The 72,089-nt window shown below is 33.7% G+C and overlaps 2 protein-coding genes and 1 long non-coding RNA gene across 4 annotated transcripts; 1 reads left to right on the forward strand and 2 right to left on the reverse strand.

Moving 5' to 3' along the window:
* Positions 1-6,597: 6,597 nt before the first annotated feature.
* LOC127731693 (cholinesterase-like) lies at positions 6,598-11,108 on the forward strand. Its single transcript, XM_052240479.1, has 3 exons — positions 6,598-7,903; positions 8,135-8,396; positions 10,913-11,108. The coding sequence occupies exons 1-3, from the start codon at positions 6,679-6,681 to the stop codon at positions 11,061-11,063; spliced, it is 1,638 nt and encodes a 545-aa protein (XP_052096439.1). The 5' UTR covers positions 6,598-6,678; the 3' UTR covers positions 11,064-11,108.
* A 4,285-nt stretch (positions 11,109-15,393) lies between these two features.
* LOC127731800 (F-box only protein 31-like) lies at positions 15,394-53,721 on the reverse strand. Its single transcript, XM_052240641.1, has 9 exons — positions 53,627-53,721; positions 48,122-48,329; positions 46,534-46,590; positions 45,894-45,970; positions 45,036-45,209; positions 29,318-29,412; positions 27,422-27,581; positions 21,290-21,513; positions 15,394-15,568 (listed from the first exon to the last, which is right to left on the reverse strand). The coding sequence occupies exons 2-9, from the start codon at positions 48,273-48,275 to the stop codon at positions 15,409-15,411; spliced, it is 1,101 nt and encodes a 366-aa protein (XP_052096601.1). The 5' UTR covers positions 48,276-48,329; positions 53,627-53,721; the 3' UTR covers positions 15,394-15,408.
* LOC127731694 (uncharacterized) lies at positions 28,579-29,306 on the reverse strand. 2 transcript variants are annotated; one of them, XR_007995690.1, is made up of 3 exons: positions 29,194-29,306; positions 29,066-29,129; positions 28,579-28,676 (listed from the first exon to the last, which is right to left on the reverse strand). It is a non-coding gene; the product is annotated as an uncharacterized LOC127731694 (long non-coding RNA). The 2 variants fall into 2 exon arrangements; XR_007995689.1 differs by lacking the exon at positions 28,579-28,676 and adding an exon at positions 28,903-29,001.
* Positions 53,722-72,089: the final 18,368 nt, after the last annotated feature.

A 72,089-nucleotide genomic window follows, 5' to 3' on the forward strand; every position in this document is an offset into this window, starting at 1 on the left:
ACTTAAAACTTTTACTTAATTCTTCCATGGATACCAAGATTTGGATTGCAAGTTTGGCTGTACCTGTAAAAAACTTATTTCAGACGGAATAGCACATTCTAAATTTTATGGTGATGTTGTGTACCGAGCCCGCAAATTTATATACGATGCGGGCTAAACTTATCAATCCTTTAAATAAACTTATTCTAAAAGGTTGGTTCATGTCTGTCATATTTGTTTTTCGTTTTTTGATTTGTTATAAAATTGGCCGTTAGTTTTCTCAAATGAATTGTTTCATATTTTTTATTTCTGGGCCTTTTATTGCCACTAGTGGTAGGTCAATGATATTTGGTATGCAGTTGTATTAACATTGGCACATCTCATGACCATGGAGATTATTTGGCCCCGCCTCCTCAGTCATGGTCTATTGACTTTGAAACTTTGCTTAGTTTACATGTATCAGTTTGTGATTAGGTCGGTTTATTGGGAATCACTAGTTGTAGGTCAATGATATTTGGTATGCAGTTGTATAAGCATTAGCATATCTCATTTCCATGGATTTTATTTGGCCCCGCCCCCTCAGTCATGGTCTATTGACTTTGAAACGTTTGCTTAGTTTTTATGTATTAGTTTGTGATTAGGTCAGTTTTAAGTTTTAGGGGAACCGTTAGTGGTAGGTCAATGATAATTGATATGCAGTTGTATAAGCATTAGCACATCTCATTCCCATGGAGAATATTAGGTCCTTATCCCACAGTCATGGTCTATATGTACCAAGTTGTACTTTAAATAAAAGTATCTATCTATCTATCTATAGTTATCTGGTTCACAGCTTTGCAGCAAACCGCCCTTTTTATGGCGGTTGACAGAGTCTCTGTTTTCCTCCGTCAATGTGGCAGAATTCGCTGCATAGAATCTTAATGTTAACTATGAAATTTTAGGTTTTTGGATAATACAGACTACACTTGTGTATCCCACGGTGTTTTCTAAATTTAAAGCACCAGTGTATCCCACGGTGCATCTTTACATTTTCATATATATCTATCTATCTATCTGCAAGGTTGCCATATTATCTTCGGGTAACCAACCATATATCTATCTACATATACATATCTATCTATCTATATATATATATATATCATATGAATCTATATTATGAATAAAAGCTGTGGCCAGATATCGCCAAACCATATATGTATTTTGTTTTAATGGCACCATCTGAGATAATAACATTTTACGTTAGCAACGTCATTACCTCCCCTGTAACTGTATCGTACGCCCTTGAACTTGCAGTGAGGTGAACGTTTTTTTGCTCCGTGTTGAAGGCCTAAGTGTGACTTTGAGATTAAGAACAGTAATAAAAGCGCTGTTCCTTTGCTTTTGTGTGTTTTTTGGTGTGCATGTACTGATTTTGTGTCTTGGATGGATACCCCATATCTTTGTTTTTCTATTGTGAAATATCACTCACAGCACCCAATTGCCAAAAAGTCATTAAAAAACTCAAAAAAACGAAGAAAAGACAAACAAGTCCACTAAACATAAATGAAAAAAAAAACCATAGACTGAGCAACATGAACCCCATCCAATACAAGGGGTGATATCAGGTCCTCCAGAATAGAATATAGATCCTGATTCACTGCATCATCTGTCGTGTTGGTCATGGTAAGTACACATTCGATAATTTTCATTCAGTGATGTCATTATCGAAAACCTGTACAAACATGGAATATCGATATATCTGATGTAATTTATTACCATGACGTAGCATATGCCCAGTGTTTTGTGCTCGGTCACATTATACATATTGTATTCCCTTTTACTTTTTGATAAATATTACATGTTGTCATGTGTTTTGTGATAAGAATGTCCGAAAATAGTATGCTTAGTACTTATACTGTTTGCATTCAGCTGGTCAATACATCGTCATTTGAATATTATTTTCTTAACAAAATGCTTAAAAATGTAGCGGACCGATGATTATATTGCAGTATGGCATGGTGTACACCACAAGAGAATAATTTTAAAGGCATTCTATCTTTTCCCTCAGAAAAACGCTTATAAAATCTGAAATATTTCAAAATTCATTGAACAAAAATATTTTACTGTCAATATAAGCCAGAATTGAACAATAACATTGGTGTATTCTGTTTGCCTGAAGTGTTTGTATGCAGTTAGTTTTGGCGTAAAACACTGAACATACAATTTACTAGATTTCGAATTCACAGCAAGAATGAAACCTTGATGATTATGTTTTGTTTTATAGAATAGAAAAACAAAGGATATGGGGTATACATCCGCAACAAAAAAAACCAATACACGCACAGCAAAAAAACACATAAAAAGCAAAGAAACAGCGCTTTTATTGCTGTTCTTCATCTTAAAGTCACAGTGAGTCTTCAACACGGTGCAAAAAAAAAAAAAAACAAACAACAAAAAACAACAAAAGCTCTCACCTCACTGCAAGTTTAGGACGCCCCCTAGCACCGTTTTGACCACTTTAATAATTAAGCATAATTTGAAAAATAATTGAGTTCACTTAAGACCAAATAACAGTTTATATATTTGGTCATCTTTCAAAAGTCCCAGCTTTGATTCGATTAATTTTTTTAAAGATCAGTAACATGTGGGGCTAAGTACCATGAGTTAATCGTTACTATGAACATTAAGAGAAAACATAATAAAAAGGCATCAATAAACAAATATTTATATTAGGGAAATGATGCAAAGACGCTGGATGCTACATAATAATTTGATACTATCATTATACTTATTATTATCATTTAATCTCAAATGTTTGTTTTGTTGTAGAAATCCAAATTTTAGACATGACAGCTGTGATGATTGGGATCAGTACCGTACCAATAACAGGAAGTATCTGGTTATTGACAGTGATTGTCCACAAGATGGTGGAAAACTCCTGGAATCTCAGTGTGCTTTCCTTTAAAATGTACTTAGTTAATATAAAAGATTGACAAATTGTTAAAAATTTATAATTGTATTATTTTACAAACAATTTTTAATGAAAAGTAGAAACTGCACTACCTTTTTTTAACTATGTTAATGGACGCAGTAGATAAAACAAAAAATAAAATTAAAGTGTGTTATGTAAAAATGCTTTTTATTGACAGGTGGAGTATGTGCTGTGTATTTTAAAGGACACCGATTATGCATGTTGCTCTAACATGGTATGTTAAATACACACTGTTTAAAAAATAATAAGACTGATAACTAAGAATACAGATTTACTAATGTCAACAACTTTGGAAATAACCAGCCATTTTTAAAACTTAACTATGCAAAATATGCCTGAATTTACCAGATTATACCCATATCTAAACACCATTATCATATATTTTTAAATTTGGAAAACATGACAAAACAACATAAACGTCTAACGAATACAACTTATCGCTATTTATTCCATTCCGGATAAGTTCTGAAATCTCACTGGTGCCCTGTTTAAGGTGACACGGTAGTATTTCCTGGCCCATAGGGATAATGATAGCCTTTTTTTTTGAATTTTTACCACTTTCTAATACTGCCCAAAATTCTACATACAAAGTACTCTGAAGTACTTTCATAATAATATTCAGAAATGAATTTGAATATGTATCATGACCGTTTACTTTTTTTGCTATCTTTGTAAACCTAAGGTCACTAGTGTTTTTAGGTCTTTTATCATGCATGCAGTGAATACAAAATTTGAAAAAATTCTCAAAAATTCATTTTCACCTGTATGTAAAATTATTTCACATTTTTCTACACCCGATTCATCCCTCAGTTTGAGAAAGTATGTTCAGTAGATACTGTATTGTTTGTCCAATCACACTGTTCAGATACATTGACTTAAGTAGGGTACACAAAAGAGCAACCTAAATTCCAGAATGTAAATACTACCGTGCCACCTTAAACATTGTACTGTGCATAAAACTTTTCAAAGAAGTATGTTTAAACAATCGTAAACACTTCATACGAGGCATTTTTCTTGCTTTAATGTGTGTTTTGATTATTGGATCATAAACAATACAAATATCAAAATTCACTTTCTGCACGTTTTCCTTCCTCAGCTCATTACTGATGACCTTTGTTCTTGTGTCACTTGAACTGAAATTCGTCACCAACTGGAAACATGACGAAATAATACGTCAGATAATCGTTGATTGTATAACGATTAGTTACATAGCACATACGAACTTCGTAAATTGTAAAACGATTAGTTACAGAACAAATACTAATTTCTTTAATTATAACGATAAGTTACAGAACACATATGAACTCCGTTAATTGTATAACGACAAATAACAGAGCACATACGAACTTCTTTTATTGTATAACGATTAATTACAGAACACATACGAACTTCGTTAATTGTATAACGATTAGTTACAGAACACATACGAACTTCGTCGATTGTATAACGATTAGTACAGAACATCGTTAATTGTATAACGATAAGTTACAGAACACATACGAACATCGTTTATTGTATAACGATTAGTGACAGAACACATTCGAACTTCGTTGTGATTGACACAGCTTGTTTAATTTATGAAAGTTTCATTAAGCCAAATCTGGGAGAAAATATAACGTTAATTCTTCATTTAAAAATGAAGAATAAAAAAAGTAATATAAATAGTGTTGATTAATCTATTTTTTTTGAATATGGAAGCTGGGTCAATAATAATTATCTTTACGAATCATTATATTGTCGGAAGGAAGTTGGATATGTTTTTGTAAAGATACATCTTGTAATCTAGTTAGTATACTCTTGTTGTCCAAAAATAAGACACATGTTTGCTGATGTGTATATTGTGGGATTTGGCTTCATCCCAAATTGGTAACGAAGACGACACGAGTATTACATTTACTTATAAATTTCTTTAAGTCTCAATGGTATGCATTTTTACAAAAAAAAATAGTACAGGATTGATAACTGTAAACATAAGGAGATGTGGCTATGATTGCCAAAATGTAAAAATAAGGACTTTTGGTTATGATTGTCTAAGCTTGGTTTACATATGATTTTGGACAAAAAAAATGCAAATTCCATAGACGTGTCCGCCATTGCAAGTTACAATTTAAGTTTAATTGCAAATGAACACTTTTAGAGAAACAAATACCTTATTATTTTGGAAAATATATCAAACTTATAACGAATTTTTAAAAAGCTGATTAAGCCGTGCACAGAGTGGTTCTGTATAAAATGCTACTAAAGTTTAGATGATATTGCATATGTTAGACAATAAATGATGGTATTTTGATAAGCAAATTACTTTGTTATCTACCATGAAAAAGGACAGGCGGTCTTTTTTTTTTATTAAAAATATTTATAGAATAATGTAGCCCAGGTTGAAGACCTACATAACCTACTGCACGACTCGAAGGTACCTAAATACTAATAAAATTACAAAAGGTTCTAAATTTTGGTTAATGCAATTTTTTCAATGTTTCAAAACTGATAAATGTTTTCTGAATATGAATAATTAAATGTCTTTTATAAATACCAAAATTTATTAAGATTAGCTAATTTGTAATGATGTAGCATTATATATGAAATATTTATCAATAAATATGAAATTTGTAGTAAAACACTGAGTGGAGACTACCAGGACTGACAAAAAGTATGACAAGTTGTTAGATAAAATTTAGTCCTAATTGATAGTCATGATAGTTTAAAGGTAAATTAAAAAAGGGGAAGTCCATAAAACTGATAAAATCAAACGTTATCAATCAGCGGAACTAGTGGAAACATCTGTCTAATTTATAAATATGTGAATATATGAATAATTTTGTCAATTTTAAAATACAAATACTAATAAATCCAACCAATTATAGTATTGATACCAATGATTCTTTTAATAACATCTTTAACATGTGTCATCATCAACCTTCTTATGCCACATAAAATTATACTTTAATTGTAGCACTCTTGTTGTAGTACGTGCCAATACTGAGATTTGCTATTTCGCGACATACAATATATATGGAGTTGGTAACCCTATCTCGACAAGAAAACTGAAATAAATTTGGAAATTCATATCAAGAGGGGACGGACAAGGAGGTCCCTGATTCCAACTTCCCTACTCCTAATTCCCACTTCCCTACCCCGTTACTCCCAATTCCCTCTATCTACTCCCACTTCCCCCTTAATTCCTTATCATCAAAACAATATTTCCCAGACTATCCATATTTTTACTCTTGCGCTTCCCCCGGTTCCCGCTCCTCATTCCCATGTTCCCTTACCTCTGTTTAAATATTCACTGTGTTCTGCTTGTGAGGATGATAGTAATTCGCATGAATTATTAATGTCAATGATCATTTATTAGGATATTGAGAAATACACAAAAATCACTTTTAAAGATATTATACAAGTTTTAGTAGCATGTTATGAAATAGTTATTGATATCAATAATTCATTCATAAGCATGTTAGCAATTATTTATTGAAATTTAAAATAGTAATTTGCACTTTACTGACAGATTGCCGTATGAACATTTAAAGCTAATGATAAACAATCAATCTTTTGTTTATACATTCAATACAACGCGATTCTATAATTATTGTAAATTAATCAAATTATGTCAAAATATATGTCAGGAAGGAAATGGTTATATGTATTCAAACATTTTCCGCTTGTTTTGAACCGAGTCAACATAACTGTGACAGTCTCCTTCCAATTGACATCGTTTTCGTCTGAATATGATTCTGAGTATTGAAAGAATGATTAGTGTGTGTCTTGTTCTATCAATGTGTCTAACAACACATTGCATCTCATTCAAAACTAGAATAAGGACTAAAACTGGATATATTCAAGGATTTAATCAAACTGTCCTTGATAGAGAAATTGCAACATATTTAGGAATACCGTACGCTAAACCTCCTGTTGGGTCTCTAAGGTTCAGAGAACCGATACCAGTAAGACGTTGGCAGGGTACAAGAGAAGGCACAAGTTTTGCTAAAGCCTGTTCTCAGCCTGCTATCTATGCTACTGCGGTTCCAGCTGAAGACCAAAGTGAAGATTGCTTGTACCTGAATGCATGGGTTCCGAAGGGAGGTTGTAAACGGAAAGCTGCTATGATATGGATATACGGAGGAGGGTTAATCGCAGGCGATGTTCGGGATTATAATGGGAAGTTTCTCGCTGCACATACGGACACTATTGTTTTTACTATGAACTACAGGACCGGACCATTGGGTTTCTTGTATTTAGATGATAACGAGGCGCCAGGGAATATGGGTCTACTTGACCAATATCTAGCCATAAAGTGGATTTATGACAACATCAAAACGTTTGGAGGAAGTAGACGGAAAATAACTTTATTTGGACAAAGTGCCGGGGCTGCAAGTATAAATTACCATATCCTTTCTAGCTTTTCACGACCTTATTTTCAAAAGGCTATCATGATGAGTGGAGCAGCGAACTCAGATTACGGATACCATTCACCTACAGAAGCACTTACCACGGCCTATGAATTTGCCAATCATCTCGGATGCAAGAAGGACACTGTAGGCAAAACAATTGAATGTTTACGCTTATTACCACCTTCTGAGTTATCAGCATTACAGTTACCATCTAACCCTAAAGCTCCATTGTTTTTCAGGGTACATTTTCCAACCATTGATAAAAATGGATTTATTACGCAGTCACCTAAAGAACTGTCGGATCGTCCATTCTCCCGCCAGATCCCAATTCTTCTAGGTGTCGTTGAGAACGAGGTGTCGTTCTTCTTAACATATTACGTTGGTGTACTGAAAATACCGATAAATATTCTCACTGGAAGAATCAACAGAGAAGAATTTTTTCGGTTACTTCCACTTACCTCAGCATCAAGTAATCAAACATTGAACATAATTGCGAAGCACTACCTAGCACCTTATCTTCCAGGTGAACCGCCCTTGTACATTGATGTAGGGGACGACATAGGTAAAGCAACTATTTATTTGTATCACTTTTAATCTACCGTTTTAGGTTGTAAAATACTGTTTTTCTCGAGAAAAAATAAAAAAGATTATTGTTATTAATTTTTTCATTTAAACTTATATTTTTTCATCTTAATCAACTAGCCTCTTAAAGTACGTGTCTATCGTCGAGCAATGCCTCTTCCTTTTGAAAACATTATGTAATATTTACGGTCATAATTATCTTCACTTGCAGGTTCAGATGTTATCTTTCGGTGTCCTGTTATAAACACTGCGCAGACTTTATCAACTGTAAACCCTAGTAACCCAGTCTATATGTACTCTTTTGAACATAGATCAGCAAAAAGTCCAACGCCATCTTGGTTCGGTGTTATACATGGCTCAGAGACCAGTTATGTATTTGGTTATCCTTTGGTTGACAACGTAAAGTTTACTGAAATAGACAAACGTGTTAGTGAGAGAATGATGAAATACTGGACAACGTTTGCTAAAACGGGGTAAATATGATCCTTAGTATAGTCATGGAGTAAAATATAGAAAATTTACATATTTTATTTTAGGAAAAGCCATGTATGGTTCAAACATTCATACAGTTTTGTATTATTCAAAATTATCAGTCAACATGTGTTCTAGAAGGACCATCAGTCCTTCACCTTTCATTTGATACCTAATAAATTACCAAGATCTATTCGACATACATGTAGTTTGATATTTGCATCTATGCATTGGAACTTTTTTGTTTTATATATATATATGTACTACTTTCCAGTATGTTCTTTTTGACCGTGCCTGATTTGGTGATAGATCTTACAAAGTCTGTCCGAATGATTTTGCAAAGAAGTCCGATCAAACCGGTGCCAAGGGCCGTCTAAAGGGCAAACGATAAACTTTTTATCCCACGGTGAATTCTTGACGACAATTTTCATACCAGCTATTTTTCCCCTAGTCAATTCAAATATGCAACAAAATATATACACCTTTCATGTGCTACTTTTAGAGATAAATGGGGTCGAAATGTTAGACATTAACTCAAAATTTCGATTTCTTGGAAATTTCTATCCTTTAGACAGATATACCTAACTTTTTTTATTTCAAAAGATTAACACAAGCGGATTTTTGTAAAAACATTTGGAGTATCTTCTTTACATAAGTATTCTCTAAATTTGGGTAACAATTCTTTGGAAATGATTAATTTTTATCATAGCTTCATGGTTTTAGAAAAAACGTCATTTCTTGCTGTATTTTTATTTGATTTAAAAAAAAAATCACCGGTGATTTGTTCATACAAATTGATACAAATAATCTTCACACATAATGAAACCAAATGTCATTTAAAAAAAAGAGGGCCAATGTACTCGTTTTCAAGTTAATGATTAAAATCAGTTGAAAAATGCATCTTTTCCCGATATGTCAGTTTGACGTCGCTAACAATAACATTTTACGTTAGCAACGTCATTACCTCCCCTGTAACTGTATCGTACGCCCTTGAACTTGCAGTGAGGTGAACGTATTTTTTTTGCTCCGTGTTGAAGGCCTAAGTGTGACTTTGAGATTACGAACAGTAATAAAAGCGCTGTTCCTTTGCTTTTGTATGTTTTTTGCTGTGCATGTACTGATTTTGTGTCGTGGATGGATACCCCATATCCTTTGTTTTTCTATTGTGAAATATCATTCACAGCACCCAATTGCCAAAAAGTCATTAAAAAACTCAAAAAACGAAGAAAAGACAAACAAGTCCACTAAACATAAATGAAAAAAAAACCATAGACTGAGCAACATGAACCCCCATCCAATACAAGGGGTGATATCAGGTCCTCCAGAATGGAATATAGATCCTGATTCACTGCATCATCTGTCGTGTTGGTCATGGTAAGTACACATTCGTCGATAATTTTCATTCAGTGATGTCATTATCGGAAACCTGTACAAACATGGAATATCGATTATCTGATGTAATTTATTACCATGACGTAGCATATGCCCAGTGTTTTGTGCCCGGTCACATTATACATGTTGTATTCCCTTTTACTTTTTGATAAATATTACATGTTGTCATGTGTTTTGAGATAAGAATGTCCGAAATAGTATGCTTAGTACTTATACTGTTTGCATTCAGCTGGTCAATACATCGTCATTTGAATATTATTTCCTTAACAAAATGCTTAAAAATGTAGCGGACCGATGATTATATTGCAGTATGGCATGGTGTACACCACAAGAGAACAATTTTAAAGGCATTCTATCTTTTCCCTCAGAAAAACGCTTATAAAATCTGAAATATTTCAAAATTCATTGAACAAAAATATTTTACTGTCAATATAAGCCAGAATTGAACAATTGCATTGGTGTGTTCTGTTTGCCTGAAGTGTTTGTATGCAGTTAACTTTGGTGTAAAACACTGAACATACAATTTACTAGATTTCGAATTCACAGCAAGAATGAAACCTTGATGATTATGTTTTGTTTTATAGAATAGAAAAACAAAGGATATGGGGTATACATCCGCAACAAAAAAACCAATACACGCACAGCAAAAAAACACATAAAAAGCAAAGGAACAGCGCTTTTATTGCTGTTCTTCATCTTAAAGTCACAGTGAGTCTTAAATACGGTGCAAAAAAAAAAACCAAACAACAAAAAAACAACAAAAGCTCTCACCTCACTGCAAGTTTAGGACGCCCCCTAGCACCGTTTTGACCACTTTAATAATTAAGCATAATTTGAAAAATAATTGAGTTCACTTAAGACCAAATAACAGTTTATATATTTGGTCATCTTTCAAAAGTCCCAGCTTTGATTCGATTTATTTTTTTAAAGATCAGTAACATGTGGAGCTAAGTACCATGAGCTCATCGTTACTATGAACATTAAGAGAAAACATAATAAAAAGGCATCAATAAACAAATATTTATATTAGGGAAATGATGCAAAGACGCTGGATGTTACATAATAATTTGATACTATCATTATACTTATTATTATCATTTAATCTGAAATGTTTGTTTTGTTGTAGAAATCCAAATTTTAGACATGACAGCTGTGATGATTGGGATCAGTACCGTACCAATAACAGGAAGTATCTGGTTATTGACAGTGATTGTCCACAAGATGGTGGAAAACTCCTGGAATCTCAGTGTGCTTTTTTGAAGAATGTACTTAATTAATCAGAAGATATAAAATAATAAAATAAAAGTTTATTTTGTAACAAATTCTTTTTACTGAAAGGTTGTATACTGATGAGTGTATTTATAAAGACAATGACAACATGTCTAAATTGAAACAACGTTCAAACTTATGATTGCGTTGGATAAAAATCGCAATTTTTATACGTGTGCATGGTAAAACAAATTTCTTGGTAGAGGGGTCTAAATACAGCACAAACAACATTTTTCAAAAGACCAAACAAGTGAAAAAGTATATTTTAACAAAACGCATTTGACTAACAGGTCGAAATACAAATGTTCTTAAACCCTGCTGACAACTATAAAGACAATAACTAACGCTATATAAAAAAAGGAGATGAGGTATGATTGTCAATGCGACTACTATCCACCAAAGTGCATGATAATCTCACCTGGTACGTTTATTACACATCATTTGAAGAAAAAAAAACCAGATATATAAGACGACAGATTTACTAATGTCAACCTTTGGAAATTTCCCTCCATTTCTAAACACCACTAGGCAAAGTATGACTGCATTTACCATATGTATTACTCATCATAGATACCAGGATTGAAATTTTATATTTACGCCAGACGCGCGTTTCGTCTACAAAAACCTCAACGACATTATCATACCGTATTTTGTAAATTTGGCAACGTAAAACGTCTAACGAATTCCAACAAGTAATTAAGTAATTGGTATCAGAAACCAACAGAAAAATTAACAAAATTGTCCAAATATGTTTCTCATTCATCAAATGTTTTATTTATGCAAATGTAGTTGATTAAACATGTTAAAGCTGATTGGCTAAATTGGTTGTGTGACACCCAAAAGAGGGCTGTCGTAAAAAGATGAAAATTACATAGCCTTTGTTTTGACATTCATATTAACTGAAGTTGTCTATACACACAGTTCTTAATGACGTTCACCAAACGCTTTGAGTGCACGCCCGTGGTTAAATATGAATATATTGTATGTCAGCTGATTGTCCACGTCATTATTTGTTTAGGTTGTTCTAATTATACTCTCGCGTCGTGTGCTTTTCATGTATGCGTTAGCAGAGATCAATCGGTGTAAATGATTTCATTGAACGGTGACGGACGTAAGGATATCAGGAATCTACGGACAAATGCACCAATATGAACTGAAATTCGTCACAAAATGGAAACATTAACAAACATTGATAAGAAATTGCAGAAAGCCCATTTTCTAAAATAAAAGTCTGATAATCATTTAAATTTGTTCTAACCTGTCTGTGTATGATATTGAAAATCGTTTAAGTATGCAACTAATCATGTTTTCTTCGTCTTTTACTTCACTATTAGTCTTTATCCTATTTGAAAAGAACAAATGCATGGGGCCATGATCTAATATTGATTTTGCCACGAGTTTGTCATTTATGCCGATGATTTATACTTTGCTATCGCTCGTGGTAAAATACTAAACATCAAGGGCCAACCCGTGGTAAAATATAAATAAATGCAAGCCACCATGAATAAATAAATCATCAATCGATTGAGAAAAAAAAAACAAATCCAGGTTACAAACTAAAACTGAGGGAAACACATCAAATATAAGAGGAGAACTACGACACAACAGAAACACAACATTAAAATGTAACACACACAGAAACGAACTATGATATTGTATAAATATTTTCAATGCGTTCTTGCATCTCCACCTAGAACAGAGAATACGACATCAGTTTTCCTATCGTGAACTTCCCTTTCCTAAGGCGAAAGATACTAAAGGGATATTTAAACTCATAAGTCGAAAAAAAAAGACTACGCCATTGCAAAAAAATGAAAAAACGACGAAAAAATAAACAACAGTACACAAAACATATAAAATTAAGACCGAGCAACATAGACCCCACCAAACACCGGGTTCGAGTCTTTAGTCCTCTCACTCGAACAAAGAGGAGTAAGCAATTTATTTATCAATGATATAAAAATAAAATTTTACAAATATATAAAGGATCAAAATGGGATTTTCTTTGTTTGGATAAAACATTAAAATTGAAGATAACTATGTTACTTTAAACACATTGTACGGTCCAAATAGTGATACCCCTTAATTTTATGACAAGGATGAGTTTGTTTTCCAGGGATTAGAGTGGGGTTCTAAGAAGTTTAAAAAATCAAGGTAACATACAATAATTGATGAAAATGCATGCACTCCAACAGGAGCGACACCGGGTACGTGAACAGAAAAATGCATGTATTAACCGCCATTCCAATACACTGTGAGTAAAATGTTAGAATGAGGAATAGGAAACAAAAGGGATAGAACACAATCGGTAAAATTAAAGTTTAGACGACTATTCTGGCATCTAAACATCAACATCGAACAATGTCGCTAGTGATTTGAGACACAGCCATATCGTATCGGTTAAGCTAGCAAAATAAAAAGAGAAACAATTTCTCAAATATACGAATTAGGTGGCCATTTTCAATTTAGATATGTAAATGGATTAAAATTAACTTGGACATCGTATAGAATTTGTTTGTTTATTGTATAGAAAGCAGGTAACAAAGTGTTATTTACGCAATATCACTAAAGTCACATGAAAACTAATACAAATAGGGAAAATCATGTTAAAATTATCAAAATGCAAGTAATTTTGAATTGATATCAATAAAAAGGGAATAAATTACACAACAGCTTGCCATACGAAACATTTGCAACTATATTACATGTTATACACAATCAATCTTACATTTCTAAATCATTCAAATTATGATACAACGTAAGTCACGTGGTAGTTATAATCTGTATTAAACAATATTCCCATTGATTAAAGTCGTTGACATAACTGTGACAGTGATAGTCACCTTAAATTTGATATCACTTTAAATTGGTCTTGGAATGATTCCGAGTTTTGGAAGAATTATTGCTCTTATTCTGTCATCTTATTTAACAGTACATTGCAACACGTTGGAACTTAAAATAAGTACTATAACTGGATACCTTCAAGGATTTCAGCAGACAATTCTTGAAACAGAAGTTACTGCCTTTTTAGGAATACCATTCGATTAGCCTCAAATGGGACACTAATGTTCCGAGAACAGGTTCCAGTAAGGCAGTGTACCAGAGAAGCCACAAGTTTCTCTAAGGCCTGTTCTTATAATGGGAAGTTTCTTGCTGCATATACAGACACTCTTGTTTTTACTATGAACTACAGGACTGCACCATTGGGTTTCTTGTATTTAAATGATAACGAAGGCGCCAGGGAATATGAGTCTACTTGACCAATCTTGCTATAAAGTGAATTTATGTCATCAACAAATTTGGAGGAAGAAGACGGAAAATTACTTTATTTTGACAAAGTGCTAGCTGGTGCTTCAAGCGTGAATTACCAAATCCGTTCTAGATTTTCACGACCTTTATTTTAAAAAACCAATCATGATTAGTGGAGTAGCGGTTTCGAATGCATACCATTCACCTTAACGGATACATTTTCTGGGTTAATAGAAAACAAAGGATATGATGTATCAATCCATGACACAAAATCAGTACATGCACAGCAAAAACACACAAAAAGCAAAGGATCAGCGCTTTTATTGTTCTTCTTCATCTCAAAGTCATTCATTGACCTGACCTTAATATCATTGGCATGTACTAATATGTAATGTTTGATGCGAAGTTTGTTGGTTTTAACCTATATTAATAAGTTTAATCAAAACATATCAGTTGTTTTCCGGTTATCTTGTAAAACAATGAAACACCCTTTTTAGATCAAAAAACCGTCTCGAGTCAACACTATAGATTGACTACTGGAAATTTTGAAATTTCAGCTTGCATCTATTATAACGATTGCTAAAACTGACATGAATGCAAGAATAAAACGTCGAAGACATTGCAAAAGATCGTTCGCTGCGATCACTTGTCAAACAAATCTTCAAATTGTGACTGGTTAAATTTGGATTTCTGTTATAATTTATGTGAACATTCAAAGACCACGAAGAAAACCTGTTGTCAACACCAAGTTTCTGGTGGGACTAATAAACAATGTTCTCATGTTGTGCTGGTACACCACTGTCCCAGGTTATGGGAGGATTGGACGCCCGCTTACATGTTAAATCCTGCCACAGTCTGTATGTGCCTATTCCAAGTCATTTCTGAACCTTTTATAGCTTACTTTGTGGTATGGTTTTGCTCATAGTTGAAGGCCGTAAGGTGACTTATATTAGTTAACTTCTACATCATTTGGTCTCAGTGGGTAGTGTCTCATTGGCAATCATACCACACTTTCTAATTTTAGTAACAAACAAGGATGTTTTTAGTTTTTACACTAGTAAATAAAGTAACAGTTATTTTTTTTTTATTTTCTTAATGATTTTATTATATTGTTATATCATTTATTCGGAAGAAACCATCCATGTCCCCAAATTTGAACCACATAGCAAAGAAAAAGTCATTTGCCTCAAAAGAAAGAACATGGACTGTAACTAGGTCTGGGTTTCTGTAGCCATCACCTGCAATACGTCCTGTGCCAAAATATCTGTAAATAAACATGGTTTCATTTCTAAAAGAGATAAATAGAATTTTCTGCTACCAACATTTCACAAAGCACAACATATAAAATAGCACAAATTTATTTGATAAAGCAGTGCTTCTTTATACAGAACTCCACAGTTAAAAAATATCCCTTTTGCATCCATAATCTAATAAATAGATAAGCCCTACGGAAGTTTATCTACAACTTGACAAAACATTCATTATAAAGAAGTATAATGTGTCCCGGATTTAAACTTGGTTACAGAAATCCGTGGTATGCAGTTAGTCCTCTGCTGCATAATCTGAAAGGATCAATACGTACTATAAAGCTGAACGATACGCATACAAACCTTTGGGAATCAATGTATTATGCCAAAGCATCATTTATAGTCGCTTTGTCCCTGATAGCTGGAGAATCAATGTACTATGCCAAAGCATCATTTATAGTCGATTAGTCCCTGATAGCTGGAGATTCATGTGAAATGTGATAGAAAAACCCAGCAGGAAATTTAATTAAGAATTCAAATCAAATATTGCATCAAATTCAAGTAAAAAATTGGAGTTATTGATGCCACCCCTAAATAACCTAGTATAACTTAGAAAACGAAAGCACTATATATATTTCATAAATATCTTTCCATTAGGAACTAAATGAAAAATGTTGCAATTAAAATTCATTATAAAATATGTTTTGATTTTGAAAATTCCAGTTCCAATAAAATAAACTGTTGGCACAAATATATGTCTTGCTTTTATGCAATGTTGATAGTATAATTTAAATATGAAAATAAACATGTAATCTATACAAATTAATAAAAGTCAAGGAGTCATGACTGAAGGTGCAGAGCCAAGTAACCTCAACTGCAATGAGAAATGTCAATGCGAATACAACTGCATACCAAATACCATATAATTATCATAAGTTCCCATTCAACTGACCTAAAATGTAACTTAAACATGTTTATTATGCAAAAGTTTCACAGTCAATGAACCATGACGAGGGGGCTAGCCATAGAATCTCGATCAAAATGAGACAAGCAAATACTCATGCAACTGCATAACAAATATAAATGACTTACATGTAAACTGTGCAAAAGTTTCAAAGTCAGTCAATGGACCATGACTTAGGGGACAGGTACAAATTATCTCCATGGAAATGAGATGGGCCAATGCTAATACATCTGCATACCAAATATCATTGACCTACCACTAGTGGTTTCCCATAAACAGACCTAATTGCAAACTAATACATTGTTGACACTGCAGCCAGACTGACGCAGAAAACAGCATGTTCAAGTCTCACTTTTTTGGACTTCATCCAGACGAGACAAAAAGGGGTAATTTCATTTCCATAAAATAAAAAGTCATGCTTCTTTCAATAAAAATCTTTTATTCTGTAATAACCATATATACAATGCATCAACAACCAGAGATTATAAAAAGCATCTTGAGACTGAATACATAAATGTCCTGGACTAATCGAGGGGTTGATATATCCAGTTCCTGCCACTCGACCTTTGGAGAAATACCTACAACAGAAAGTGATTACATGAAGGGTTGGTTTATCATGTGTATCGAGATATCTCGACTGCTGAACTGAGCATTACTGAACTTCATATTGAAGGTCTTTGAGATAAAGGTTCTTATACACATATCACAAAAACTTTACATTATCATTGAAAATGAGTTCAAGGTAATATGAACCCTGTTTGAGGATCATATACATCTTACAATCATCCGTACACCAAGCATGGTTGACCTATTGCTTATTTTATCTGAGAAAGTAACTTTACAAGAAAGTTGATCAGATGAACCATGAAAATGAGTTCAAGATCAGATGAACCATGAAAATGAGTTCAAGATCAGATGAACCATGAAAATGAGTTCAAGATCAGATGAACCATGAAAATGAGTTCAAGATCAGTTGAACCATGAAAATGAGTTCAAGATCAGTTGAACCATCCTAGAAAGACATAGACATGTACACTTAACAATCATTTCATACACCAAGTAAAGTTGATGTATTGCTTACAGTGTCTGAGAAAATGACCTTACTAAGAAAACTTAACCTTCATGAAAGAACCAGGAAAATGAGGTCAAGGTCACACGAACCCTGACAGTGAGACATGTTAACCTTAAAATCATTCCATACACCACATATAGTTAATTTATTGCTTATACTATCTGTGAAAGTGACCTTGCAATGTAAACTTAAAACAAATAGCTTCAATGCACTTATTCTAAAGGCTAATTGCTTATACTATCTGTGAAAGTGACCTTGCAATGTAAACTTAAAACAAATAGCTTCAATGCACTTATTCTAAAGGCTAAGGGATCATAGATTTATTTATGGAGAAGACTTCATAAGTATGATTTACTTGTGTCTCATCCATTTTGCTGATATTAAGCAAATAAAATATGTTTAAACTAATAGATTTATTCTTACGAGGAAGCTCCAAGCATGCTCGGAGGATGCTTGGAGCTTTTTAAGTAGGCTCTTCTCAACAGTTTATGTGACAATAATTATCATGATCCATTAAGATGTCAATCTAATCTATAGCACTTTTATAATAAGGAAAGTAGAGTTTTATAGAGGAAGCTCCATTAACACCTGTGTTAACATCTGGTCTATTCAAACAAATCTTGCATTAATTTTACAAAACTATAAAATAGATGAGAAGTTCTTCAATATTACTGTTCAATGCTTGGTATCAAGTCTTCACAGAAAGAAAATGATTTTAAAACATGTTCTTAATAATTATCATTCTTTTTCAATACACATGATACAAAAAAACACTCAAATTTTATATTTGAAATATAAATATATTTTAAATTTATACTATATAAAATGAAATATAAAAGTCATCAAAGACACAAACTATGGTTATTGATTTATAACCATACTACTAAAACATAGTAAAGTTTCATGCGAAAAAGGATTGATCTTTTTTTATATTCCATTTAATTTGACAGTTGTTTGAAATTAACCCTCCATTTCATTGCAGAAAAGTTCTTTTGAGTCGTAAACATGTTTCTTTGGTGTTTCAAAGCAATAAAAATATACTATATTCTACAGGGAAAAAAGGGGGAGAGAATTTGATTGGTTTACTTCTGGTGATGTTTACTTTCTTATATGCACTGAAAAGTTATGCTATATTTTCACTGTAGTACAGGACATTTATTTATGTCAAGTATCTCTTTATTTAAAACATAGATAAATTCTGCACATTTTTTTTTAAATATAACAATCATGACAATTAAACAAAGATTTATAGGGGGAAAATAATTTTACTCATGCCAAGTATTTCTTTATTTAAAACAAAGCTAAATCTGCACAATTAAAAAAAAATGCCAATTAAAGAGAGACGTACTAGTGGGAAAACAATGGTGGTATTACCCCCTCAAACCAGGCTTCCACTAATGAATTACAATTTTTCTTAAAGTAGCCATAATTGTCTATAAAAGAACTTAGTTTGCTATTTAAAAAAACATATTACCATTGTTTAGTTAGGGGCATTACTTAAACAAGTAATTTTCAAAATTACCTATACAAGTTATGTTGAAGATGAGGCTGTTTCAAATATTACTTCTATATCATGAATAAGTATCTTCTGTTAATATTATTTTTATAGGTGTCCATTCATACAGGTTTTACTAGTTTTAACAAATTTTCACAGACATCTGGTTATTTTCCAAATGAAATACTAGTAAAATTATTTAAATCCTCAACAAGCACTAATTGCTTTTCTGTTCCACACTTCTTGGTCAAAGATTGGCCTCTTGGGGCTATTAAAATATCATTTCCCTTTAAAATCTTAGAGATAGACAGTTATAACTAGATATGGAACCTTTAATTAAGACTTGAAGTTATTTATAATTTGAATCTTAATCAAAAGCAATTACATATATTCCTTAAATAATTGTAAGTACTAAGTTTTTTAAAGTTGTATAAAACAATTTATTAAATTAATATTTTTGTCATTATTTTTTAAAGTAACCTCTCTATACTTATCTAAAATTGGATAAATACTTAATTTTATTTAATGAAATGATATAAAAATTCTTAAAAACTAAGTTTAGTCCATGCTTTATTTGACATTTAAAATAACTATTGGGTTATTAAATAATTTTTAAAAACAAAAAATACTTATAAAAGTGACTAAAAAAAATTACTTGTTTAGTATCGCCACCTGACTGTTGTTTGTGTCTTGATAACTTTTATGTAGCATATTATACAGTATAAACTATTTTTAAATCATATCATCTAATTATAAAATTTGAGAATTTTTTTATTATAAAAAAGGAATGATTATTAAATATAATAAGAAAATATTTTAATGACTTTTACTTTTTGTGGAGACTTGAGATTTCTTTCCAAGCATTACAAAGCACTGTTGAAGAATTTCTAATCTATTTTATAGTTTTGTAAAATTTCATGCAAAATGTATTTGAATAGAACAGATGTTTACACAGGTGTTTATGGAGCTTCCTCTATGATGCTCTACTTTCCTTATCATAGAAGTGGTGTAGATTTGATTGACATCTTAATGGATCATGATAATTATTGTCACATTAACTGCTGAGAAGAGCCTACTTAAAAAGCTCTGAGCATCCTCGAGCATGCTCGGAGCTTCCTCGCTAGAATAAATCTATGATTCCTTATCAATTTAACACGATAATAAGATCTTTGAACATTGATTTTATCTGTTCTAACATTGCATTTTGTTATAAATAAATCAGAACATATATTAGTTTAATATGTAGTATGTATTGCTATACAATTTTTAACACTTCTACATCCTGTCAATACTTTTATTTTGGCATTGCACAAGTTCATGTTTTCCAAGACTACTTATGACGTCTTGATGTTGAATCCATTGGATGTGTAATGAATGATAGTTTGTCTTGGATACATGATTTTATATATTAGTTGTTATTGGCTTTCAACTAGCTTTCAGTAACTGCAAAGGCTCTCAGATTGTTACTTTGTGTCTTTAGAGTTCCTGAGAGTTGTTTTTGTGCTTTGTTTTGTTCTGATGAAGCAAGCCCTTATCAATTGATTTTTACAGTTTGTTCTTATGTTGTGCTGTTACAGTACCAACAAACATGTTTAACCCTACCACATTCTATATGTGCCTGTCCCAAGTCAGGAGCCTGTATTTCAGTGGTTGTCGTTTGTTGCTAAATATCATATTTGCTTTTCACTTGTTTTGTACAAAAAACAGGCCATTGGTTTTTTTCTCGTTTGAATTATTTTACATTTTTCACGACAGAGCCTTTACATATAGCTGACTTTACGATATGTGTTTCGCTAATCTTTGATGTCGTATAGTCTCCTATAGTTACTTTTATCTACATCATCTGGTGGGTAGTTGTTTCATTGGCAATCATACCATACCTCCTTATTTCATATCAGTAAAAAATCTTTTGAGATTTAATAATATTGTAATGGAAGTGATTCGCAATAAAACAATTCTTAAAATATCCTTTAGTGCCAGATTTTTTTATTACCTCCCTTTCCTAATGTTGACTTTACCACAACCATATAGAAATGTTCAAATTCTTAAAATGCTGTTATTAACTTTCATAACCCTTTCCCTTATTCTGCATGGCAAAATTAATAATTCCTGTGTTTTTATTAGTGCACCAAAGATAACTTTGAATGAAAAGATGCCAGTAGATTGAAGCCTATGATCAATATTGCTAATACAGTATAGGTTTTTACCTGTACTCGCATGTTGTTGGTGTTGAATCACCTAAAAAGGTGGAAAAACCTGGAGGTATCACAAATGGCTGGTTTCTAGGTTGTACATCGTCTGAATCGGGTATATCATCCTCCTCTAATAACAACAAGCTGTCTACATCTAACTGCTGTTCTTTAGTCAGCTGCATAGGTTTACGTAAGTTAATGAAAATACTGGTTTCTCCTGATGGTACATTAGGATCACCCTGGAACATGGTAAATAAACATCATATTAGACCTTTGATCAATACTAGGATGATGAACAGCAATAAAAGCATTGTTCCTTTGATATACCAATGTAATCTATTTACCGACTTTCCCTTGGGCAATTGACTAAGTCACCATGATATATTACTTGTCTGAAAGAGAAACCCACTTGTCCAAAATTTGTATTGAATATCATAAAAAATGGCCTAAGTCTCCCTTTTTTTGGATTCATTGAGACAAAACAAAAATACAGAACTAAAGGCTCTAAAGAGCCTGTAACGCTCACCTACATTTTTTACCTAGGTCTATGAGCATCTTTAACAATGGACACTCTCCAACATTATAGATTAGAATAGAAATCATGACAAAAATCTCTGTTTTTGTTGATCTTCAGTTGCTGATCATTTTCTGATTTTGAACTCCAAGGACGGCATTAAGGTTGTCATATTTTCATAACAACACATCTGGGAAGAGTTTATGGACCATGAATTGCATGATTGAACTCCCTGCTGTCAACACAGTTCACCTGGGGAAGTTCTAAACAAGTGGCTCTCAAGAGCCTGAATCGCTCACCTGTAATTTTAATGCATTAATCTTTCATAAATTTTTGAAAATTAACAAACATGATGAACAAATTAAAAAAAAATGTCTTTAAACGGTTATAACTCCTTCAGGGGTCAATTGACAATTTTGATCATTTGAAAAATTAGAAGATCTTACTTTGCAAAACACTTTTACTGTTTTTTGTTTATCTTTTTCTATAACATTTAAGGTAATAACCAATAAAATGCTCCGCAGGGCGCAGCTTGATACGACCGCAGAGGTCGAACCCTGAACAGTTTGGGAAAGTATGGACACAACATTCAAGCTTGATACAGCTTTGCATTTGGATTGTGATTAAATATTTGACACAGCATAGGTTTCTGACACAGAATGAATGTGGTCTAAGAACTTAAAAATTTTAAATTGGACATTCACCTATTATGGTCCAATATCCAAAATCTAAATCCATGGTTAGATTCAGCATATCAAAGAACCCCAAGAATTCAATTTTTGATGAAATCAAACAAAGTTTAATTTTGGACCCTTTTGACCTCAATGTGGACAAAGTTGATAACGGGGCCAAAAAATCTAAAATCTAAATACATGGTTAGATTCAGCATATCAAAGGACCCCATATATTCAATTTTTGTTGAAATCAAACAAAGTTTAATTTTGGACCCCGATTTGGACCAACTTGAAAACTGGGCTCATAATCAAAAATCTAAATACATGTTTAGATTCAGCATATCAAAGAACCCTAAGAATTCAATTTTTGTTAAAATCAAACTAAGTTTAATTTTGGACCCTTTGGACCTTAATGTAGACCAATTTGAAAACGGAACCAAAAATTAAGAATCTAAATACACGGTTAGATTCGGCATATCAAAGAACCCCAATAATTCAATTTTTGATGAAATCATACAAAGTTTAATTTTGGACCCTTTTGACCTCAATGTGGACAAAGTTGATAACGGGGCCAAAAAATCAAAAATCTAAATACATGGTTAGATTCAGCATATCAAAGGACCCCATATATTCAATTTTTGTTGAAATCAAACAAAGTTTAATTTTGGACCCTGATTTGGACCAACTTGAAAACTGGGCTCATAATCAAAAATCTAAATACATGTTTAGATTCAGCATTTCAAAGAACCCTAAGAATTCAATTTTTGTTAAAATCAAACTAAGTTTAATTTTGGACCCTTTGGACCTTAATGTAGACCAATTTGAAAACGGAACCAAAAATTAAGAATCTAAATACACGGTTAGATTCGGCATATCAAAGAACCCCAATAATTCAATTTTTGATGAAATCAAACAAAGTTTAATTTTGGATCCTTTGGACCTCAATGTGGACCAATTTAAAAACGGGGCCCAAAATCCAAAAACTGAATTCACGGTATGATTCAGCATATTAAAAAACCCCAAGAATTCAAGAATAAAACCCCATTGAAATTGGTCAAGAAATAAGCAATTTATACGAAGTATCTTCTCTTGCACAATACTGTGCAATTAAATATTTCTTGCTATTGCGCAATACTGTACAATTGACAATTTCTTGCTATTGCGCAATATTGTGCTATTGGATGTTTCTTGCTATTGCGCAATACTGTGCAATTGAAGATTTCTTGCTATTGTGCAATACTGTGCAATTGAAGATTTCTTGCTATTGTGCAATACTGTGCAATTGAAAATTTCTTGCTATTGCACAATACTTATTATATAATAATTTACACATCCTGTTTGGTGTGTATCTCCTACCATATCATTATTATTTGCTTTTAAATATAAATCAGAAATAACCAACTTAAAATGGAAAATTTTAAAAGAAAAAAAAAAGGAAAAAATAAAAACCACCCCCAAATTTTTTGAACCCCCTTATGATTCATCACCCCCAAACTCAATCCCAGCCTTCCCTTTGTGGTATGGTACCTTGCAGTACAATTTCAGAGAGATCCATACACTTGAACACAAGTTATTGTCTGGAAACTAGAAAAATGTGTTTTTTGGCCCCTTTTTGGCCCCAAATTCCTAAACGTTTAAGGCAATTACCCCCAAACTCAAACCCAGCTTTCCCTTTGTGATATGGAACCTTGCAGTACAATTTCAGAAAGATCCATACACTTACACACAAGTTATTGTCCTGAAACTAGAAAAATGCTTGTTTTTTGCCCCTTTTTGGCCCCTAATTCCTAAAATTTTGAGGCAATTACCCCAATCATCAATCCCAGCCTTCCCTTTGTGGTATGGTACCTTGCAGTACAATTTCAGAGAGATCCATACACTTGAACACAAGTTATTGTCTGGAAACTAGAAAAATGCTTATTTTTGGCCCCTTTTTGGCCCCCAATTCCTAAACGTTTCGGCAATTATCCCCAAACTCAATTCCAGCTTTCCCTTTGTGATATGGAACCTTGTAGTACAATTTCAGAAAGATCCATACACTTACACACAAGTTATTGTCATGAAACTAGAAAAATGCTTGTTTTTTGCCCTTTTTTTGGCCCCTAATTCCTAAAATTTTGAGGCAATTACCCCCAAAATCAATCCCAGCATTCTTTTTTGTGATATGGAACCTTGTGGTACAATGTCAGAGAGATCCATACACTAACACACAAGTTATGTCTGGAAGTTACAAAAATGCTTATTTTTGGCCCCTTTTTGGCCCCTAATTCCTTTACAGTTGGTACCATAACCCCCAAAATCAATCCCAACCTTCCTTTTGTGGTATTGAACCTTGTGGTAAAATTTCATAGAGATCCATTCACTTAAACTAAAGTTAGAGTGCGAAAACCAATGTGTCTTCGGACGACGCCGGACGACGCCAGACGACGACGACGCCAACGTCATACCAATATACGACCACAAAATTTTTTTGCGGTCGTATAAAAACTGCAAAATTTCCTTAAAATTGTCAATTCAGGGGCAATAACCCCAATATCAGTTGTCTAATTTGTCTAAAAATTTCAGATGTAGATCTCTACCTAACACTTTCACTCCTGTGAGTTTTGCTATAAATGCTTTAGCTTTTGAGATATCAGCCAAAAACTGCATTTTACACTATGTTCTATTTTTAGCCACGACGGCCATGTTTTTTGAGGAAATACAATATAAAACACAAACTTTATAATAAATACCCTAAGGATCATTAAGCATAATTTTAGCTGCAATTGGTTCAGTAGTTTCAGAGAAGAAGATTTTTGAGTTAACAAAAATGATGAACAAATTGTGAAAAATTATCTTTAAATGCCAATAACTCCTTAAGGGGTTAATTGAAAATTTTGGTCATATTGACTTAATTATAGATCTTACTTTGCTGAACATTTTTGCTGTTCACAGTTTCTCTCTATCTATAATAATAAAGATAACAACAAAAAACTGCAAAATTTCCTTAAAATTATCAATACAGGGGCAATAACCCCAAAATCTGTTATCCAACTTGTCTGAAAATTTCGTGACAGGTAGATCTTGACCTATTAAACACTTTTACCCCATGTCAGATTCGCTCTAAACGCTTAAGTTTTTGAGATATAAGCCAAAAACTGCATTTTACCCCTACCTTCTATTTTTAGCCATGGCTGCCATGTTTTTAGACAAAACAGAAAATAAAACACAAACTTTATTCTAGATACCCTATGGATCATTCAGCTTAAGTTTGGTTTAATTTGGTTCAGTAGTTTCAGAGGGGAAGATGTCTGAAACTAAAGTAAGAGAAAGGAAACAACAGATTTAGCAATTTTTCCATTCATAAAGGGGCATAATTCATGAACAGTAAAAGTGATGCCACCCAATTTTGAAGTTGATCTGTGTTTTGTGGTAATAAGCATTGCGTATAAGTTTCATAACATTTAGTTGAGGCAAACTAAAGTTAGAGAACGGAAACGACAGATTTAGCAATTTTTATGTTTATAAAGGGGCATAACTAATGAACAGTAAAAGTGACACCACCCAATTTTGAACTTGATCTGTGGTTTTGTGTTTTGTGGTAATATGCATTGTGCATAAGTTTTATAATATTTGGTTAAGGCAAACTAAAGTTAGAGAGTTTGTAGGTCTTGTTTTGCTGATTATTTTTGCTCTACAAAGTGTCTATCTATCTTTCATAGATTTCAAGATAACAGGCAAACAGGCAAACACACTATAAATTGGTAAAATTTGTCATTAAGGAGCAATAACTCAAATAACAAGTTGACTGAAGAATTTCAGCTATTAGACTGATTTGTAGGTCTTGTCTTGCTGATAATTCTTGTCTTTAAACATGTAAAAAGTTCTCTCTATCTATTAATATTTTCAAGATAATAGGCAAAGTTGAAAAAAAATGTTAAATAAGTTATATCAGGTGTCTTCCACCATCTTGGATTGTAAAATATCAGAAAAAAATCAGTCTAGGAGATATTTTATGAAACGTGCAAATTTTGAGATTTTCTTGTACCTTTCCAGGTAATCAAATAACCCGGGATTTTATCAAATGACCCATTTTCACCCATATTCTAGTGCAATGAGACTTCCAAATAAAAAAAAAAAAAAGATGTGGTAGGATTGCCAATGAGACAACTCTTCACCAGAGATCAATTGACATAGAAGTAAACACTGAACCCCAGGCTCCTGACCTGGGATAGGCACACACAGAACATGGCAGGGCCAAACATGTTTGCTGGCACCCAACCCTACCCCCAATCAGGGACAGTGGTGCAACAGAACAACATATGAACAAACTAAGTCTAAAATGCTAACTTTTCCTGTGAAAAAAAAGCAAATTTGAAATTCTTCCTTGAAGGGAAGTTTGATAATTTGCTTTCAATTGAATGATTTACAGCTTTCAAAACATAATTTTGACACTCTTTTGAAAGGTAATAACAATTCTCTCATTATCTAGTAAAATTGAACCCAAGAAAGGTTGAATTAAGCCAGTCAAGCTTGACTCACAATTTCAGGTCCAGATTTATAAAATTTGCCATTTGCAAATATCAATTATCCTATAAAACTCATTTCAAAATAATTTGAAACTCTTTATACATCCCTTTTTGGAGAGATACAAGTCCCTGAACTATTTGCAACAATTTATTTTTGTTATCACTTAAAATCAATGTGCTCTACCTGAGACTGCACAGAATGTAAACAACATTCTTCTTTCTATTTATCTTCCTCCTATTTATAGGAGCACATCAGCTATAGCTGATTTCTTATTATAGTTGGGGTTTATAAAATTCATTAATAAAAAAAAATCTGTCATCAATTGCATGCTAAAAATATTTTATTTTATTTTACAAAGAAAAATATTTTGGGTCTTAATAATGTGTATAATGGGATTGTGCTACAAAATTTATAAACCATACCATGGTTTTCCACTTAATTAGAACTTACTGTAATTTTAATGACCTCAGCTTCCTTCTTACTCATATCATATTTCAACAGGAACATTTCTATACCATGAGCACTGTAATGTGCTAGAAATAGACCAGGCTGTATTGGGTATACTGGGTTAGGTTTCTGGACTTCTACACGTGTCAGTTTATATTTCTGCCTGAAAGAAAAAGCATATTTTCTATAACAAAGATGATAACAATAATTCTAATGACATGTAACACATCACTAAAAACAACCTTGTCAACATTTACAGACTACATCACTGTTACAGACAACATCACTAACAACAACAATCCCTGTCAACATTGAGACTACATCACTGACAACAACAATCCCAGTCAACATTGAGACTACATCACTGACAACAACAATCCCAGTCAACATTGAGACTACATCACTGACAACAACAATCCCAGTCAACATTGAGACTACATCACTGACAACAACTATCCCAGTCAACATTTACAGACTACATCACTGACAACAACGATCCCAGTCAACATTTACAGACAACATCACTGACAACAACAACCCCAGTCAACATTTACAGACTACATCACTGACAACAACAACCCCAGTCAACATTTACAGACTACATCACTGTTACAGACTACATCACTGACAACAACATCCCCAGTCAACATTTACAGACTACATCACTGACAACAACAATCTCGGTCAACATTTACAGACTACATCACTGACAACAACAACCCCAGTCAACATTTACAGACTACATCACTGACAACAACAATCCCAGTCAACATTTACAGACTACATCACCGACAACAACAATCCCAGTCAACATTTACAGACTACATCACTGACAACAACAATCACAGTCAACATTTACAGACTAGATCACTGTTACAGACTACATCACTGACAACAACAATCACAGTCAACATTTACAGACTACATCACTGTCAACAACAACCCCAGTCAACATTTACAGACTACATCACTGACAACAACAACCCCAGTCAACATTTAGACTACATCACTGTTACAGACTACATCACTGACAACAAAAACCCCAGTCAACATTTACAGACTACATCACTGACAACAACAATCACAGTCAACATTTACAGACTACATCACTGTTACAGACAACATCACTGTTACAGACTACATCACTGTAAGAGTGATCGCCCCTTGTGTGCACTATAAATCACAAGCAATTACCTAGTTTTACATCACCAGTAAGAGTGATTGCCCCTTGTGTGCACTATAAATCACAAGCAATCACCTAGTTTAACATCACCAGTAAGAGTGATTGCCCCTTGTGTGCACTATAAATCATTAGCAATCACCTAGTTTTACATCAACAGTAAGAGTGATCGCCCCTTGTGTGCAACTATAAATCACAAGCAATCACCTAGTTTACATCACCAGTAAAAGTGATTGTCCCCTGTGTGCACTATATGTAGCAAGCAATCACCTAGTTTTATGTCACAGTAAGAGTCATTGCCCCTTGTGTGCACTATAAATCACAAGCTATCATCTACCAGTAGTTTTACATCACCAGTAAGAGTGATTGCCCCTTGTGTGCACTATAAATCACAAGCAATCACCTGGTTTTACATCACCAGTAAGAGTGATCGCCCCTTGTGTACACTATAAATCACAAGCAATCACCTAGTTTTACATCACCAGTAAGAGTGATCGCCCCTTGTGTACACTATAAATCACAAGCAATCACCTAGTTTTACATCACCAGTAAGAGTGATTGCTCCTTGTGTGCACTATAAATCATAAGCAATCACCTAGTTTTACATCACCAGTAAGAGTGATTGCCCCTTGTGTGCACTATAAATCACAAGCAATCACCTAGTTTTACATCAACAATAAGAGTGATTGCCCCTTGTGTGCACTATATAATCCACTTACACATTTCTAGCATAGCTCTCCAACCTTTTTTGGTCATCTCTTGTAAATGGTATGGTGTGGTTGTTTGTTTCTCTCTTAATCATGTTAGATAACTCCTGTCAAAATACATGAAATATTAATTTTCTGAAACTATGTATTCAGAACCTTAATAATAAACTTTTAAACTTCAGGTTTTTACACGAAACCATTAGGTCAATGTTTTGTAAGTTGGAATGTTTTATTGTGTACAATATTGACTATAAAATAAAGAATGAAAATGGGAAATGTGTCAAAGAGACAACAACCCAACCAAAGAGCAGAAAACAGGCCAAGGCCACCAAGGGGTCTTCAACAGAGCGAGAAAATCCCGCACCTGGAGGCAAGCTTCTGCTGGCACCTTAACAATAATGTATACTAGTTCAGCAAAAATGAACGTCAAACTAAACTCCGAAAATGTATATCAATGGATTGTACTTTTAATTTTAAAGCATGCCTGGCTTTATAAGCTTAGGTTTGGCTGGGTATAAAAAATAAATTACCAAATCTGCGCACATACTAAGTAGGCAGGAGGAAAAAGTCAGTCTGAACTGTAAGGTATTTTGTTGTAGATTCACATTGAGTCAGTCTGAGTTGTAAGGTATTTTGTTGTAGATTCACATTGAGTCAGTCTGAGTTGTAAGGTATTTTGTTGTAGATTCACATTGAGTCAGTCTGAGTTGTAAGGTATTTTGTTGTAGATTCACATTGAGTCAGTCTGAGATGTCAGGTATTTTGTTGTAGATTCACATTGAGTCAGTCTGAGTTGTAAGGTATTTTGTTGTAGATTCACATTTTGTCAGCCTGAACTGTAGGGTATTTTGTTGTAGATACACAATGAGTAAGCCTGAACTGTACGGTATTTTGTTGTAGATTCACATTGAGTCAGTCTGAGCTGTAAGGTATTTTGTTGTAGATTCACATTGAGTCAGTCTGAACTGTAAGATATTTTGTTGTAGATTCACACTGAGTAAGCCAGAGCTGTACGGTATTGTGTTGTAGATTCACATTGAGTCAGTCTGAGCTGTAAGGTATTTTGTTGTAGATTCACATTGAGTCAGTCTGAGCTGTAAGGTATTTTGTTGTAGATTCACATTGAGTCAGTCCGAGCTGTCAGATATTTTGTAGTAGATTCACAATGAGTAAGCCTGAACTGTACGGTATTGTGTTGTAGATTCACATTGAGTCAGTCTGAGCTGTAAGGTATTTTGTTGTAGATTCACATTGAGTCAGTCTGAACTGTCAGGTATTTTGTTGTGGATTCACATTGAGTCAGTCTGAGATGTCAAGTATTTTGTTGTAGATTCACATTGAGTCAGCCTGAGCTGTAAGATATTTTGTTCTAGATTCACATTGGGTCAGTCTGAGTTGTAAGGTATTTTGTTGTAGATTCACATTGAGTCAGTCTGAGTTGTAAGGTATTTTGTTGTAGATTCACATTGAGTCAGTCTGAGATGTCAGGTATTTTGTTGTAGATTCACATTGAGTCAGTCTGAGTTGTAAGGTATTTTGTTGTAGATTCACATTTTGTCAGCCTGAACTGTAGGGTATTTTGTTGTAGATACACAATGAGTAAGCCTGAACTGTACGGTATTTTGTTGTAGATTCACATTGAGTCAGTCTGAGCTGTAAGGTATTTTGTTGTAGATTCACATTGAGTCAGTCTGAACTGTAAGATATTTTGTTGTAGATTCACACTGAGTAAGCCAGAGCTGTACGGTATTGTGTTGTAGATTCACATTGAGTCAGTCTGAGCTGTAAGGTATTTTGTTGTAGATTCACATTGAGTCAGTCTGAGCTGTAAGGTATTTTGTTGTAGATTCACATTGAGTCAGTCCGAGCTGTCAGATATTTTGTAGTAGATTCACAATGAGTAAGCCTGAACTGTACGGTATTGTGTTGTAGATTCACATTGAGTCAGTCTGAGCTGTAAGGTATTTTGTTGTAGATTCACATTGAGTCAGTCTGAACTGTCAGGTATTTTGTTGTGGATTCACATTGAGTCAGTCTGAGATGTCAAGTATTTTGTTGTAGATTCACATTGAGTCAGCCTGAGCTGTAAGATATTTTGTTCTAGATTCACATTGGGTCAGCCTGAGTTGTAAGGTATTTTGTTGTAGATTCACATTGAGTCAGTCTGAACTGTCAGATATTTTGTAGTAGATTCACTCACATTGAGTCAGCCTGAGTTGTAAGGTATTTTGTTGTAGATTCACGTTGAGTCTGTCTGAACTGTCAGATATTTTGTTGTAGATACACATTGGGTCAAACCGGAACTGTAAGGTATTTTGGATTAGATTCACAATGAGTAAGCCTGAACTGTACGGTATTTTGTTGTAGATTCACATTGAGTCAGTCTGAGCTGTAAGGTATTTTGTTGTAGATTCACATTGAGTCAGTCTGAACTGTAAGATATTTTGTTGTAGATTCACACTGAGTAAGCCAGAGCTGTAAGGTAATTTGTAGTAGATTCACATTGAGTCAGTCTGAGTTGTAAGGTATTTTGTTGTAGATTCACATTGAGTCAGTCTGAGTTGTAAGGTATTTTGTTGTAGATTCACATTGAGTCAGTCTGAGTTGTAAGGTATTTTGTTGTAGATTCACATTGAGTCAGTCTGAGATGTCAGGTATTTTGTTGTAGATTCACATTGAGTCAGTCTGAGTTGTAAGGTATTTTGTTGTAGATTCACATTTTGTCAGCCTGAACTGTAGGGTATTTTGTTGTAGATACACAATGAGTAAGCCTGAACTGTACGGTATTTTGTTGTAGATTCACATTGAGTCAGTCTGAGCTGTAAGGTATTTTGTTGTAGATTCACATTGAGTCAGTCTGAACTGTAAGATATTTTGTTGTAGATTCACACTGAGTAAGCCAGAGCTGTACGGTATTGTGTTGTAGATTCACATTGAGTCAGTCTGAGCTGTAAGGTATTTTGTTGTAGATTCACATTGAGTCAGTCTGAGCTGTAAGGTATTTTGTTGTAGATTCACATTCAGTCAGTCCGAGCTGTCAGATATTTTGTAGTAGATTCACAATGAGTAAGCCTGAACTGTACGGTATTGTGTTGTAGATTCACATTGAGTCAGTCTGAGCTGTAAGGTATTTTGTTGTAGATTCACATTGAGTCAGTCTGAACTGTCAGGTATTTTGTTGTGGATTCACATTGAGTCAGTCTGAGATGTCAAGTATTTTGTTGTAGATTCACATTGAGTCAGCCTGAGCTGTAAGATATTTTGTTCTAGATTCACATTGGGTCAGCCTGAGTTGTAAGGTATTTTGTTGTAGATTCACATTGAGTCAGTCTGAACTGTCAGATATTTTGTAGTAGATTCACTCACATTGAGTCAGTCTGAGTTGTAAGGTATTTTGTTGTAGATTCACGTTGAGTCTGTCTGAACTGTCAGATATTTTGTTGTAGATACACATTGGGTCAAACCGGAACTGTAAGATATTTTGGATTAGATTCACAATGAGTAAGCCTGAACTGTACGGTATTTTGTCGTAGATTCACATTGAGTCAGTCTGAGCTGTAAGGTATTTTGTTGTAGATTCACATTGAGTCAGTCTGAACTGTAAGATATTTTGTTGTAGATTCACACTGAGTAAGCCAGAGCTGTAAGGTAATTTGTAGTAGATTCACATTGAGTCAGTCTGAGCTGTAAGGTATTTTGTTGTAGAGTCAAATTGAGTCAGTCTGAGATGTCAGGTATTTTGATGTAGATTTACATTGTGTCAGTCTGAGCTGTAAGGTATTTTGTTGTAGATTCACATTGAGTAAGCCTGAACTGTAAGGTATTTTGTTGTAGTGTCACATTGAGCAAGCCTGAACTGTAAGGTATTTTGTTGTAGATTCACATTGAGTGAGCCTAAACTGTAAGGTATTTTGTTGTAGATTCACATTGAGTAAGCCTGAACTGTAAGGTATTTTGTTGTAGTGTCACATTGAGTAAGCCTGAACTGTAAGGTATTTTGTTGTAGATTCACATTGAGTCAGTCTGAGCTGTACAAGATATTTTGTTGTAGATTCACACTGAGTAAGTCAGAGCTGTAAGGTAATTTGTAGTAGATTCACATTGAGTCAGTCTGAGCTGTAAGGTATTTTGTTGTAGAGTCAAATTGAGTCAGTCTGAGATGTCAGGTATTTTGTTGTAGATTTACATTGAGTCATTATGAATTGTCAGATATTTTGTTGTAGATTCACATTGAGTCAGTCTGATCTGTAAGGTATTTTGTAGTAGTTGTATTGAGTCAGTCTGAGCTGTAAGATATTTTGTTGTAGATTCACATTGAGTCAGTCTGAGCTGTCAGATATTTTGTAGTAGATTCACATTGAGTCAGCCTGAACTGTAAGGTATTTTGTTGTAGATTCACACTGAGTCAGCCTGAACTGTCAAGTATTTTGTTGTAGATTCACATTGAGTCAGTCTGAGATGTAGGGTATTTTGTTGTAGAGTCACATTGAGTCAGCTTGAACTGTCAGGTATTTTGTTGTAGATCACATTGAGTCAGTCTGAACTGTAACATGTGTAAGGTATTTTGTTGTAGATTCACATTGAGTCAGTCTGAACTTTAAGATATTTTGTTGTAGATTCACACTGAGTAAGCCAAAGCTGTAAGGTATTTTGTTGTAGATTTACATTGAGTCAGTCTGAGCTGTAAGGTATTTTGTTGTAGATTCACATTGAGTCAGTCTGAACTGTAAGGTATTTTGTTGTAGTGTCACATTGAGTCAGCTTGAACTGTCAGGTATTTTGTTGTAGATCACATTGAGTCAGTCTGAACTGTAAGGTATTTTGTTGTAGTGTCACATTGAGTCAGCTTGAACTGTCAGGTATTTTGTTGTAGATCACATTGAGTCAGTCTGAACTGTAAGGTATTTTGTTGTAGATTCACATTGAGTCAGTCTGAGCTGTAAGGTATTTTGTTGTAGAGTCAAATTGAGTCAGTCTGAGATGTCAGGTATTTTGTTGTAGATTTACATTGAGTCATTATGAATTGTCAGATATTTTGTTGCAGATTCACATTAAGTCAGTCTGATCTGTAAGGTATTTTGTAGTAGTTGTATTGAGTCAGTCTGAGCTTTAAGATATTTTGTTGTAGATTCACACTGAGTCAGTCTGAGCTGTAAGGTAATTTGTAGTAGATTCACATTGAGTCAGTCTGAGCTGTAAGGTATTTTGTTGTAGAGTCAAATTGAGTCAGTCTGAGATGTCAGGTATTTTGTTGTAGATTTACATTGAGTCATTATGAATTGTCAGATATTTTGTTGCAGATTCACATTAAGTCAGTCTGATCTGTAAGGTATTTTGTAGTAGTTGTATTGAGTCAGTCTGAGCTGTAAGATATTTTGTTGTAGATTCACATTGAGTCAGTCTGAGCTGTCAGATATTTTGTAGTAGATTCACATTGAGTCAGCCTGAACTGTAAGGTATTTTGTTGTAGATTCACACTGAGTCAGCCTGAACTGTCAGGTATTTTGTTGTAGATTCACATTGAGTCAGTCTGAGATGTAAGGTATTTTGTTGTAGAGTCACATTGAGTCAGCTTGAACTGTCAGGAATTTTGTTGTAGATCACATTGAGTCAGTCTGAACTGTAAGGTATTTTTTTGTAGATTCACATTGAGTCAGTCTGAGCTTTAAGATATATTGTTGTAGATTCACACTGAGTAAGCCAGAGTTGTAAGGTATTTTGTTGTAGATTTACATTGAGTCAGTCTGAGCTGTAAGGTATTTTGTTGTAGATTCACATTGAGTAAGTCTGAACTGTAAGGTATTTTGTTGTAGTGTCACATTGAGCAAGCTTGAACTGTCAGGTATTTTGTTGTAGATCATATTGAGTCAGTCTGAACTGTAAGGTATTTTGTTGTAGTGTCACATTGAGTCAGCTTGAACTCTCAGGTATTTTGTTGTAGATCACATTGAGTAAGTCTGAACTGTAAGGTATTTTGTTGTAGATTCACATTGAGTCAGTCTGAGCTGTAAGATATTTTGTTGTAGATTCACACTGAGTAAGTCAGAGCTGTAAGGTAATTTGTAGTAGATTCACATTGAGTCAGTCTGAGCTGTAAGGTATTTTGTTGTAGAGTCAAATTGAGTCATTATGAATTGTCAGATATTTTGTTGTAGATTCAGATTGAGTCAGTCTGATCTGTAAGGTATTTTGTAGTAGTTGTATTGAGTCAGTCTGAGCTGTCAGATATTTTGTAGTAGATTCACATTGAGTCAGACTGAACTGTTAGGTATTTTGTTGTAGATTCACACTGAGTCAGTCTGAGCTGTCAGGTATTTTGTTGTAGATTCACATTGAGTCAGTCTGAGATGTCAGGTATTTTGTTGTAGATTCACATTGAGTCAGTCTGAGATGTAAGGTATTTTGTAGTAGAGTCACATTGAGTTAGTCTGAGCTGTCAGATATTTTGTAGTAGTATCACATTGAGTCAGCCTGAACTGTGAGGTAATTTGTTGTAAATTCACATTGAGTCAGTCTGAGCTGTCAGGTATTTTGTTGTAGATTCACATTGAGTCAGTCTGAGATGTCAGGTATTTTGTTGTAGATTCACATTGAGTCAGTCTGAGCTGTAATTTATTTTGTTGTAGATTCACATTGGGCCAGCCTGAGTTGCAAGGTATTTTGTTGTAGATTGACATTGAGTCAGTCTGAGCTGTAAGGTATTTTGTTGTAGATTCACCTTGGGTCAGTCTGAGCTGTAAGATATTTTGTTGTAGATTCACATTGAGTCAGTCTGAGTTGTAAGGTATTTTGTTGAAGAGTCAAATTGAGTCAGTCTGAGATAACAGGTATTTTGTTGTAGATTCACATTGAGTCAGTCTGAATTGTCAGATATTTTGTTGTAGATTCACATTGAGTCAGTCTGAGCTGTAAGGTATTTTGTTGAAGAGTCAAATTGAGTCAGTCTGAGGTGTCAGGTAATTTGTCGTAGAGTCACATTGAGTCAGTCTGAGCTGTAAGGTATTTTGTCGTAGATTCACATTGAGTCAGCCTGAACTGAAAGGTATTTTGTTGTAGATTCACATTGAGTCAGTCTGAACTGTAAGGTATTTTGTTGTAGATTCGCATTGAAAAGCCTGAACTGTCAGGTATTTTGTTGTAGATTCACATTGGGTCAGACTGAACTGTAAGGTATTTTGTTGTAGATTCACATTGAGTCAGCCTGAACTGTCAGGTATTCTGTTGTAGATTCACATTGAGTCAGTCTGAGCTGTCAGGTATTTTGTTGTAGATTCAGATTGTGTCAGTCTGAGTTGTCAGGTATATTGTTGTAGATTCACACTGAGTCAGTCTGAACTGTCAGGTATTTTGTTGTGGATTCAAATTGAGTCAGTCTGAACTGTTAGGTATTTTGTTGTAGAGTCACATGAAGTCAGCCTGAACTGTCAGGTATTTTGTTGTAGATTCACATTGAGTCAGTCTCAACTGTAAGGTATTTTGTTGTAGATTCACATTGAGTCAGCCTGAACTGTAAGGTATTTTGTTGTAGATTCACATTGAGTCAGCCTGAACTGAAAGGTATTTTGTTGTAGATTCACATTGAGTCAGTCTAAACTGTAAGGTATTTTGTTGTAGATTCACATTGAATTCATTGAAATGAAGATAAAATAAGGTTATTGCAGAAAATAACTGACACTTGTCATTGTAGAAAAATATACAAGAGTTATCTGCCCTTAGTTTGTCATTCTGAAATAAAACATGTCCATTATGTCATGAAAAAGTATGACATGCAATAACACACTGGTGTTATCTCGTTAATTTTTAGAAAAGAACACTGTTTATCAAAAAGTTTTACAAATTACTGAAAAAAATGAAAATTATTGATGATATTACGCCAGTCTATAACAGAAGATTACCTAGGAAAGGTTTAGTATTTTGCTTGATATAAAGCCAGTCTATAACAGAGGATTACCTAGGACACGTTTAGTATTTTGCTTGAAGAATTGAAAAGAGAAATAAATCTTAAATTCTTTACTTTCATTTGATAATAAATAAATCAAAACATATTTCTATAAATAACTTACGACAGAGGATCCCTTAGGATGAGCATGGCTTTACATCTGACAACATTTAAATACAACATCAGATTCTTCCATTTCCTGAAAAATAATTTATATAAGTCAATATTTCCCTCTTTACAGAAATTCAGAAATTATTGCGTGCATTTATTATTGCGATTTTGTCATTTTAGACTAATATGCGATTTGAATTTTTGCGATATTGAGAAAAATCCTGTTTAATTCATATAAAAAATTTCAAAATGCGAGTTAAAATTATTGCGATTATAACCCTGTCGCATTTTTCGCAATAATAAAAACATCGCAATAATTTCTGAATTTACAGTACTTACCACCTTCCTTTCATCATCACGTTTTTTTAACAAATCATATGTATTATACAAAGGCTTTTGTAAGTCTCTTGAATCCAGGTCGCTTTGTGCTCATAAAATTTTTGAGTACAATTATCTTACTCAGTCTCAGAAATCAACAATTCAAAATACTGGACTTGGGTGTTTCAAGCATAAATTTTTTACTCCCAAGTACTGAGTAAATTTTTATGACTGAGGGCCCAGAATTTCATACTTTCAGAAAACTTTATACAGTACATGGAAATGAAACCATAAGACAACAATATTTCTTCCCATGACATACATGAGGTGTAATTTATACAGGCAGGGATTTTATTTCAGAAAAAATAAAATGCTCTGCTGGACGCAGCTTGATACGACCGCAGAGGTCCAACCCTGAACAGTTGGGGCAAGTATGGACACACCATTTATGCTTAAAACAGCAATGAATTTGGATTGTGATTGAATATATGACAAAGCATAGGTTTGTGACACAAAATGAATGTGGTCAAAGAACTGAAAAATTTGAAATTGGACATTTACCTATTATGGTCCAATATCAAAAATCTAAGTGCATGGTTAGAATCAGCATATCAAAGAAGCCCAAGAATTAAATTTTTGATGAAATCAAACAAAAGTTTAATTAAGGACCCTTTGGACCTCAATGCTGCTCAATTTGATAATTGAGCCCAAAATCCAAATACATGGTTAGATTCAGCATTTCAAAGAACCCCATAAATTCAATTTTTGTTGAAATCAAACAAAGTTTAATTTTGGAACCTGATTTGTACCAACATGGAAACTGGGCCCAAAAAGTCCAAAATTTAAATACAGTTTTAGATTCAGCATTTCAAAGAACCCTTTATATATTCAATTCATGTGGAAATCAAACACAGTTTAATTTTGGATGCCGATTTGGACCAACTTGAAAACTGGGCCCAAAATCAAAAAATCTAAATACATGTTTATTAATAGACAATATAAGCTTAGTTTTTAAAGGTGTTCGCTTCATCAAAAAAAAGCATTCTGTGAGTATTGCCTGGCAATACATAGTCCCCTACGGGTTAAAAATTCAAAATCCATACACTTACACTAAAGTTGTTGTTTGAGAACCAATTTATTTTCCATGAACCAGTAAAACTGACCTTTTTTGGCCCCTAATTACAACACCGCATGGACAATAGCCCCTAAAAACAATCCCAACCATCCTTTAGTGGTATAGAACCTTATGCTAAAATTTCATAGAGATCAATGAACTTATACTCAAGTTATTGTCTGCGAACCAAAATGTCTTCAGACACAGACAACACCATAACATAATACTACCGCAAATAAATTTGCAGCCGTATTAAAACTTTTTGCTGAAATAATTCTATAGGGCTATTGCGTGAATATATGTGAATGTTTTGTGAGTATATTTTGTTATAATAACTCAGTATGATTTTTTCTATGTAAAAAGATTGGAATATTTGTGCTATTTCATTTCACAGACTATTTGCCAGTCAAACGTTTTGAAGACTATTACCCAGTCAATAGTTTTATAATCATATTTCCCAGACTTTTTCATACTTATTTTTCATTGGACAAAAAGGACATCACTGTGTTGCTTCTACTTTTGCCCATGGAAAAATAAAACTCAGAAATATTGAAAACGGTATAATAAGTATGTATCTGCCGTCCTAATTTCCTATATAACAAATGTATGGTATGGGTCTGTTGTCGTCTTCATTCTGTGATTGTTTTTGTGCACAGTTATATGTTTTAGTTAGTGGTGATTATACATGTTATATATGCATGAGAATTTTTACACAAGGATTCCTGGTTTTGATTACAATAAATAAATTAAATATTTACACATTATCTTGTACATGTATATGTGACTATTTTTTTTTGCCAGGTCGTGAACGTAGATTTAGAAGTCAAACACACATTCCACATGAGGGGTATCAACTAATAACCTCAACTACATCTGCCACATGAGGGGTATGAACTAATAACCTCAGTGTCGACAAGCTAGTGCTACAGAGTCAAACACACCTGCCACATGAGGGCTATGAACTAATAACCTCAACTACATCTGCCACATGAGGGGTACAAACTAATAACATCAGTGTTGAAAGGCTAGTGCTACAGTCAAACACACCTGCCACATGAGGGGTACGAACTTATAACCTCAGTGTTGATAGGCTAGTGCTACAGTCAAACACACCTACCACATGAGGGGTACAAACTAATATCCTCAGTGTAGACAGGCTAGTGCTACAGTCAAACACACCTGCCACATGAGGGGTATGAACTAATAACCTCAGTGTAGACAGGCTAGTGCTACAGTCAAACACACCTGCCACATGAGGGGTACGAACTAATTACCTCAGAGTTGACAGGCTAGTGCTACAGAGTCAAACACACCTGCCACATGAGGGGTAGGAACTAATTACCTCAGAGTTGACAGGCTAGTGGTACAAAGTCAAACACACCTGCCACATGAGGGGTAGGAACTTATAACCTCAGTGCTGACAGGCTAGTGCTACAGTCAAACACACCTACCACATGAGGGGTACAAACTAATAACCTCAGTGTAGACAGGCTAGTGCTACAGTCAAACACACCTGCCACATGAGGGGTAGGAACTTATAACCTCAGTGTAGACAGGCTAGTGCTACAGTCAAACACACCTACCACATGAGGGGTACAAACTAATAACCTCAGTGTAGACAGGCTAGTGCTACAGTCAAACACACCTGCCACATGAGGGGTACGAACTAATTACCTCAGAGTTGACAGGCTAGTGGTACAAAGTCAAACACACCTGCCACATGAGGGGTAGGAACTTATAACCTCAGTGCTGACAGGCTAGTGCTACAGTCAAACACACCTACCACATGAGGGGTACAAACTAATATCCTCAGTGTAGACAGGCTAGTGCTACAGTCAAACACACCTGCCACATGAGGGGTATGAACTAATTACCTCAGTGTAGACAGGCTAGTGCTACAGTCAAACACACCTGCCACATGAGGGGTACGAACTAATTACCTCAGAGTTGACAGGCTAGTGCTACAGAGTCAAACACACCTGCCACATGAGGGGTACGAACTTATAACCTCAGTGTTGACAGGGTAGTGCTACAGTCAAACACACCTGCAACATGAGGGGTATGAACTAATAACCTCAGTGTTGACAGGCTAGTGCTAAAGAGTCAAACACACCTACCACATGAGGGGTACGAACTAATATCCTCAGTGTAGACAGGCTAGTGCTACAAAGTCAAACACACCTGCCACATGAGGGGTATGAACTAATAACCTCAGTGTTGACAGGGTAGTGCTACAGTCAAACACACCTACCACATGAGGGGTACGAACTAATATCCTCAGTGTAGACAGGCTAGTGCTACAAAGTCAAACACACCTGCCACATGAGGGGTATGAACTAATAACCTCAGTGTTGACAGGCTAGTGCTACAGTCAAACACACCTGCCACATGAGGGGTATGAACTGGTAACCTCAACTACTTATACCACGCAGCTACAGTTGCCCCTCACATACACTGCCAAGATGTGCTATACAATACCCATGTGTGTATATGGTACTTACAAATTCTACACTACCAGGATGTGCTATACATACCCATGTGTGTTATGGTACTTACAAATTCTATACTACCAGGATGTGCTATACATACCCATATGTGTATATGGTACTTACAAATTCTACACTACCAGGATGTGCTATACATACCCATATGTGTATATGGTACTTAGAAATTCTACACTACCGGGATGTGCTATAAAATACCCATATGTGTATATGGTACTTACAAATTCTACACTACCGGAATGTGCTATAAAATATGGGTAAAGCCAAAAAGGTGCTCCAAATTGGTCAAATAACCATCTGAAGCTTAAATCCCAATTTTAAAATATTTAATAAATGTTATTTGATTACAACTTGTTATTGTGCATCAGTGACATGATGAAGCAGAAGTTTTGATAAATATCAAATATCCGCTAATTCAATGTGTCTTGTTATTGAAGTTTGTCAAACGTAGATCTGTACGTTCCTGTGTCCAAAGCGTGACATGGAAATCCCCTTCTAACAAAAAATATACCTGGTTGTTTTTATGGGCAAAAGAAAAACGGAAAGTAAGTTAAATCGTCAGAAAAGTGTTGTTGCACTATAAATCCGTCAAAGTTTTGCGTGAAATGCAGTAAAATTAATCAAAGAAACGATTATTTCGACAAGGTTAGTAATGTTATATTGACAATAGACTATAATGGTAAAAATAACGCACGGGGTTTTCCGCGATATCGTCATCTGCGGAACATTTGATTGGTTCCTGTCATATTCATGCGCCGTCGTATCTCGGCTGTTTCAAATAGTTCTAGTTTTGGTTTCGTATTCCGTTTTATGAGAAACATAGAATGGCAAGTTTGTAATGTCAAAATAACGTTAAACGTACGTAAATGTTTATTCCTTATTACTGACAGAAAGAGTTTATCCAGGGAGAAAAAATACTTTGTTTCATTTCAAAATTGCTATATATACGAAACTAAATGTAAACATCACTATCATTCATGGATGAAAATGGAAGAAGAACTCGATGGTAAGTTTTGAGCAAAATGTCAAACTAATAACGACCAGGGCGTCAAACAAGGTATAACGACCAAACCATTCTGTCAAATTGACACTGTATTATATAATTTTTGCCAAAATAATATGCTTCGAATGATAAGAACTAACGAAAACAACGCATTCAAACACCCAAGTCAAACCGTTCGTTCACTTTTTACGGTAACATCGATATGACCGTTACTTGACCAATTTTGTCAACCCAGTCAATATAACACCTAGGATGTAGATGATCTTTGTAGAGATATACTGCACCATTCTTTTCATTTAACTTCTATTTCAACTTACAGATAATAAAGGGGGAAAGTGAATATACATTTAAAAAGGGTGAAGTAATTTTCAGTGCTTTTTCACAGGGTGTTAGTTGACAATTATATGCATAGTCAATATAACAATGGTCATTAAGGGAGTTAGTTGACACCTTAATGTTAGGGTCAATATAACTCCTACTCCCACAGTAGTCCTAAAGCTACTATTACTACTGAAATATGTTGACTTTGGCTTTTAGCCTACACATCTCTTGTACAATAAAAAAAATTAAGCCTTTTAGTGAAATTGTAAGCATATTTCCTGCTTCTTTGAAATAGAGCATTTAAGTTGACGACTAAAGGATTCAAGTCAATATAACAATGGTCCAAAAGTTTATTTTAAGCACTCAACCTCCCCATACCCTTGAATTTGACAATAAAAACATGAATGTAGACACAATGCAAATCAATGTGAAGTGGTACTTATTTCCAATGCTGTTTTCAACATGGATAACATACAACATCATAAACATAAGAAGATGTGGTATTATTGCCAAAGAAACAACTCTCTACCTAAGACCTAAAGAAGTAAAAAAAACCAATTATAGCCTATAAAGTCACGTTATGGCCTTCAACATGGAGCCTTGACTCACATTTTCATTCATTTCAATTTAAAATCATGTATAAAACTTCTTTATTTATTGCTTTTCAGATCTTTGAGATAAATCAACTGAGTATGAACAGTGGAATAGACAGCAGAATGCACTTTAAAAAAATGTTTTTAAATTGTTTAAATAAATGATTTATGGTTTGATTCTTGAATAGTGGTTTAATTATTAGTATTGTCATACAAGAGGGACGAAAGATACCAGAGGGATAGTCAAACTCATACATTAATGTGTTTTATACTTTACTTTCAAAAGTGTTGATTTAATAAGCTCTTGAAAAAAATTGTTGAAAACAGTTGATCAATAAAGTCACCATCTGACATAGCCAAGAGTATCATAACTGTACATATTAAATGAGCAACCTTTGACCAAAGTACAAAGTCAGTTCAAGTGAGCCTATTTAACAATACTCCTTAATACCAACAGTAAACAATATGTTCCCCTAAATACTGTGAGTAATTCATTAAGTGTCTGTTTACCATCAGGCTAAGCTAACTCTTGCAGTGCACCGGATAGTTTTATTGGGTTTGAGTTGTTATTTAAGGTTTGTTCTTTTCTTGTTATTTATCTTGATTTCTCCTCTCCCTTTTGGATTTGTGAATTAGTGCACCTTTATTTTTCTTGCATTCTATAGTTGTCACTTTGATCTGATAGATCTCAGATAGTTTTGGTTATGAGCTTGTGACTTTATTATTAGCTGAACAATAACTAACATGAACCCCTGCATGCATTCAAGAATTAAGTTAATATCAAAATAAACATAATGGATCAAACTCTTTGTGTTCAGATGTTACACCAGATTTCCTGTTTTTTTTCAGTAAGTTACTTGACATTGTGTCAATATAACAACCAAAAGACGGTAGTGTTGTGAGCAATAAAGGCATTCAATCATAATTTGGTAAAATGAAAAATAACCATCAGTTACCTAGGCAATAGTAGAAAAAAAATCTTTAAAAAAATGTTTTGAAAAAGGTTAAATTTAAACACTATTCGTCAATATAACCTACATGTAAGATATGGTATACAAGATTTAATAGTCATCTTCTTCTGACTTCATTTAGAAGATTGAGCTGTATTGGATAAGTTTTCCCCTACTTAAAAAATCAGCTAGTGTTGACCCCCTGTTTTTTGAGTGGCCTGTTTTAAAATTAAGGCAGAAAAACTATCAAAAAGGGTTATTGTCAAAATAACATACATTGAATTTGGATTTAATTTTGTCAACGAAAATCTGGGTTTACAACAACTACATAAAATATTTCATTTAAAATATAATAATTATGTTTACAAATATAATTGCTGTTCAAAAAACGTTTTACACAAGTTACTAGAAGAAAACTTTATTTTGGACATCTATAACATACTGATCTTGCTCAGAGCACTGACATTTCAGAACATCAGGGATATCTCTGTGAATTGGTCTATGATATAATGATGTTGAAAGATATTATGTGCAGCTAAGTATTGATACATTTCATTAATCCCATAAGAAACTATTTAAAACAAAAGATTGCACTATTGTCAATATAACTTACACAAAATATACAAGGAAGGTCAATTTTACAAAAACATAGCAAGACCATGGGTTTCAAATAAAAAGAGGTAGTAAGATACAGATGGTTGCTAACAAAATAATGTGAATTGATAGATATATCAAAAACTTCAATTTTATATCCTAATGTCACACTTTCCAGACCACCTTTATGGCTTTACCCATATCCATATGTGTATATGGTACTTACAAATTCTACACTACCGGGATGTGCTTTAAAATACCCATGTGTGTATATGGTACTTACAAATTCTATACTACCAGGATGTGCCCCACCATATCCATGTAAACACAGTATCTCTGTCCGATTGGTCGATTTATTTATACCTATACTAAACACTTTCTTAGGTCGTAATGGACCATGCATGTCTGATACAAAAGGTGGTTTGTATTCTGTTGCTAAAAGTCTACCATGGTCTACCTGTCCATACAGAATTAAACATAAGCTTATAGATAAAAGAGATTTTATAGGTGCAACATTCAAACAAATCAAAAGTATATTTGCAGACAGTTATATGCAGTTTTATCAATTAACAGTTAAAAGTCAAAATAACTTATAGAAGTAATATTTCTGTCAATATTTCAAACCTGACTTTTTATCTTCATTTGATTTTAAATAATGTAACAATTCATAAACACAGCTGTGGCAAGAATGCATGATACACCATAATTGTGTACATTGAAATTATTGCAAGAATAAAAAAAGGGATATTTCAAAGACATTTATTTTGAAAACATGTTAACTTTCATACTTTTGCTTTGTCATAAATCAGGTTGTTGGTTTTTTCCTTTGATTAGTTTCACATTTTGTTATGTTTGGGTCTTTAATAGCTGATTATGCAGTAGGTTTTGTTCATTGTGGAGGCCATACATTGACCTATAATTGGTAAAATCCACACCACTTGGTCTCTGTTTTATAGTTGTCTAAATGGCAATCATACATTGTACCACATCTCACGAAGAACTTGTTGGTCTGCTTTATGAGGTAATCTGACAAAGTTAATCTTTTTATGAAACATACAGGAAAGTCACATTTAAATGTAAGAACACTTAATATCTCAGCTAGACAGCAACCAAACAAACAAGACGTTAGGTTAATACTTACTTTAATTTGTAATAGTCCACCATAAGGCAATATGTTCCTTCTCCACAATCCCAGACATCTCCCATATCTGTGTAGAACTAGAAATCAATAAGATTTATTTGTTAGTTTTACTCTTCCAGGGCAATTGAGTTCATCCCATGTTTTCCTGTGGAGTTTGTGACGCTCATTTGTTGTTTTCAGTTTAATTGAGTACCAGACTACACAGGTAATTATTGCTAGGGTTTAGTTGCTCCAGCTTTAGGTTTTCCTGTAGTACTTTATGGACTATCTTTAGTTGCCAATGTAACAACTATCCACCAGACTTTAAATGAAGTGGATATAAGACACTAAGACACAATACGACCCTCAACAAGAAAAACAGTCTTGTTTTGGGTTTTGATTGTCACCATGGCACCTTCTTCCTTTTTTATCCTAGTTTTTTTGTGAATGACATGTTTCCACTTTTTTCCATGTTTGAGTAGGAGCAGGAAATCCTTGGAATTCCTCAGTTTAGTTTTTTACCTTAATTTTAATCTTCTTAATAAATTTGTGAGATTTGAATATCAGTAAAACTACTGATGCCTCTTTAGTATAAACTGCAACTTTTCATAAATTTCCAGTTTGTTTAATTTTTTAAAGCTTGGTAATTTATGTAACTCACCTTTTGTATAAATATTATAATATGTTGTCTCCCATTCATCCACTTTTATATCACATACTGTAAAAAAAAACATCAACTTATTTACTTCTGTATGTGAAGTATTTGTTATTTGGAGCATTTGGTGTTAATTGCAGATCTTTGTTTGATTGAATGATTGTTTGTTCATGTTTAACCCAACTTTTAACACTCTCGCAACATCATGGCGACTAGTTTTATATGGTGAAGGAAGCCAGAGTGCCTAGAGATATCAACCAACAGTCCGTGCAGATCTTTTAAAGTTTCTGTTTAATTATTTACAACATGTTTATAATCAGTGCAATGTTTGACATATATATTGTATAACAAACACAATTTCTCTATTGTTGTATAAAAACTGTATACTGCCAGATTAAGGTCTTTTGATTATTTGTTATACTGTTGGTTTGCTGTCTCTATGACTTATACTTGTCATATCCTTTTACAAATAATCTTTGTTGTTTCCATTTTTTGCTCAGCATTTTATCATTTTTATATATGTAAAAATAACGGCCTCAGCTAAATTAAACCACCATCATTTTCTGGTTTAAGAAACATTTATATTTACTGCGGATATATTATTAGTGAAATACATTAACTAATTTTTGTGGATTCTGTGACTTTTGGTAAACACTAAATTTGAATGTTCAAATAAGAACAAATTTCTTTATATGCAAAAATCTGCAAATCCACAAAATTAAATAAAACTACAATAATAAAATTTGTCATCAGTCCAAGAAAATTGGTATCCAGGAATATAAATAATTCCACAGTATACATAACAGCCCTGTCTACTTTGGTCGTTCAGAAGAATTTTAATGCTTATACTTAAGGTAACTCTTTGTGTCAGTATTCTCTCTACTTAGTAATAGAGAGAATAATTACTGACACAAAGAGGTCTCCAAACACAATAGCTACAACAAAGCTTTCCTTAGTTCAAGACATTGTAATTATGTGAATCAGCGGAAAATTATTTATGACAAATAAAAAGTAAGTACTGTAAAACACATAATTAACAGCACCTGACAATACTTACTTTTTATTTGGCTTACACTTTAAGTAATTTTTATAACTAAATGTCAGGTGTGATTCATAACTGACTTCTAGATGTCTCCTTAGTTTTAACCTCTGTTGATGGGTTGCTGTCACATTAAATTTTTAACTAAAGATATTTCAATCAAATTGGTTGTTTGTTTTATTGTTTAGTATATATATATATATTGTAATAGAAAAAAAAACAATCAAAGCCTTAAATTATCTTTTAATTCTTTGGTCTAAAACAAAATGGGGGGGGGGGGGGGGGGGGGGGTCGGGGGGAGGAAGAAAAAAAAATCTATCTCATGGAATCTTGACGAAGATTTAGATTTATGTGTTTAGATATGATAAGTCAGTCTTATTTTCTTGAGTCCAGAACACATCTCGGTGAGGATCCTGAATCTTAATGTGAATAAATGGATAAGTTGAGTATACATCAACAAGACAGCAATCTAGTGACACAGAAGATCTAACTGACATTCAAAGGTTGAATGTCCACCAAGAGTAATGATGCCATTGTAAGGGTCTAGATCCATACCTTGTTGACAAAGTTTCTGCCATACAATATCAGTTCTACATATTGCTCTGAGTTGTGTACACGTCCGACTTAAATGTCCAATTTCTCTGCTGGGTAAATCTTCAAGTATTCTGATGATTAATTCTGGTGGCAAATTTGTCAAAAGTACTGTCATAGTGACCTTCACATGTCATTATACATCTAAGTCACATATGTCCAGATTCATAATCTGAAAAATTAATAGAGATCAAAGTCCACATTATAGTTAGATATATATTTCAATACTTGCTTATCCAAAATCATTCACAATTTTTTTTCTGACTGTCTGATGCAGTCAGTAATAATTTTGGTTTGTGACCTAAGGATGCTTAACCATGGTATCGGCATGCATGATGTCACTGATCTTGACTCTGATTGGAAGAAATTATGGAATTGAACAAAAACCATCAAAAAAAGATATAGGCTACAATAAAAGGAAAACATTACGGACATAAAATCAAACTTAAAAATGAAATTATCCAGATAAATAAAATAAATTCAGATAACGCAGGTTTTATTATTACCACTGTTTGGATTTACAATGTACCACTGTTGCTAATCATGCTAATGCAAGTCAATAATGCTAGCTATAAATAGCTCAAGTGCTATAAATATATCTTATTGACTATATATTTCTAACCTTTACTATTTATTCCATTCTTGGTAATATACTTTTGGTGTGTCTGGGTACTTATACAACCCACCATTGTGTTATTGTACTATGGTCATTTTTTGTATTCTTGTCTTACATTTTTGCATATGTGCTTTGTCTATAGAGTGTATTCGTGTCATTTTGTTTTTCTTTGTTGAAATAGTTATTTGTTTTTTGATCATGTATAGTGATTAAGAATATAACACAAAGTTGACTGCTGTACCCCAATTTTTGACAATTTTACCTATCATGTCTGTTTGTTTTGCTCACACATTGTTGTGAACATAATGGATACTACATGTATGAGACTGTCTTTCAAGTGAGAGGTTTAGCAAGCTATAAAACCAGGTTTAATCCACCATTTTCTACATAAGGAAATGCCTGTACCTACATGTAGTCAGAAATACGACCGCTGTTTTCCATTCGTTTGATGTATTTGACCTTTGATTTTGCCATTTGATAAAGGACTTTCCATTTTGAATTTTCCTTGGAGTTCGGTATTTTTGCTATTTTACTTTTTATTATTCAGAACACAAGACCTCTTCCATCTAAAAGTGCACCAGTGTCCATCAAACATCTAAATGGACTGGAATCAATTAATGTACAATTCCAAAACGTCCCAAAATTGTTTGTGAAATATATAACAATAAAAATTAAATTTAAAAAGGATACAAGTTATTATTCATTGTTATTTGCCATTTATTAGATAAAATTATGTTGCCAAATTTGACAGACTTGTGCTACCTTAATTCATGTGGACATATTTCATTTATTTGAAGCCTACAACTGTCTGTCACCTGTTGCAATGGTGCAATTTGTTATGGACTCCAAGACTATTATAATTTGTTCATCTGATATTCATTTTTTTCTATACACTATGATACACCTTATCGTATTTATTTCAATCCGGATAAGTTCTGAAATAACACAACTTTTTCATCCAGTTGAACCTATCTGGGGCCCTATTTAAACAATGTATTTTGCATAAAACTTTTCAAAGAGACATTTTTTAACCATCGTAAACACCTAAAATAAAGCGTTTCATAATTTTAATTTGTGTTTTAAAAAATTTGTATAAAGGGTTCGGCGGAACCCAGTGTCTCGCCTACTTTTGCTGTTAGTCGCAGGCTCAACAAAAATGGGGAAAAAGTTATCAAACTTTTCCTCTAGATACTTATGATCTTTTGATTGTAAGAAGCTTCTGTCCAAGTTTGGTAAAAATCCAGGATGGTTTATGAATCCAATAAATGTTTTAAAAACTTTAACTGCAGGCTGTATGTAATGTTAACTGGAAGAAAAACTAAGTCCATTTATAAGTAATATAAGGAAAAACAGGAAATAAATTTTTACAAAATTTCCTTCTAGATACTAGCTTATGATCATAAACAAGCTTCTGTCCAAGTGTGGTACAAATCCAGGATAGTTTAAGAAAGTTATTAAAATTTTAAAACCTTTAACCACAGAGTGAATGTAATGTTAACTGGCAGAAATACTAAGTCGACCATTTATAAGTAAAATACGGATAAACAGGATTTTTTTTTTTTTAAATTTACTTCTGGATACTATATATCTTATGATCATAAACAAGTGTCTGTCCAAGTTTGGTAGAAATCCAGGATAGTTTAAGAAAGTTATTAAAATTTCAAAAACTTTAACCACAGAGTGAATATTTGTGGACGCCTCCGCCAGCAACAACGACGGAATGTAGGATTGCTATGTCGCTTTTGCGACAAAATTAAGTCGCAGGCTTGACAAAAAGTGGATCATAATTTATCAAACTTTCAAAATGTTCGCTTTCTAAACTTTTTACTCCCTCAGCTTGTTACTGATGACCTTTCTTTTAGCGACACATGACCCAAACAGGAAGTTGTCTAAGTGACGTTTTTTTTTAATTGGACTAAATAGTGATAAGGTGTATTATTCAATAATTGTAATGTATCAATGAACTTACAACATATATGCAAATAGTTTAATTTGGTGTTGAAAAATTTGTAACTGGATATGTGGTTGAATTAAACTGTGACCGAAACATCTAAAAGCATTGGAACTAAGCAATTTTTACTTTTTTAACGTATGCCTGTATGGTATAAATCTCCCTCTGTCTCATTAAAAGAATATTTAAAATCCTAAATTCTAACCTATATATAGGTAGAACTATAAATGATGTAAATAGCACATTATAATTATAAATACTTGTTTTAAAATCCATAGTTCTCATCTGTATATAAAACTATTAAATTTTTGCACCCCATCACACTTTTAAATATTGTTAAGTGTTAAAACTATCGTCTTGGTACCTGTTTTGACACAGACCAGAAATGACGCACCGATTTAGTTAACGGTTTTATATTTCTAAACAAAAGCCGTGACGTCATCAACATTTGCTGTTCATAACATGATGTTGAAGGTCATCTGACTACAACAAAGATGCCTAAAACTGTGCCCAGAAATGTTATTATTGCTTAAAATATTAAAGACAATGCAATTTCCGCCATTTTATTAAGGTAAAAAAAATTCTACCCTTCCCCGAAAGATTATCAGTCCTATCTCCACTTTGCTCAAGAAAAGTATGTAACCCTATACTTCCCCATTTTGTGTTTTTCAAATCACGTGACTGTCATGTGACATGGCTTTACATTTAAGCGGGAATCACTGTAGAACAAATGATCGTCGCTTATATAATTTTCTATGGTTTATCAATTTTTTCCATTCAATGTATGAATAAAATTGAGAATGGAAATGGGGAATGTGTCAAAGAGACAACAACCCGACCACAGAACAGACAACAGCAGAAGGCCACCAACAGGTCTTCAATGCAGCGAGAAATTCCCGCACCCGGAGGCGTCCTTCAGCTGGCCCCTAAACAAATATATATACTAGTTCAGTGATAATGAACGCCATACTAAACTCCAAATTGTACACAAGAAACTAAAATTAAAAATAATACAAGACTAACAAAGGCTAGAGGCTCCTGACTTGGGACAGGCGCAAAAATGCGGCGGGGTTAAACATGTTTATGAGATCTCAACCCTCCCCCTATACCTCTAGCCAATGTAGAAAAGTAAACGCATAACAATACGCACATTAAAATTCAGTTCAAGAGAAGTCCGAGTCTGATGTCAGAAGATGTAACCAAAGAAAATAAACAAAATGACAATAATACATAAATAACAACAGACTACTAGCAGTTAACTGACATGCCAGCTCCGGACTTCAATTAAACTGATTGAAAGATTATGTCTTCATCATATGAATATCAGGCACAATCCTTCCCGTTAGGGGTTTAGTATCATACCATCATAACATATATGAGAAATACATAACCCGTGTCATGCCAACAACTGGTTTTTAAATAAATGTGTTTAGTGCCGATGCAAAGACCCTATAAGTGAATCAATATTAACGCCAAAATATGCAATCTTTAATGACCTGACAACAGTATCGTAACTATATCCCTTCTTAATAAGTCTATTTAAAGGTTTTGTTAGTTTCAGAGGTGAATACTGACATTTTTGTGCTTTATAAAGAATATTTCCATAAAAAATTGGATGTGAAATACCTGAACGTATAAGAAGTCTGCATGTTGAGCTATATTTACAAATGATGTCCTTATACCGATGATAAAATTTAGTAAATGTTTTGACTAGTTTGTGATATCGAAAACCCTGGTGTAATAATTTTTCAGTAATACATAAATTTCTCTCGTTAAAATCTAAAACATTGTTACATACACGAGCGAATCGTACAAGTTGAGATATATAAACACCGTAAGACATGCATATGTACATTGATAAATGTATTATTGTCAATGTTGTTTTATGAATGCAATTACTTTTTATTTTCATATACATGATAATGGAATATGTATATCACTTTCATAAATTTTGGACAATTATATATCAAAATATAGGTTACAATTAAATTGATTAAAAATTTGGTGTTACAATCATCATGATCATAAAAGTGAATGAAAATTTCAAAAGTTGTTAATAAAATTGAATCTGTTGAACAGTTTTAACTTTAAAGAATCCGGATTGAAGCAATTTTTTGATTATCAGTTACGTACAAGTGGTTTTTACTGGTTTGTTTACAGTGCGTCATTATAGCCTGGCATCCTGACCCAATCTAATACTTTGTCGATAGGGCCAGGCGTAATACAATCCACGTGACCAACTATCAGCGCTGAACAGGACTGAATTACTGCGCATGTGCATGTTCTATAAACAAGGAATATATCGATCAGATCGTTGATTAACAGTTGATTCATGATGTTAATCAATAACGTGTGAATTATTTATGCTAAATCTTTCGAAATTTGCATTTCATATGAAATGAAAAATAATTTTCAATGAATTCGTGACAATATAAATATTTCCCGCCATGTGTCAAGAAATGACGCTATCCCACGATGCAACATTCTAACATCCAATTGAAGAAACCATGTCGTCGTAATCAGCCTGGCTCTACTGTCAAGCAGTGAGCCAGGATCCCAGGCTATGCGTCATTACTGGTACCCATCATTAGTTGGCAGTCCGTTTGTAATGTTAGCAAACATGATTTTATTGCTATTACTGTTTCAAATATCAACTGTTCAATAATTGAAATATAATAACAAGTTATCAATCTTTTATTCCATTCCTTTTTTCTAATTCTTTTAAATGGTAGATTAAATGCAGAAACAAAAACAACCTTAGGTGCGTCATTACTGGTTCCTAGGGGATATATCACAAGTGGGAGTGCTCCGATATATAACGGAGGATAATACCTGTACAGAACAGAATAGCAAGTGATTGATTTTGAAGAAAAAAAAACGAAATGTTAAAAACTTCGTCTACCACAATCGGACAGAAGTAAAACTTGCTAATTGTATTTCTACACCTCCCTCATCTCCGCTGGTATTGAAAACAAAAAAAGTACAGGAAGTTGATATTTCAAAATAATACACGAAATCAGATGCAAAATTTATATTTCCGGAATCTCAACTATATTGCATATACCTTCACTGGGAATCGAACTCCTCCTTGGAATCTGTTATGTGTGCTTGACACTAACACATCGATGAAACCTCTCGGCTACCAATGGGTTGCAATCTAGATGTCTATTTTATATATATAAATGAACATATGATACACATCGGTACAACGGACACACAGGGTTTGTACCTTTATATATACATAATAGACAATCGTATAGTATAAGATAGTAGCCGCAAGGTTAAGATCCATGAGTTATAGAGTCAAGTTAGAAGTAGAGACAATGATAAGCGTTGATTCATGGGCTCATGGTTTCTTTTTCAAGAATTCATAGTATCTATAATACTTCATCACGGGTGTCATTCGGTTTATCGAGAAAAAAAGTTGAATTTTTCGATCGTGAAACATTTTAGCGCATTAAACCTTTACGTTTGCGCACAGCTTTTGATTAAATTTGCGCGCATTCTTTTAGAGGTAAACTAAGGTAAATAAGGTAGATTATACTATTTATTGAACTATTATTTTCGAGCAGGATATTACTTGAAATTCGGTGGTATTACGCACACGCAAGTAGTTCTGGAACAATATACAGATAAAAATGCAGAAAATAGTAAATGAAAGGATTAAAAGTACTAATTTCACATGTCGTAACATTCTCAAAAATATACGTAGTACGCCCGGCCCAAAGACTTGGAGGAAAATGGGATTCCGGTGAAATACCTTTGCAATTATTTACGATGCATCTCTATGAAATATCCCCTGACTTAAGTGTTCTGTCTATACAGAAAGTAAATCCATCGTACACAACCCCCCTCCCCCCCCGATTTGTTTCTGACAAAGGAATCTCCATGCGAGTGTCTTGGTGTAATTTTACAAACTAAATTAAATTATTCATTCAATTGCCATTCTTTCATAATGAAGCAGAATGCTATTTACTCTGGTTTATTCGCAAATGTAAGCAAAGGCTGTGCGCAAACATAAACAGAAATTAATCCCCAAATGCGGGCGAATCTAATGCGCTCCCAGAAACGTATACTTTACCCTTTATAATATGTCTGGTTTACCCGAATATTTTTTTTTCTGAATTTCTCGTTTGTTCGGATGAACTTTCAAAGAATATGTGAACATCTTTCCACGACTTTGGTATATTTCTAAAGATTACAGGTATACAACTATTATATGTAAACAGCGCAACTGTCTTATCAATTTTGTTCAGGTGTTCAGGAATCGGTTTCACAAAAAAAAACTTACGACTAAGATTGATCGTAAGTCATGAACAATTCCAGGGGCTCTTTTCACAAAACATCTTACGACAAAAATTTATCGTAAGTTATACTGAAATGTTCATGACTTACGAGTGTTTTTTCTCGATGTATGTGAAGTTAGCAGCCGGTTCGTTATTCGATATTCGATATTCAATATCCAACCGGCTGCTAGCAGTCGGTTGGATATTCAAAATTTAGTTGAAAATCATAAAAAAAATTAAATACTTGATAACATTAAAAGCACGATTTTCATAGTTAAGAGGACTGACAAGATACGTAGGAAATCGTTTAATGACCTCTTCAAGCTGTCGTAAATTCTCGTTGTCCAAACCCTTTTCTAAGTTCCATATTTGTCTTTATGTAATATAGATTTTTATCAATAAAACAACTTCAAATATGTACTTTTATATATGCTATTTCTAAAAACAAAAAAAAAAACCTATAACTGTAGAAACATTTAGAAATATAAAAAGAAATATTTATGGAAAGCCCAAAAAAGAAATATATAGTGAAAACCTACCTGAGACCGCTTAAATGAGGGTGAGACCCCCCTGGTCTTTCAATGTCCATAAAATTCAACTTAATCATAGACTCTGTATATCTAAAGGTTGTATTAGAAGGATTTCCCAGAATAATGTCATCTTCGATATCTACGGAGGGCTTAGATTGTCACTTTTCAGCTAAAAATTGTCAAAATTTTAGACAAAGGGCACAGGGCATGGGTGAGAGCCCCCTGATCTCTCAATCTTTCTAATATTATGCAGACATTTAGTTAATAGGTAGATACAAACGTGACTAAAAGGAATAAGGGTACACTTCCTGTCTTCCATGTTTACGGAGCGCCCAAAGTGCCAGTTGGATATTCAAAATATATAGTGAATACCTACCTGAGACCGCTTAAATGAGGGTGAGACCCCCCTGGTTTTTCAATGTCCATAAAATTCAACTTAATCATAGACTCTGTATATGTTAAGGTTGTATTAGAAGGATTTCCCAGAATAATGTCATCTTCGATATCTACGGAGGGCTTAGATTGTCACTTTTCAGCTAAAAATTGTCAAAATTTTAAAACAAAGGGCACAGGGCATGGGTGAGAGCCCCCTAATCTCTCAATCTTTCTAATATTATGCAGACATTTAGTTAATAGGTAGATACAAACGTGACTAAAAGGAATAAGGGTACACTTCCTGTCTTCCATGTTTACGGAGCGCCCAAAGTGCCAGTTGGATATTCAAAATATATAGTGAATACCTACCTGAGACCGCTTAAATGAGGGTGAGACCCCCCTGGTCTTTCAATGTCCATAAAATTCAACTTAATCATAGACTCTGTATATGTTAAGGTTGTATTAGAAGGATTTCCCAGAATAATGTCATCTTCGATATCTACGGAGGGCTTAGATTGTCACTTTTCAGCTAAAAATTGTCAAAATTTTAAAACAAAGGGCACAGGGCATGGGTGAGAGCCCCCTGATCTCTCAATCTTTCTAATATTATGCAGACATTTAGTTAATAGGTAGATACAAACGTGACTAAAAGGAATAAGGGTACACTTCCTGTCTTCCATGTTTACGGAGCGCCCAAAGTGCCAGTTGGATATTCAAAATATATAGTGAATACCTACCTGAGACCGCTTAAATGAGGGTGAGACCCCCCTGGTCTTTCAATGTCCATAAAATTCAACTTAATCATAGACTCTGTATATGTTAAGGTTGTATTAGAAGGATTTCCCAGAATAATGTCATCTTCGATATCTACGGAGGGCTTAGATTGTCACTTTTCAGCTAAAAATTGTCAAAATTTTAAAACAAAGGGCACAGGGCATGGGTGAGAGCCCCCTAATCTCTCAATCTTTCTAATATTATGCAGACATTTAGTTAATAGGTAGATACAAACGTGACTAAAAGGAATAAGGGTACACTTCCTGTCTTCCATGTTTACGGAGCGCCCAAAGTGCCAGTTGGATATTCAAAATATATAGTGAAAACCTACCTGAGACCGCTTAAATGAGGATGAGACCCCCCTGGTCTTTCAATGTCCGTGAACGTAGAAGACAGGAAGTGTACCCAAATTCCTCTTAGTCACGTTTGTATCTACCTATTAACTAACTGTCTGCTTAATATTAGGCAGATTGAGTGATCAGGGGGCTCTCAACATTGCCCTGTGCCCTTTGTCCTGAAATTTTGACAATTTTTAGCTGAAAAGTGACAATCTAAGCCCTCCGTAGATATCGAAGATGACATTATTCTGGGAAATCCTTCTAATACAACCTTTACATATACAGAGTCTATGATTAAGTTGAATTTTATGGACATTGAAAGACCAGGGGGATCTCACCCTCATTTAAGCGGTCTCAGGTAGGTTTTTACTATTAATTTGAATATCCAACTGGCACTTTAGGCGCTCTGTAAACATGGATTGATTGATTGTTGGTTGCTTAACGTCCAGTGGCAAATAATTCATGCATATTCAGGACGGGAACAAGTTCACAATAAATACAATAGGTAGGATCTGTAATAGATTAAGGGATTAAGGTCGGAGAAATTTAGACTGCCACGGGAAATGAGGGTATATTGGATAGGAACAGAAATTAAGCCTTGCAACAGGTCACCTACGGACCCCTCAAAGAGTTGTTGCAAGGGTTCTTAACGTGCAAAGAGCTTTTTTTGTCCTGAAATTTTGACAATTTTTAGCTGAAAAGTGACAATCTAAGCCCTCCGTAGATATCGAAGGTGACATTTTTTTGGAAAATCCTTTTGATACAATCTTTATTTATACAGAGTCTATGAATTCGTCGAATTTTATAGACATTGAAAGAACAGGGGGGTCTCACCCTCATTTAAGCGGTCTAAGGAAGGTTTTCGCTATATATTTTGAATATCCAACTGGCACTTTGGGCCCTCCGTAAACATAGAAGACAGGAAGTATACCCTAATTCCTCTTAGTTACGTTTGTATCTACCTATTAACTAACTGTCTGCCTAATATTAGGCAGATTAAGAGATCAGGGGGCTCTCACCATTGCCCTGTGCCCTTTGTCCTGAAATTTTGACACTTTTTAGCTGAAAAGTTACAATTTAAGCCCTCCGTAGATATCGAAGATGACATTATTCTGGAAAATCCTTTTGATACAATCTTTATTTATACAGAGTCTATGAATTCGTCGAATGGACATTGAAAGAACAGGGGGGTCTCACCCTCATTTAAGCGGTCTCAGGTATATAGGTTTTCACTATGTATTTCTTTTTTCGGGGCTTTCCATATATATTTCTATTTATATTTCAAAATTTTTTCTAGTGATCGGTTTTTGTTTTATTTTTAAGAAATATTAGATATAAAATTACAGTTTTGATGTCGTTTTATTGATAAAAATGTAATAAAGACAAATATGCAAATTACATAAGCATTGATAAGGGTTTATATTTGAGGACAACGAGAGTTTAAGACAACTTGAAGGGGTCATAAAACGATTTCCTACGTATCTTTTCACTCTTTTCAACTATTAAAATCATGCTTTTAATGTTATCAAATATTATGTTTTTTTATGATTTTCAACTAAATTTGAATATCGAACCGACTGCTAGCAGTCGGTTGGATATTGAATATCGAATATCGAATAACGAACCGGCTGCTAACTTCACATCCATTTTTTCTCGTAAGATTTTTTGTGAAATTAGTCGCTGTATACTTACGACCAATCTTAGTCGTAAGTTTTTTTGCGAAACCGACTCTCAAACGTCCTGTTTCTGTCTGGTCAAGCATTGTCTTTCACGATCGAGGTAATGCGTTGCCCGATCTTTCACGATCAATTTTAATGAAAAATCAACAAAATTCAGTGTTTTTAAAAACAAAATGAAAGGTTTAAGAGGAAAAAAACTTTTATTTTATGTACTGTATTATTTGTCTAACCAAAGATTCAGTTTAAAATATATCATTATATATTGGAATGTAGTCTTTATAGGTACAAAACGTGTTTTTTTTTAATGAATCCCATAGACTTGTGTTGCGCCTCTTGTGTTTTCTCATAAAGTGCTGCAAATTTTATTTATCTTATTGAACAGTATTATTGAGAAAGTTTAATCATTTTGACAGACATGATCTTTTGTTCGGATTTGTTCCGCGTTTTGAAAATACAACAGATTTTTCACAGATTTTGAAGTAGAATTTCAATTAATTACATTTACGATCCGATACCATATCTTTCACGATCAGATCGCAATGCTTGACCACCGTTAGGTATTCTTTCACGATCATTTCTCTCGATATACCGATTGATAGCCGTATTCATGAGGGTGTGAGTGGTTGTTTACAGAACAGAGAATAATGTGCAAAAATATAAAGAATATAGAAAAATGGACCAAAAAATAAAGAATAGAGAATAATGAGGTGTTAAAATATAAATATTAGAGAGTAATGGGCAAATAGTACAAAGAATAGGGAAAATGGCCTGAAAATAAAAGAATGCAGATATGAACGACCAGCTTGCCCCTAAGCAAAAATATGTACTTGTTCAGTAAAAATGGACGTTATACTAAACTCCAAAACATATAATTGAACTAAAATTAAAAATCATACAAGACTAACAAATGCCAGATGCTCCTGACTTGGGACAGGCGCAAAATTGTGGCGGGGTTAAACATGTATATTTAGTAAACATATTAGTATATTTAATTTGATAAAATGTTCGCTACTCCGCGTCTCAATCATTCTATATGTTGCTTGGGTAAATATATCCCACTGTTTTCACTATTATACATATCAACCAACCAACCTTTATAAATTGTATTACCTGTTCCTAGTCATTCGATTGACAAGCTAGGTCCAGTGAGTTTTACTTTTTAATATATAAAAAGCAAATGGGAATAGAAATGTGGTCACTTTGGTCTTCTTCCTACTGGTAGTAAACCCTTGCCAAAGTTGGACGTCCGTTTGGTTGTGCGGGATGTATAATTTTTAACAAATATCTTAGTGGTAACGTTATATCCGATGCCTCATGTAGAGAGAGTGTCACACTCTCTGCAGGTTAAGAACCATTGCAACAACTCTTTGGGGACCGTCGGTTGCCTCTTTTCTGAGCCTGTTGAAACGCAAAACTACATGTATGTCCGTATTCAATATAGTTACTTTCATTGTCCAGTGGCAGTCCAAGTGTCATTGACCTTTTTCATCCCGGATGGCATCTATTACATAACCTATCTAGTGTATCTGTTGTTAAATTGTTCTCGTCCTGAACATGCATGTAATATTTGCCACTGGACATTAAGCAGAATTATAATACCGTAAGTACTTTATGAATATGTTATTATTATTTTGAAGGCTCTCAGGAGGATTAATTTTAAGTAACTGGATTATCCTAATGAAATAAAGATTATTTATTTAAAATATTGTTCAATTATTCCGTGTCGGGCTATTGGGGTGTCGGACCAATGGGGTGTCGGATTATTGGGGTGTCGGAATAACGGGGCTACCCCTTGCTTAATATGATGTGTTTTGTGTACTAATACTTATACTTATATATACTATACTAATATTTCATTTTCCTACTGATCATCAAGATTCACTTTTTACGGACAAGCAAATCAATCAAGATATAGGTATAGACTATACAATATAATTATGATTATTAATACATATAACAGACTATGATTGTTCAATAATAAAAGGGGGAGTTCAATAGTTCATACAGTATATAAACGAGGAAAACTCCTGGCCCACACCAAATCTTCAGAAATATAGTGTTAATAACATATATTTGTTTTTTTAAATTTGTTTTTGTCAAGATAGAATATGTGTTAACGATATTTTGCCTTTCTTGTTTCAAATAAAGAATTAAGATAATCAATGAATTCTGATATACATTGATATAAGAAGATGTGGTATGAGTGCCAATGAGACAACTCTCCATCCAAGTCACAATTTATAAAAGTAAACCATTAGTAAATTGCATGTCACCATTTGACATTAATATCCAGATCAAAAGATCATCTTTATGGAATTTTCTCAAGTTATGAAACTTATGAAAAATGTTATTAAGATGTGGTTCTCTAATAGTATTATATAGAGGGCATATAAATAAGAAATGAGCTGCATCTTCCACCGTGTTGAGTGACCAAAATTGAATATTATATCGTGTCGTGGTAATACAACCAATTTTCCTCGACTATCAGTAATTCTTTCATAACGACCTTTCTCAATTCTGAGACTAGGGTTGTTTAGTCTAAATCTACACAATGTGATTTTTTTTGGTTACGTTTGATATAAACGCAATTTTCAAATTCAAAGTTGAGTTTGAAATTAAAATAGGTTTTTAATGTGCTTTGCTCACCATGAAACATGGAATCTGTATGCTTTTCCGATGCTTAATAAAATCCAAGTTGAAGCATTTTATTTAGTAACTTCTTAAAATTATTTTCACTATATTTTATTTTTGCAAATAGGGAGATCAAATTTTAATTTCTCGCTGAAGAATTTAATTGTATTATACCAGGAATTGTACAATTTTTTGTTACACCTAGAATGTATACTATTTACAAAATTTGATATTTAGCTTCTCTTGCTCCCAATCTTTGTATATATCATTTAAGGACATATCTCATTTTTGGGTCAGATCTATCATTCCCCACTTTTTACAGCCATAAGTAAAATTGGCTTTACATATTATGATTAAAAAATTGAAAAATGGCTGGTACAGATGGCACTGCTGATTTTATACTCTTATAAAATATAAAACTAGCTTTGAGTCCCTTTTCATACAATATAAAAATAAGGAGATTTGGTATGATTGCAAATGAGACAACTATCTACCAAAGTTTAAATGAAGTGGATGTAACCAATTAGTTGCAACCGTACGGCCTTCAACAATGAAAAAACCCATACCGTATAGTCGGATATAAAATGCCCCGACATGGAAAATATGAAACAATTAATGGCCTAATTTATAACAAAAGAATTTACGAAAAACAAATATGACAGATATGAACCAACGGCAACCACTGAACTACTGCGACTCTTTTCACAAAAAATCTTGCGATTAATATTGATCGTAAGTTATACTGAAATGTGTATGACTTACGAGTATTTTTACTCTTAAGATTTTTTGTGAAAAGAGCCACAGGCTCCTGCCTCGGGACAGGCACGTAAAGAATGTGACGGGGTTAAACATGTTAATGAGCACTCAGCCCTCCCCTAACCTGGGACAGTGGTGTAACAGCACAACAAACTATAAAAATCAGTCGAAAAAGACTAAACTCATCAGATCGATACAAAGCAGAAAAACATTAAATAAAAAATAAAAAAGCCCAAAACACACCGGACGTGCCAAGAAATTGATCCATCCCTCATCACTAACAACAAAATAGACACTAAGTACAGATCTAAGAGTACTCACGGTTACTGACAGCTAGTTCAAAGCCAATAACAATTAATAAAAAAAATCATGTACCTAAGACTAAATTATCAATCAGTACACATCCAACATCCATTGGATTTAGTGTAAAGACGTCATTAACAGTCAGAGAATAACACGACCTTGTGCAATGCCAGAAATAAGGTATCGACAGATTGTTGTACTGTGAAAGTATATATGTGTATAAAATAATATATAGTATGGTAACAAAATCTATATTTATCCCAATAAAAATAATATTCAAAGATTTAATTACAGTGTTGAATTGGTAACCTTTTAGAATAAGTTTATTAAAAGGATTGATAGGTTTACCCGGATCGTATCTAAATTTCCGGGCTCTCTTAACAACACCACCGTAAAATTTAGGATGTACTCTTCCCGATTATGTTTATTTTGATTTCATTGAACTTGCCATTGTTACACACGACCAGCCCGAGATATTTATAAATTTTAACACATTCTGTATTATTCTAAATATAATATAGAATGTATTAAACATTTTGTTTTTGGTTTATTGTCAGAGAGTTACAAAATTAATGGTTGTCAGTTTATTGTAAATAAGCATGGTTTTATGATAATCAATTACTTGGATGATTTCGGAGGAGCTGAGGAGCCAAAGTTAACTGATTCAGCTTTCCTCTGTTCGAAGGAAGTTTTGGATGGTCGTGGCTTAGAAGAGTCCTTAGACAATCCGTGTCTAGAATGTCAGACTTTTCCATGGGTAATGTTTAATACTGAGAATATAACGTTGAAAGTAACTCCTACAAGACTTGTAGAATTGTTGGAGTTAGTAAAATCTTGGTTATCGAAAACTACTGTCTCTTTGATGTTCAATCATTTGTAGGTAAGTTGAGTTTTGTAACTAGTTGTATCAAACTGGAAAGGATTTTCATTTCAAGGTTTCTGTATTTCTTAAGACAATTTTATGAACAAGACGAAACATTTTTGAAAATTACGAAGCAATTGAGGAAAGATTTAATTTGGTGGCGAAATTGTTAACATTAGACAATGGTGTTTCACTACTAATATAAAAATAAGGAGATGTGGTATGATTGCCAATGCGACGACTATCCACCAAATTTTAAATGAAGTGGATGTAAGCAATCATAGGCAACTGTACGGCCTTCAACAATGAGAAAAACCATACTGTATAGTCGCCTATAAAAGGCCCCGACATTAAAAATATAAAACTATTCAATTGAGAAAACTAACGACCTAATTTATAACAAAACAATTTATGAAAAACAAATATGACAAACATGAACCAACGACAACCACTGAACTACAGGCTCCTGACTTGGGACAGAAACATAAAGAATGTGGCAGGGTTAAACATGTTTGTGATCGCTCAACCCTCCCCTAACCTGGGACAGTGGTGTAACAGCACAACATAAGAACAAGCTATCAAAATCAGTTGAAAAAGGCTTAACTCATCAGATCGATACTGTAACAATGAAAAACATCAAACAAAAACACAGACAGGACGTTGCACGGTATATATCCATCCCTCATCCCAAACAACAAAAAAGACATTAAGTACAGATCTGAGAGTACTCGCAGTTACTGACAGCTAGTTCAAAGCCAATAGCAACTAATAAAAAAATCATGTATCTAAGACTAAAATATCAATCAGTACACATCCAACATCCAATGGAATTATAGCCAAAAAAATCACCCAACCTCAAACTAATTGCAGCAAAAGGTTTTTTGGTATAATTCGATCTACTGACATATCCTATTGATTATATAAAAAATCGACAGAAATCGATGGGCTAATTTCCGTGAAGTTTGAGTTTAAAATATATAAAATCGGTAAAAACTTGGAAATTTCTTATATTGTATTATAATAACAAAACTAAAAGAAATGAGTTTAAAAATATGATAGCAGTTATGGGAACTTCCTATAATGGAGACAATATTGAAAAAAATCTTTTTGAAAAAGAGTTATTTTGGGTTAAAAACTGCATTTTTGTGGCGAAAATCGACAAAGCCTGAAAATCTATCATTACTGATAGTAAAAGTAAAAAAAATCGATTTTCCACTTTTTTTAGACAGTATATTATATCATTATACGATAATATCCTATTCATTTTTTTAACATGCCAATTTTTGGGGTAAAATAGTTTACTTTTTAATGAAAAAATGAGGAAAACTGAAATTTAAGACAGTCATCTATTTAAAATGTACTATAGTAATGATTAACTTATCTCGACTAAGTAAATAAGTGATTCAATAGTTATGAAAAGAACTATATAGAACTTATGTCAAAGAAACAATGTCACATCTTTAAATCAAGTAAATAAAGGATATACTTAGGTAGCTGACTCCTTCAAGTATAGAAAATATAACTGACTATAGTATTCAATTTTAACTTGAGTCATAGAAAAGTTCTTCAGAATATATATTAATGTCACCATGCCTTGAATTCATACAGCTCTGACCACGACATTCGCCACATTATAAGTTACATTCTAAACCATGTTTTCTACATATACAGCGACGAGTTTCACAATTAGTCTTGCAGTTGCAACGTATAATCGAAAGGAGTCTTTGTGGAGCGGGTTGCTTTTTTGTCTTAATAGGCATAAGTTTTCCATTTACAACTAACCGACCGAAATCACAAGGATCTATCTCTTCTCCTCCAATCCATGTCTGAACTTGAAAATATGTCCTTAAGCTATGATATGCAGCAGTTTCGGTAGTTGGCGGGAGAGTGTGTATCTGAATCACTTCTTTGCAAGTAGGAACTCTGTTTGCAAACTTTTTGTACCTGAGAACATCAAGTCCTTCGAGCGGAACACCTCCGTACAAAAACGTGATTATTTTTCCCCGGCATTCATGATGTCTTCAACAAGAGATCCCTTCAAAAATATCTCACCAAGTTCTTTCAATATTTGACTATCGTTATATTTCTTTAACGTAGCTACCTTCCCTACACCATACAGCTTTGATGTCGTGTCACACCCGCTTGTTGAGTGAATGATCGGAAGGACTTTGCACATGTTTTGTCTAAGAACGAATTTCGTTTTATTTATGTCCCATATGTTTGACTTAGTCTTCTAATTATGGTTTGGTTTAAAGATAAGATTCATAGATCCAAAATTGTAATAGTACAACAGAAGTACCGACAGGACAGTATCTTCACCCAGGAGTATTGTTGGGTATGAAATGGAAGATTCTACTACAGTTTTAGCGATCAGGACGTCTGCATCTGCTGAAGTATGCTTTGTTTCAATACCGTTTGAATGCATATTTTTACTCAACATTTCAATAAAGTGTTCTGTTTATTTTCATTATTAACCAAAAATAATTCCTTTTTTGACCTAAAGGCGTTGTCTCCGTAAATGTTACCTTTGTTCCGAAGATTCCTTTAGTTCGTTTAAGATGCACTGCATCTTTCGTATCAGGACCGGATACGTATCCAACAAACACTACAACAATGGAATTTGTTCCATTACACTTTACAGAGTCAATGTACCTTTTAAAGATTTCTCCAAATGTTAACCCACTTTTCCAAGGTATTTGATGAATAAGAGATCCGCCATCAACAACATAATTGTAAACAATATCTGTATATTCAGTACTGCAGTCTCCATGATTCCAAATCGCATCCGCAAGAGTTGACTTTGATGCTGACCTCATAAATCCGGACGAATCAAACATATAACTTGATTGACTATACAGTTCATAAGCAATTATTTCTAATTTGTCTTCATATATACTGTCTGCATACGATAAATCTCTGAAATAAAAGTTGTGGGTCGATTGATGCTACTGTAAACCAACTTATTTTCGCGGATATTTTATTTCGCGTTTAGCCCTTTGTGCCGATTTATTTTCGCGATTTTTAAATTATTTTAACGTATTTGTATAAAGGAAGATCATGAAGATAACAGTTTAACAAATTCGCGAATATTTATTTTCGTGTTATTTTTTCAAATCGCGAAAGTCGCAAAAATAAATCGCTCGCGGAAATAAGTTGGTTTACAGTATTTCAGGTTCTGAATTAACGCAAAAAGCTTTGTCTTGAACATGTTGAAGTGTGATAGCTTGGTGTTTTCTTTTGAAAGTGAACTCTGATACGCATTTACCTTCCATCGATTTTAATATACTGAGCCCAATGTCTTTAGCTCTATCCGCATTCACATCTGATTTTGCAGATACACCCGTCTCTATGTTTCTCAAACCTTCTTCCTCAACAAACGGGTTTTTCTCCTCAAGAAAGGAAGCAAATACCATCGTATCTTTAGTATCCCTTTTTTGACGACTTACACCATCTTCTTTATGCTGATCTGATGCATAGAATTTTGTCCCCGTAAATGACATCATTGCATTATTTACCTCAACACAATCAGGTATAGATAAAATCCAGAGTGCTCTCTGACTTTCACTCATATCTCGTTCTCTGGTAAGCCATCCTGTAGTCTTAATGCTTCGCATCAAAGCTTGCTAGATAGCCAAATCAGATGAAATAGCTGCCCAATATTGATCTGTTCGTCTGATCACATGATATCCTCCTTCAAACAGAGCTGCTACTTCTGCATTTTGTTTCTTGAGACATTCCATTTGGTTAAGATAAATCCAAGCAGACTTTGCATACAGATTGTGACCAGAAGCTGTAAAGTATGGTAGCATAGCCTTGAGGGATTCCAAATGTAAATGTCACTTGACAGTTCTCTCTGCCTTTATAAAATCTCGCAGGATGCATATCATGTCCATATACTGAAACCAAAGGTTTGCTATTCTATGTGTCGATCGCGACTGTCGAAATTGTTCTATTTTATTTCTTATAATGTTCAATGCATTACTTTGATTGATGTCTGTCAAAGTCAAATCTCCTTTCAAAAATAATTGTAATAGATCAGTGGCATGTCAAACTTCTTCCGTATAGCATGTATCGTGAGTCTGAACTTTAGAAGTATCATAAGTATGAGTAAAGTTTTATTCTACGTTTTCCTCTGAGCTTACTTCTATTTTGGGAACTGGGATACCATATATATTTGATAGTATCAATGCAGTGAGAGCCTTTGAAATGCTAAAACAATATGTAAGAGTCTGAAATCATCTCACCTCTCATTCCACCAAATATCAAATGCACTAGTCTACATCTACCACGAAGCGGGCTTCCAACTTTAATTCACTACCTCTAAATGTACACAAAAGCACAATAAAAGAAATAAAATTACTACCACTACGAAATTGGAATTCGAAGATAGTGATAAAGAAGAAATGTCATGTTCTATTTTTATCATACATGTGTTAATGTGTAGTTTCGTTGCACTCAAATACAAGTAAACTAATGATCAGCTTTGTGTTGATATAAAAAACGAACATGCCAACGTCTTTCTAGGACAGACGTTTGTTTGCACTGAATATTAAATTTTTGTTTTTATACCACATACTGAACAACACCAAACTTGCCTTATCTTGTTTTTGACGAATTTAACTACTCTGAAAGTATCACTTATTTTTTACTATCCTACAGATGTATACCCCATATCTTTTGTTTTTCTATTAAAAACAAATGGACTATTTTCCGAGTGGATAAATTCAGCCAAAACAAGGTAAGACAAGCTTAGTAGTGCTTAGTATGAGGTATAGAAATAGAAAATTAAATATTCAGTGCAAACAATGAAAACAAAATTATCCAAATCCTGTACCCAAGCGCCTGTGTTTTCTAGATCTGTTTTTCAAATGTCGGTTGGTTAATATATCGCACTACGATATAATTCAAATTGACTTTATTCTTTGTACAAGGACCATTTTTAGATTGGGATGATAACTTGTCTTCTTTAGATATTTATGAATACAATGATCATGATTGTATGTTGACCGCTATATATTGATTGTGTTTCATTTATGTTGCTGTTTTATTAGAATTAACCTTTTTTTCACCAAAATTTGTTGGTTTTTTGATGGAACAAACTGTGCCCCATTATCGTAAATTTGTGTTTTTTACTCTCATGGTTGGTGTTCTTCCTATGATTGGAATATAATAGATTTAAGTCAAGTGACAAGAGAACGTTTGTTGTTCAGAGGCTACCTAGAGACAATCCTAGTGATAACTAACAATACCATACACGTTCATTTTTTCGCAGATGCTTCATTGTGTTTACCGTTTTCTACCGAATTTGCGGAAATTCATTTGTTGTTGTATTCATATAAGACAATCCCAATACAACATAGTCGCAACAGTTTATATTTGTGTTACCATATCCGTAGCGAGTACCACATATATAATTTGATCGCAAACATGGTTGGTTTACAGTATGTACGGATACAGTGTGTAGAAAATATGTCACTAAGCAGTCATTACAAATGAAGACGGTTAAGCTCAAAAGGAGACATGTATAAATATTGGAGTTCGCAGTCAACATACACTTTTCCATAGAATAACTGGTTTTAACAGTGTTTTTTTCTTTATACGCCGAAAACTACACAATTAACAATTACTTAAATTCAAGTCTTAGCTTGCACAATGTTATCCATATGCAGTATTAGGAAATAAACCATTTCCGAAATGTTTATTAAAAGGAAGTAAAATAAAAAACAGTGCGGTATTTCACAACTAGTTCATTACAAATTATCTAGCCCTTGATCGCCTGCTCTCAGAAAAAGTTTTGAATATTTATCAGTAACTATCAAGGTTCTGCCGTTCAAACCACATTTCCGAAACAAAACTCCGGAAAAAAGAAATGATATGTAATCCACACTTCTATGAGTAAATTTTATGCAACAAATTCATTAATGATGACATAATAAAACGACATTATGCAAACATCTAATTTAACTTTTAAATATAAATAAGAAGATGTGGTATACGTGCCAATGGGACAACTCTCCATCCATGTCACAATGTATAAAAACTTAACAATTATAGGTCAAAGTACGGCCTTCAACACGGAGCCTTGGCTCACACCGAACAACAATGAATGCAGAAGATTGACTCTTGTTTCAATCTTATTATGAATTAATTGCTGTTATTACCCCAAAATACATAATCATTGAATCAGATTTATATCCACAAAACGCATTCTTTGAATAATCTTCGCAATGTATAGTCACGGGTAATCCAAATCATGAAGTTGTCAGTCAAAATGTCAAATAAGAGACTACCTTACCATCAATAAGCATTGGTTCAATATCTTCGATGTTAGCACCAACCCTCTATGAGGGTCTGGATGAGAGGGGGAGGTGGTCCTTTATTTCTGTAGTCTTTAATTTTTTAGGCCATTTTTCTCTATTTCTTTATACATTTTGCCTATTATTCTCTATTCTTTATGTTTTAGCACCTCTTTATTCTCTCTTTTTTATATTTTAGCACCTCTTTATTCTCTATTCTTTATATTTTAGCATCTCTTTATTCTCTCTTTTTTATATTTAAGCACCTCTTTATTCTCTATTCTTTATATTTTAGCACCTCTTTATTCTCTATTCTATATTTTTTGGTCCATTTTTCCCTATTCTTTATATTTTTTGCCCGTTATTCTCTATTCTGTAAACCCCATCCACACCAACCCTCTATTAAGGAAATCGTAATATGGAATACAAGACCTGGAATATTGTATTACTTAAGGTTTTTATATATAACACGAAGGCCAGTGACATAATATGGTCCACACACGGTCATCACATTTATATGGGATGAGACAGTATATATACCATATCAGTTCACTGATGGACTGCGTGATGTTTACATCTCACCGATTATACTTTGAAGCACATGCATTTCTATCACTTACTTTGCATATTTATCAAATGTCGTTTTATATCGAACAATGGCAATGTTCAAATGTCCAAACATGATGAATGATTTTATTTTTCCTAACACGATATTTTTCGTTGGTTTATACCAATTTTGAAAAATGAAAACTGCTTATTCGAATTCAAAACATTTGAGTGTTAATCATATTCTAAGATATTCTATTATATGCAATTTGAATAAATGAACAAAGTAATTAACTTAGACCCTTGATTATAACACTATTTATATGTAAAAATTGAAATTGAAGTAGTTTGTATTTAATAACAGGATTTAAACAATTTATTGCTGCTACGAACTGAAAAAGTGTCATATTACTTATACATTGTTATACCATTGTACATATGGTATATAACAAGCTTAAATAATACATATTGACATTATTTTTTTCTAATATATTTTGCAAATAATGGAAACTTATATCATACAGAATTTTCGTCTGATAAGCAAATTTACCAATTGTTCCCTTTTCCCTATCTTGACATGTTCCTGAGTTTTGATACTCATGACGGGTAGACGCTAACACTGTCAACGCATCATTTGGAGTGAATGTGATTTCCTCATTGACTTTACTTGAGCTTGTATATTAAAAAAATTTCTTCACAAGTTTTGAACATCGGCATACAAAAGAGGGACGAAAGATACCAGAGGGACAGTCAAACTCATAGATCGAAAACAAACTCACAACGCCATGGCCAAAAATAAAAAGACAAACAGACAAATAATAGTACAGATGACATAACATAGAAAACTAAAGACTAAGCAACACGAACCCCACCAAAAACTGGGGGTGATCTCAGCTGCTCCGGAAGGGTAAGCAGATCCTGCTCCACATGTGGCACCCGTCGTGTTGCTTGTTATTACAAATCCGGTAAATAGTCTAATTCGGTAAGTCACATTCGTGAAAAGGGAAGGGTATTGTAGTTACGACATAAGGAACATATCCGATATCATCTGTGAAACGGTTGTTCCATAACGGTCAACAAACTCGTGATGGTGTCCGTAAAATTTACGAAGGGATGATTTCAACTTCACCATTTGGAACTCTTGGCTTAATAGCTTCCTTGTGAGCAGCAATCCTCTATCAAGGAAATCATGATAGGAAACACAAGCCCGGGAATATCGTATCAATTGGGAGATATATACTCCGTATGCAGGCGCTGCTGGAATGTTGCTACATAGAAATGGAAAGTTCACAATTGGGAAGCTGAAATCATCTCTTTTGTCGTAAAGTTTTGTTTTCAACCGACCCTCATTGTCAATTTCGAGATGTAAGTCAAGATATGAGGCAGACTTAACTGTATCTGTAGTATCCTTTATCTCTAGTTCGATGGGATAGATTCGTTCAACATAGTCACCAAATTTTGTATTATTTAGTGAGAGAACATCATCTATATAGCGGAACGTAGAGTTAAAGGATATTGCTAACTTCTTATCTTTCTTCCTAAGAAGTTCCTGTATGAAGTCAGCCTGGTACAACTGGTGTCTCTTATTAAATTACAAATTTAAAAAAAGCAAAGGATTTATTTATGTATACTTAAATCAAGTGTTGCTGATACCAAATAAATGTACACATTCGTTTGATGAAACTTGGATTATTCATTGTTTTTTATGCTGGCTGTAATATCACGACTTTTCACATCCAATTGCTCATTTTCAAACGTACACAATAAAGTGTACTCTACGCCTACGGTTTAACCACACAACATGTTTAGCTTTTTGTTTCGATCATATTTACAAATCGATTCTAAACGATGATAATCAATCACATTGTTTAGGATGAAGATGATGATTAATCACATTTTTAAGGATGAAGATGATAACTAATCACATTGCTAAGTATGAAGCTGATAACTAATCACATTGCTAAGTATGAAGATAATAACAAATCACAT

This window comes from Mytilus californianus, unplaced genomic scaffold (assembly GCF_021869535.1).
Source record: "Mytilus californianus isolate M0D057914Y unplaced genomic scaffold, xbMytCali1.0.p SCAF_20, whole genome shotgun sequence".
NCBI classification, from domain to species: domain Eukaryota; kingdom Metazoa; phylum Mollusca; class Bivalvia; order Mytilida; family Mytilidae; genus Mytilus; species Mytilus californianus.

Bases quoted from the DNA above. Each gene is read 5' to 3' on its own strand.
- LOC127731800 (XM_052240641.1), bottom strand. From the start codon at position 48,275: ATGACAGTACTTTTGACAAATTTGCCACCAGAATTAATCATCAGAATA. The intron at 21,514-27,421 runs GTAAGTTCTAAT...ACCATGTTCCAG, and splicing joins CTGAGGTCATTAAAATTACA to GGTGATCCTAATGTACCATC. The intron at 15,569-21,289 runs GTAAAAACCTAT...GTTTATTTACAG, and splicing joins CCAACAACATGCGAGTACAG to ATATTTTGGCACAGGACGTA.
- LOC127731693 (XM_052240479.1), top strand. From the start codon at position 6,679: ATGATTCTGAGTATTGAAAGAATGATTAGTGTGTGTCTTGTTCTATCA. The intron at 7,904-8,134 runs GTAAAGCAACTA...CTTCACTTGCAG, and splicing joins TGATGTAGGGGACGACATAG to GTTCAGATGTTATCTTTCGG. The intron at 8,397-10,912 runs GTAAATATGATC...GTTTTGTTGTAG, and splicing joins ACAACGTTTGCTAAAACGGG to AAATCCAAATTTTAGACATG.